This window comes from Rattus norvegicus, chromosome 11, assembly GCF_021556685.1.
Source record: "Rattus norvegicus strain SHRSP/BbbUtx chromosome 11, alternate assembly SHRSP_T2T, whole genome shotgun sequence".
Classification (NCBI taxonomy): Eukaryota; Metazoa; Chordata; class Mammalia; order Rodentia; family Muridae; genus Rattus; species Rattus norvegicus.
This window is the reverse complement of record NC_141544.1, coordinates 94,234,258-94,303,662: the sequence shown is the minus strand read 5'-3', so window position 1 is coordinate 94,303,662 and position 69,405 is coordinate 94,234,258. Positions and strand designations below refer to the sequence as shown.

General features: G+C 43.6%; 2 protein-coding genes and 1 non-coding gene across 16 annotated transcripts; 1 reads left to right on the top strand and 2 right to left on the bottom strand.

Annotated features, from left to right (window-relative positions):
- The first annotated feature begins 26,998 nt into the window (after window positions 1-26,998).
- Window positions 26,999-27,133, top strand: LOC120095734 (small nucleolar RNA SNORA13). Its single transcript, XR_015633822.1, has one exon. It is a non-coding gene; the product is annotated as a small nucleolar RNA SNORA13 (small nucleolar RNA).
- Window positions 27,134-31,535: 4,402 nt separating this feature from the next.
- Parl (presenilin associated, rhomboid-like) lies at window positions 31,536-57,835 on the bottom strand. 8 transcript variants are annotated; one of them, XM_087575697.1, is made up of 10 exons: window positions 57,675-57,806; window positions 53,175-53,370; window positions 52,643-52,783; window positions 47,369-47,473; window positions 42,143-42,238; window positions 41,217-41,366; window positions 40,262-40,332; window positions 36,923-37,024; window positions 36,721-36,818; window positions 31,536-31,798 (listed from the first exon to the last, which is right to left on the bottom strand). In XM_087575697.1, exons 5-10 carry the CDS (start codon window positions 42,174-42,176, stop codon window positions 31,687-31,689), a joined length of 567 nt encoding a protein of 188 aa, XP_087431823.1. In that variant the 5' UTR covers window positions 42,177-42,238; window positions 47,369-47,473; window positions 52,643-52,783; window positions 53,175-53,370; window positions 57,675-57,806; the 3' UTR covers window positions 31,536-31,686. The 8 variants fall into 8 exon arrangements, with proteins under 8 accessions (XP_087431823.1, XP_087431824.1, XP_087431818.1 ...); XM_087575698.1 differs by having other exon boundaries at window positions 53,214-53,370; XM_087575692.1 differs by having other exon boundaries at window positions 47,425-47,473; window positions 53,214-53,370.
- Window positions 57,836-61,028: 3,193 nt separating this feature from the next.
- On the bottom strand, window positions 61,029-69,015 carry Cyp2ab1 (cytochrome P450, family 2, subfamily ab, polypeptide 1). 7 transcript variants are annotated; one of them, XM_087576867.1, is made up of 9 exons: window positions 68,693-69,015; window positions 68,017-68,179; window positions 67,145-67,294; window positions 66,397-66,557; window positions 65,920-66,093; window positions 65,443-65,584; window positions 64,573-64,760; window positions 61,957-62,098; window positions 61,029-61,858 (listed from the first exon to the last, which is right to left on the bottom strand). In XM_087576867.1, the coding sequence occupies exons 1-9, from the start codon at window positions 68,861-68,863 to the stop codon at window positions 61,653-61,655; spliced, it is 1,497 nt and encodes a 498-aa protein (XP_087432993.1). In that variant the 5' UTR covers window positions 68,864-69,015; the 3' UTR covers window positions 61,029-61,652.
- Window positions 69,016-69,405: the final 390 nt, after the last annotated feature.

The following is a 69,405-nucleotide window of genomic DNA, read 5'->3' as shown; positions in this document are numbered from 1 at the left end:
GACACAGGCTGGGGCAGAAAGGAGGAAGAGGCAGCCACTTTGACAACTCTCCACTCTGAGATAGGCAGGATGTAATAGTGGATTGTCTGAATATTCCTTCCACATCAGGTCTTTATCTTCAGTAGTAAAGAACCTTTCCTCTGTGGGAAAACATACATAGTTACCATTATAGAGTCATACCACCAGTGTGAGTCTTTATGAAAACCAGAGTAATGGGTGTGTGGTGGTTTGAATGAGACTTCTGTCTTCGAATTCTTAGTCATCAGGGAGTAGCACTATTTGGAAGAAATATAAGGGTTAGGAAGTGTGGCACTGTTGGAGTAAATATGTCACTAGGGGTGGTATTTGAGGTTTCAAAGACCCGTGTCAGACCCAGTTTCTCTCTCTGCCTGCTGCCCACAGATAAGGTTGTATAACTCTCAGCTACTTATCCAACATCATGAATGGCTATATGCTACCATGTTCCCTGCCATGATTATAATGGCTCAAAGCTCTGGAACTGTAAGGAAGACGCTATTTAATGCTGTCTCTTATAAAAATAGTCATGATCATGGAGTCTCTTCACAGCAGTAGACTAAGAAGGGGTACCAGTGTGTACAGTAAGAACAGAAAGAAGGGAGTAGACGTTGACTGAATTTGATGACTCTCCTCGTGTTCTCCCCAGGCACTCTCATGTTTCATGCTGGAAACTGGGAACATGTTTGAATCAGTTTTTCTTTTGTAATGATTTGATAACCTAAACACAATGTCTGTCTCCAGTCTGGACAATGGCCAGCCTCTGGCATTACTGTTCTTCCTGAGTATGTCATTCTCACTTTCTATTGGATTCTTCTCATCTGATTGTGACCCTACTCCTTCTTCCCTTAATCCTGGGCTCTTCATCATGAGGCTTAAATAGATGTTCACAGGTGTTTTAGGGTTTACTGCTGTGAACAGACACCATGACCAAGGCAACTCTTATTAGGACATTTAATTGGGGCTGGCTTACAGGTTCAGAGGTTTAGCCTATTATCATCAAGGTGGGAGCACGGGAGCATCCAGGCTGCTGTGCAGGAGGAGCTGAAGGTCACTAGGAGAAGACTGCCTTCCAAGAAGATAGGCCAAGGGTCTTAAAGCTCATGCCCACAGTGACGCACTTCATCCAACAAGGCCACACCTACTCCAACAAGGCCACAGCTCCTAACAGTGCCACCCTGGGCGAAGCATATTCAAATCACCACAATGGATCCATTTCTAATTATATCTCCTTTGACTCAGCCTTTCATTTCTTCTGCTATGTCTTCATGTTTTCAACTGGGGGGATAGAATAATGCTGGCAGTGTTGGGAGTCAGGGAAAGCCCAGTCTATCCTGGCTGTGATTTACCATTTAAGCCAACAGGGATTTATAGTTATTGAATTGGCAGAGGTGGGGTAATGACAGTTATGGTTACTGCCAAGTTTTAAGAATTATGTAGGGTTTACTGTACTATCATTTTTGACCCTAAAATAATCAAGTGGTCCTTATGCAGTGCAAGTATTACTACAGAGAAGATGTTAGACATTTGGTGTGTCTGCATACAACTTGATGACGCATTTGCAATGGCATAAGCCAAAACCTGAGTCATTCTTTGATGAAATTATTTAGATTATAGGATTAATACTTAGAAAGGAAAGAATTTTATATTTAAGTTCCTGAAATGTAAATAACATGCCAAATATTTAGATTATAAGAGTGATCAGACTATAATGTAATGACCATGAAATTATATCTGATATCAGTGTGAAGTTGAAACTGAGCGTGAGGTGGTGTTTGACAAATTCCCACAGATGCAATCAATGCAGTCAGTCTGTCCCAGTGTTGTTCAGAGTACAGTAATTAATTCCCAGAATTGTTTGCTGTAGCTTATTGTGGTAGCTTTTGTTTGCTTGTTTTTCAAGATAGGTTTTTCACCATGTAGCCTTGGATGTCCTAGAGCACACACTGTAGACCAGGTTGGGTTAGAACTCACACAGATCCTTTTGCCCCTGCTTCCTAGGTGCTAGGGCTAAAGGTAGGGACCACTACTGTCTGGATCTCTAAAAGCTATTTTATAACATTTATGACCTATTTATTATTTACATTAAGAACATAGTATATACAAAATGCAACCAAATAAATGTAAGATTTTTCATTCAGAAAATATTTGAGTGTGAGTACTATGTCATTTCATTTTCGTGATGGGAAAGGACAAAGTCCTAGTATGATCAGATGTACAGCCAAGATCCATCATGGACTCAGAGCCAGGCTGGATCTTCAGATCTGAGAAGTATACGTAACAAAATAACATGAACACTCATTTTTAAAAAAGAATTTCTTTAAATATTACCTTAAATCTTTTTTTACAGTCCAGTTGTTATCCCCCAGCCTACCCTCTGACATCCTCATCCAATCCCTCCTCCCCCATCCCCAAGAGGATGCCCCTACTCCCACCCCGCCTCAAGCCTCTCAAGGTTTGATGCATCTTCTTGCCCTGAGGCCAGGCCCGGCAGTCCTCTGCTGTATATGTGTCTGAGGCCTCTTATCAGCTGTTGTATGCTGCCTGATTGGTGGCTCTGTGTCTGAGAGGTCTTGGGGATCCTTGGGGTTCCAGCAGTTGAGACTGCTGATCTTCCTTTGGGGTTGCCCTCCTCCTGAGCTTATTCCAGCCTTTCCCTAATTCAACAACAGGGGTCTCTGACTTCTGTCCATTGATTGGGTGGAAGTGTCAGCTTATGACTGGTTCTGTTGCTTGTTGGGCTACTCAGAGGACAGCCGTGCTAGGCTCCTGTCTGTAAGCACACTATAGCATCAGCAATAGTGTCAGTCCTTGGAGTCTCCCTTTGAGCTGGATCCCAATTTGGCCTGGGCACTGGACCTCCTTTTACTCAGGCTCTTCTATTTTTGTCCCTACAGTTCTTTTAGACAGGAACGATTCTAGGTCAGAGTTTCTGTGGGATGGTTGGCAACCCCATCCCTCACTTGGTGCCCTGTCTATAGAGATGGACTCTACAAGATCCCTCTCCCCACCACTGGGCATTTCATCTAAGGCTTCTCCCTTTGAGTGCTGAGAGTCTCTCACCTCCAAGGTCTCTGGTACATTCTAGATGCCCCACACCTACTACCTCCTGAGGTTGCCTGTTTCCCTTCTTTCTGCATGCCCTCAGTACTTCACTCCTCTTCCTGCCCATACTTGATTATGTTCCCTATTTCCCCTTCCTGTTCTCTATCCCACCCAGATCCCTCCCTTCCTCTGCCCTCTGTGATTGCTTTCTTCTCCCTCCCAAGTGGGGTTAAGGCATCCTCACTTGGGCTTTTTGACTTGTTAACCTTTTTGAGTTCTATGGATTGTATCCTGAGTATTCTGTACTTTTGGGAGGGGGTCAATATCCAATTAGTGAGTATATACCATGCATGTCCTTTTGGGTCTGAGTTACCTCACTCAGGATGACATTTTCTAGTTCCATCCATTTGCCTGCAAAACCCAGGAAGTCCTCATTCTTAATAGCTGAATAGTATTCCATTGTGTAAATGAACCACATTTTCTGTATCCATTCTTCCTTTGTGGGATATCTGGGTTGTTTGCAGATTCTGGCTATCACAAATAAGGCTGCCATGAACATAGTGGCATGGTGGCATCTTTTGGGTATATGTTCAAGAGTGGTATAGCCCAGTCTTCAGGTAGATCTATTTCCAATTTCCCAAGGAGTCTCCAGATTGATTTCCAGAGTGGTTGTACCAGCTTGCAATGCCACCAGCAGTGGGGGAGTGTTCCTCTTTCTCCACATTCTTGATAACTGTGCTATAACCTGAGTTTTTGATCTTAGCCACTCTGATTGCTGTAAGGTAGAATCTTGGGTTCATTTTGATTTTCATTTCCCTGATGTCTAAGGACTTTGAATATTTCTTTTAAGTGCTTCTTGGCCATTCGAGATTCTTCTGTTGAGAATTTTCTATTTAGTTCTATACCCCATTTTTTAATTGGGTTATTCGTTTTTTGGAGGTTGGCTTCTTGAGTTCTTAGCCCTCTGTTGAACGTGGAGGGGAGGGGTGAAGGTTTTTCCCAATCTGTAGGTTGCCAATTTGTCCTATTGACTATGTCCTTTGCCTTACAGAAGCTTTCAGTTTCATGAAGTCCCATTTATCAATTCTTGATCTTAGAACTTGAGCCATTTGAGTTCTGTTTAGGAAATTTCTCCTTTGCCAATGAGTTCAAGGCTCTTTCCCACTTTCTCTTCTATTAAATTGAGTGTATCTGGTTTTATGTTGAGGTACTTGATACACTTGAGCTTTCTGCAAGGTGACAAATATGGATATATTTTCATTTTTCTACATACTGACTGCTAGTTAGACCAGCACCATTTATGGAAGATGCTTTCTTTTATCCAATGTATGTCCCGCCCACCTCGGCCAGCAAGAAAGACACAACACGGTCGGATTCTTCTCAACAACCTTTATTGCAGGACCACCTCGTTGCTGATACTGGGGACCTCAAGCGGCAAAGGCACACGCCTTATAAACACAATAGGCTGTGGTCATCCTACTTGTCCTTCAGGGATTGGCGGAACATGAATCACATCATTAGCATGGTACTGCCCTGGCCAGATTGGCACCAGGGGCAAACCCACACATGCGTAGTACTGTTGTTTACCACTAGACGGGACCGGATGTCGGCGCCATCTTTTTTTTACCGTGCCGCTCCCTACAAATGTATATTTTTGGCTTGTCAAAGATCAAGTGTCCATAAGTGTGTGGTTTTATTTCTCAGTCTTCAATTCTATTACATTGATCTACTTGTCAGTCTCTATAGCAAGACCATGCAGTTTTTATCACTATTTCTCTGTAATACAGCTTGAGGTCTGGTGTTGCAGTTTCCTCTCCCACCCGAATCGGCCCGTACAAAGAAAACGCAACTCAATTAATATGAAAACAATCTAGCGTCTAGATTGGGCAGATCCACCCTACACTGTCCTATTCCTAGCTCCCAAATCCCTCATCCCTTGCACCTTTTATTTGCCAGGTCTCCAGCTTCTCCTTCTCCCACGACGACTCTCTCCTCGCTTCTTTCCTTTTTCCTCCCCTGACTCCTCCCCCTCCTGACTCCTCCCCTCTCGCTCCCGACTCCTCCCTCTGCCCAAATCTCGAGCTCTTGCCTTTATTTTACAAATTCAGAGAGAACTCCAAGGCAAACCACAACATTTCCCCCTTTTTGTCCAGTTAAAAAACCTTTTCCCTATACATATGTGAACTAAGTATTATTATTACCATTCTGCAATTTATAAAACCAATAAGTCATCACCTAGTCCATCAATTTTGTTCATTAACCATGTCATCTATACTAAAAACTATACCTGACTATATCCTGGTTCTAGATCCTATGCCACCTGAAAACCACCCTAACAAATTTATCTTTCTCAACACTAAACCGCTTGGGTTGTCTATGAGACTACCAGTCTCCAACCACATCAGAAATCCAAGAATGATTAATATTACCTGAAAATATGGGAAGCACAAAACATGGCTTCCAAGCTTAGCCAATTTATAGAGACTGCTGATCACCTGGACAGTCCCCCTATTCCTTAATATGTCGGAGCATCAGTCTTCAGCCTTCTGGCCCAGGATCATCTGACAGACCTTTGTAATGCAGATTTTGAAGGGCTGATCACCCTGCCTTGGCAGAGATTATCAGTTGACTATTCTGCATAATTTGTCCTTTTCTGGACAGCGTTTTGTCTGTAGATGAATTGAAGCAATTTGCTCAGTGGCTGTGTCACCACGATTTGAGCAACTCCATTGATGCTCAATTTCTTCGAGTCTAAGGGGTCCTGTCAGGGGCAGACAGGTCTCTAGTCAAATGATCTAGACGAAGAAATGTCCATAAATGGGTTATTCTGTGGACTTCTTTTTTTTTTTTTTTTTGGTTCTTTTTTTCGGAGCTGGGGACCGAACCCAGGGCCTTGTGCTTCCTAGGCAAGCGCTCTACCACTGAGCTAAATCCCCAACCCCATTCTGTGGACTTCTGACGCCCTTGAAGATTTCCTATCTACATAAGCGTTTCTGAACTGTTAAGCATAGACTACTGTTGGCCCTCTCTAATCGAAGTATTTCCAAAACCCATCTAAACTGACTCAGAACCATGACTTTGCTATCTGGCCTTTAGCTGATACTGGTTAATCAACTAAAAATAATGTATAATAGCAGTTATAGGACTGGGTCTAAGACTTGTATTCTTGGATGCATAGTGGAGGCACAATGCTTATGTTAAAGTAGCAATATTAATCTCAATTATAAATCAATAAGAAAGTATACCAATGAAAACCTCACATTTGCGTAAAATGCATTCTATACCAATGAAAAGATTGCAGCTTCAACTTTGTATCAATTACAAACATTTCTATCAATGTAAGATATAGCTGTAAAATTTTGTTTAAGAGTAAGTTTGCTAATCTATCCCTGTTTGTCTATTTCTCTAACTTCTATGTATTACTAGGTAGCAATCCCTGAGTTTAAATTCTCTAGTTCCCCCTGCCCAAAGCTACATTTGTATAGTATCCCTTGAAAGAAAACGTATCCACTGTTCTTAGAATAACCAGAACCATCCACCCCAACATAAGGAACTGGGACGACGATCTTCCTTGTCTGTTTCCAGCTGAATTGGGGTGAAGAATTCCCTTCTGGGGCCCAAGGGGAATTAGGAAAAGTTGGCTTTGTCGAAGTAGAGCTAGCTGGGATTTGCCTGCCAGTCACTCTGTGCTGAGAAAGTTCATCGCTTAGCTGACCTCTTGACTATGACAGTCTGAAGGGCTGGATAAGTAAGCTGGCCATTCTGGAAAGGTCTGAAAGCAAGCCTTTAAATGAAGCAGCTTCAGTGTCATTGAGGGGAATCAAACATGAAGTTGGACTGGAAGGTCCCGGAATCTCAGCATCCCAGAGTGTGGATCATTTCAGGGCTGTCTTTCTCTTCTTTCATCCTGCAGCACACAAAACTTACAAGCATCAGATAGTTCTGTAAGCGCATCCACATGGAGTAAGCAGGGTGCACAGCTTAGTTAATAAAGATCAGCAAAGAAAGGTGAGTGCCTTTCTCCAGGTTAGTTTGATCATATAATCAAACCGTAACATAATTTTGTAATACATGCCATTTTACTGGATGCATGTAATAACAAGTTATGAGAAATTTGTACTCAAAATGTTACTGGCTGTTTATAGACACTTTAGCCAGTTCATACACAGAGACCTAGACATCCTCATATATACATCACCTATTTGTTGATTGTCTTAGTCTCCCTTTTCTTCTGTGTTGCCAAGGACTTCAGGAGGTCTCCCCTTGTCATGTCTGATCTTTATCAGCTAGGAAGGAATCCACAGCTTTTCTTCTCCTGTAGAAACATAGGCATAACCCCTTCCCCAGAGTAACACATTTCCCATTTTCCATTCTGACGTCAGAATATCCTTAATATAAGCAGGCTGGTTTAGTTCAGTAGTCTTTTCCACAATCCATTGTCTTTCAGCAGCTGTGCTGTTTTGTTCATCAGCATTTAAAAAATTTAAGGTTAATAAAGCACTATGTAGCCTATCTCTGGGAGGTTTTTTTGCCCCTTTTTGCCTGTTAAGCATCTCCTTTAGACTTCGATTAGATCTCTCCACAATCGCTTGTCCTGTAGGATTGTGTGGTATACCTGTAACATGTTTTATATTATAATATTCAAAGAAGCGCTTAATCTTGTTAGAGATATATGCTGGGCCATTGTCCATTTTAATTTGTATGGGTATTCCCATTATAGCCATAACTTCTAACAAATGTGTAATTATAGAATCGGCCTTTTCTGACGCTAAGGCAGTTGCCCATTGAAATCCTGAATATGTATCTATAGTATGGTGTATGTATTTCAGCTTACCAAACTCTGTAAAATGGAGAACATCCATTTGCCAAATTTCATTTCTTTGGGTGCCCTTAGGGTTAGTTCCTGTAGGTAATGGAGTTTGATTATATAACGAGCAAGTAGGACATTGCCTCACAATCTCCTTGGCTTGTTGCCAAGTGATAGAGAATTCTTTCTTTAAGCCTTTGCTGTTAACATGGTGTTTTTTATGGAATTCTGAAGCCTCTAGTACACTTCCTATCAGTAGCTGGTCAATTTCATTATTACCTTGCGCCAGAGGGCCTGGCAGACCTGTATGGGATCTTATGTGTGTTATATATAGTGGGTAACTCCTATTTCTGATCTTTTGTTGTAGCTGAATAAATAGTGATGTCAATTCAGAATAATCCTGAATAAGTTCAGCAGTCTCTATGTGTAAAACAACCCTTTCTGCATATTGAGAGTCAGTTACTATATTAAGAGGCTCTTGAAAATCTGACAACACCATGAGTATTGCATACAATTCAGATTTTTGAACTGACTTATAGGGACTCTCAGTCACCTTGCTTACATTTTCTGATTTATATCCTGCCTTTCCTGACTTACTGGCATCAGTGTAAAATGTAGGGGCTCCAGATATTGGAGTTCCCTTTATTATACAAGGGAGGATCCAGTTAGTTCGTTTTATGAACTGCAGTCGCTTGCTTTTAGGGTATCTGTTGTTAATCTCTCCTAAGAAGTTACTGCATGCTCTTTGCCAATGTTCATTTTGTATCCACAAAGAGGCAATTTCTGCATTAGTAAAAGGTACCACAATTTCAGCTGGATCCATTCCAACTAATTGTCGAAGTCTCAATTTTCCTTTAAGTATCAATTCAGAGACCTTCTCAATGTAGGTTTTCAGTTTCTTACTCTGTTTATGTGCTAAAAATATCCATTCTAAGATATAATCTTCCCTCTGCATGAGGATTCCTGTAGGGGAATGAGTAGAGGGTAGGATGACTAAGACGCAGGCCATCTTTGGATCAATACGATCTAGATGTGTGTCCTGCAATTTCCTTTCTACCAAAGCTAGCTCTTTCTCAGCCTCAGCTGATAGTTTCCTTGGGCTGTTTAAATCTTTATCGCCTTGTAACGTTTGAAATAAATTGCTCAACTCTTGAGTGGTCAAGCCAATCACAGGCCTCAACCAGTTAATATCTCCCAGTAGTTTCTGAAAATCATTAAGTGTCCTTAATTGATTTCTTTGAATTGCACCTTTTGTGGCCTAATCCTTTGTAGACTTATTTTATACCCTAGATAATTAATAGAATCCCCTCTTTGTATTTTCTCAGGGGCGATTCATAATCCCCAGCAAGGTAAGGTTTTTTTCACTTCATCAAACATTCTTTCCAGGATATTTATATCTGAATCAGACAATAAAATGTCATCCATGTAATGATAAATAATAGATTGGGGAAACTGTTTGCGAATCATCTCCAATGGCTGCTATACAAAATATTGACACGAGGTAGGGCTATTTAACATTCCTTGTGGCAGGACTTTCCATTGATATCTTTTTATGGGGCGACTTCTATTGAGGGTAGGCACTGAAAAGGCAAACCTTTCCTTATCGCCTTCATGTAGAGGAATAGTGAAAAAACAATCTTTTAAGTCAATCACTATAATAAGCCACTCCTTAGGCAACAAAGAAGGCAGTGGGATCCCAGGCTGCAGGGAACCCATCGGATGAATAATCTTATTAATTGCTCTGAGATCTGTCAACACCCTCCATTTGCCAGACCTTTTTTTAATGACAAATACTGGAGAATTCCAAGGGCTGGTGGACTCTATATGCTGAGCCTCCAGCTGATCCTGGACTAGCTGTTCTAATGCCTGTAGTTTTTCTTTTGTCATAGACCACTGATCAATCCAGGTGGGTTGGTCAGTCAGCCATCTTAGTGGCAAGGCTGTTATTGTCTTAACAGCAGTGGCTCCTTGGGGTAGCACTAAATTGTCAGCCTCTGCTGTATCTTGCTTATGGACAGCTTGGACAGTCTCTAACTGTCCTTGATAACATTCCCTGACTGATTTAAAGTTTTTATTAGGAGCCTGATGAATTTCAGGGCCAGACCCTGAAACTGAGGGGATATTAATTTGAGTTTTCCACTGCTGTAGTAGATCTCTTCCCCATAAGTTAATGGCTATATCAGTCATGTATGGCCTTAATTTTCCTACCTGACCTTCTGGTCCTATACATTTAAGCCACCTGGTGCTTTGTTTTATTTGGGATAAAGTGCCAACACCTTGAAACTGCATATCCACTCCTTGAAGTGGCCAACTAGTGGGCCAAGATTTTGGAGAGATGATGGTAACATCTGCTCCAGTGTCAACCATTCCTTCAATTTCAATATTGTTTACCAGTATTTTTAGTTTTGGCCTTTGGTCCTCTATAGACGTTTGCCAAAATATTCGTTTTTCGCTCCCTTTGAGGCTTTTGGAATTGTCTATAGGACTTCCCTCAGCCTCCTCTGGTCCCAGAACATCTATTTTTGAAGTCGTGCCGTTTAATTGTTCTGAGGAAGAGAACTCTCCCTGCCTGGCATTGGGGCCTGCGAGAGGCCCCCCTGGGAGTTTTTTGGCAGGATGCAGCCCCATCTGTCTGTTATTGCTCTACATTCCTTAGTCAAATGTCCACCTCTGCCACATCTTTGACACATTCCAGGAGGCATAGTCCCCCTTTTGGTATTACTTTGGTTTTTCTTGCAGTAATATCCGAGATGACCCTGCTCACCACAATTAAAACATTTGAAATCTTAGGTCATCTCTAGCTGCCCAGTGGCAGCTTCTCCTATCACAGTGGTATCAGGAGAACAAGATCCAACAATAGCTGTATATCTAATCCATTCATCTATTGGTGTGGACCTTGCCTTCAGTGGTCTGATTACTTCCCTGCATTCGGTATTTGCATTTTCAAAGGCTAAAGACTCAATTATCGCCTTTCTTGCCGCTGAATCTGATACACTCCTTTCCACAGCTGAGGTAAGCCTTTGTAAAAAGTCAGGGAAGGTTTCTTTAGGACCTTGTATGACTTGAGTGAATGCTTCAAATCTTTTCCCTGATTCTGCGACTTTGTCCCAGGCCTTTAAGGCTGACAATCGACACCATGCCAGAGTTTCTTCATCATATACAGCCTGCACCTCTACTTCAGCAAAGCGGCCTTCACCAAGCAGTTGATCTGTGGAAATCTCTCTGCCCCTAGCTCTATTTTGTCGTGCTATCTCCCTCACTTCTTCTCTCCACCACGAAATCCATTGTAAATTTTCAGCAGGCTCTAGAATTGCTCTTACCATATCTTTCCAGTCTTGGGGGATTACTCTATTTTTAATAGCCCAAGAAATCAAGATTTGTTTTACAAATGGTGAATGCATTCCAAAATTAGTTACACTTTCCTTAAGTTTCCTCAATTCTAACACATCCATGGGTTGCCATTCAAATTCTTCATAACCCTGTGGATGATCATCGTCTGGAGGCCTTTGTTGTACACTAACTGGATAGACTAAAGTTTGTTTCCTAATAACCTTAGGTTGGCTTTCCCTAATTTTATCTTCTGTCTCTACCTGAGTTTTTTCTTTAGTTGTAATTTTAAATTCCTCTCTTAAAGTCTGTACCCATGCTTCATATCTCTCCTTCTGTCTTTCCCCCTGTTCCTTGAGTTCCTGAATTCTCTGTTCTAGGCTTTGCTTCCACACTTTGAATTTTTCTTTATATTGTACTTCTAATAATCTGCTATCCATTATCTTTTGATTGATTAATTTTAAAAAGTTATTCTCCAAGTCTTGCTTCCAAACCTCATTACTTTCTCTCTGCTGTGCAGTATGACCTGTGAGCTGTTGTATGTTCTGTACTAACATCCTTTCTAGTTCTGTCTACCACCTTCATTTTCATCTTTCTGTCTCTTATTCTGATCTATAATTTCCTGTGTCTTCAATTCTAGTGTTCCTTCTAGGCTACATTGCCGAGACTTAATTTTCTCTTTCTGTTGTTCATGTTGTTCCATAATTACCTGTATCTTCTGTTCTAAGCCCTGCTTCCATAATCTTAGCTTCTCTTTATGTTGTAATTCTGATATTGCAGCCTCTGCCTTATCTTGATTTGCTGGTTTTAGTAAGTTATCCTCTAGACTTTGCTTCCAGATTCTATCTCTATCTCCCTGCTGTTCAATTTGATCTATGAGTTGTCGAATTCTTTTTTCTAGTGTCTCTTCTAGCTCCTGTTGCCAAGACTTAAGCTATCTCTCTGTTGTTCAGAGTCATCTATGAATTTCAGAAATTTCTGTTTTAGCATTACTTGTAATTTCTTTTCTAAGGCTAGAAATTTGCTATTTAGGGCCCTGTCTTTTGAGAAGATATAGTAAATCAGAAGAATGAATATTGCAATACGGGTAAATGATAAAGTGTCTATTTCCTCAAAATTCACAACCGTCAGACCATTCAAAATATCATTCCATAAGGCCCAAAAGATATTCATTGTGTTTCTCATCTTTAAGTATCAAAAGGTTATATATCTCTCTTACATCAAAGTAGTACCTGATCCGAAGCCCTTTATACCTTTTTCTCCCTCCGCCTCAGAACACGTGCAGTCCTCTCCATTCTTTGTTCCCAGGGAGGGGCCTCTTTGGGTTGTCTCCGGCTTTGCTTGGTCATGTGGTGATCTCAGGAATCCTGTTCAATGTGCGGGCCAGAAAACTCCCTCACAGGCAGTTGTGCTCTAGGTTCTCCTATCCCTTTCCTCGATTCTAGATAAACCAAGATATTCCATGACAAATCCATACTTACACAATATCTTTCTACAAATCCAGCCCTACAAAGGTTAATAAATGGTAAAGCCCAACACAAAGAGGCAAGCTACACACTAGAAAAAGCAAGAAACTAATCGTTTTGCAACAAAACAAGAAGACAAGCACACAGACACATTCAAATACGAAGAGAACAGGAAGGAATAATCACTATAACTTAATAGCTCTCAACGTCAACGGACTCAACTCCCCAATAAAAAGACACAGATTAACGAACTGGATCTGTAATGAGGACCCAGCATTCTGCTGCCTACAGGAAACACACCTCAGAGACAAAAACAAACACTATCATATCATCTGCAAATAGTGATATTTTGACTCCTTCCTTTCCAATTTATATCCCTTTGACGTCTTTTTGTTGTCTAACTACTCTGCCTAAGACTTCAAGTACTGTATTGAATAGGTAGGGAGAGAGTGGGCAGCCTTGATTTTAGTGGGATTGCTTCAATTTCTCTCCATTTAGCTTCATGTTTGATAGTGGTCTCCTGTATATTGCTTTTACTATGTTTAGGTATTGGCCTTGAATTCCTGTTCTTTCCAAGACATTTAACATGAAGGAGTATTGAATTTTGTCAAATGCTTTCTCAGCATCTAATGAGATGATCATGTGGGGTTGTTTTTTTTTTTTTTGAGTTTGTTTATATAGTGGATTACGTTCATGAATTTCTATATATTGAACCATCATTGCATCCCTGGGATGAAGCCTTCTTGATCTTGATGGGATGATCATTTTGGTGTGTTCTTGTTTTCAGTTTGTAAGAATTTTATTGAGTATTTTTGCACCGATATTCATGAGGAAAATTAGTCTGAAGTTCTCTTTCTTTGCAGGGACTTTGTGTGGTTTAGGTATAAGCATAATTGTGGCTTCATAGAATGAATTGGAATTGTTCCTTCTGTTTCTATTTTGTGGAATAGCTGGAAAAGTATTGGTATTAGGTGTTCTTTGAAGGTCTGAAAGAATTCTGCATTAAATCCATCTGGTCCTGGGCTGTTTTCAGTTGGGAAACTTTTTAGCTGCTTCTATTTCTTTAGGGGTTATGAGACTGTTTAGATGGCTTATCTGATCCTAATTTAACTTTGGTACCTGGTATCTATCTAGAAAATTGAAAATTTCATCCAGATTTTCCAGTATTGTCGAGTATAGGCTTTTGCAGTAGGATCTGATGATTTTTTTAATTTCCTCGGTTTCTGTTATGTCTCCCTTTCATTTCTGATTTTGTTAATTTGGATACTGTCTCTCTGCCCTCTGGCTAGTCTGGCTAAGGGTTTATCTATCTTGTTGATTTTCTCAAAGAACCAGCTCCTGGTTTTGTTTCTTTGTATAGTCCTTTTTGTTTCTATTTGGTTGATTTCAGCTCTGTGTTTATTTCCTGCTGTCTACTCCTCTTGGGTGAATTTGCTTCTTTTTGTTCTAGAGCTTTCAGGTGTGCTGCCAAGCTTTAGTATATGCTCTCTTCAGTTTCTTTTTGGAGGCACTCAGTGCTATGAGTTTTCCTCTTAGTACCACTTTCATTGTGTCTCATAAGTTTGAGTATGTTGTGCCTTCATTTTCATTAAATTCTAAAAAGTCTTTAATTTCTTTCTTTACTTCTTCCTTGACCAAGTTGTCATTGAGTAGAGCATTTTTCAACTTCCATGTATATGTGGGCTTTCTGTTGTCTTTGTTGTTATTGAAGACTAGCCTTGGTCCATGGTGATCTGTTAGAATGCATGAGATTATTTCAATCTCCTTGTATCTATTGAGGCCTGTTTTGTGACCAATTATATGGTCAATTTTTGAGAAGGTACCATGAAGTGCTGAGAAGAAATATATTCTTTTGTTTTAGGATGAAATGTTCTATAGATATCTGTTATATTCATTTGGTTCACGACTTCTGTTAGTTTCACTGTGTCTTTGTTTAGTTTCTGTTTTCATGATCTGTCCATTGATGAGAGTGGGGTGTTGAAGTCTTCCACTATTATTGTGAGAGGTACTATGTGCTTTCGAGCTTTAGTAAGGTTTCTTTTATGAATGTGGCTGCCTTTGCATTTGGAGCCTAGATATTCAGAACAGAGAGTTCATCTTGGTAGATTTGTCCTTTGATGAGTATGAAGTGTCCTTTTTTTTAATAACTTTTGGTTGAAAGTTGATTTTATTTGCTATTAGAATGACTACTCTAGCTTGTTTCTTGGGACCATTTGCTTGGAAAATTGTTTTCCAGTCTTTTACTCTTAGGTAGTGTCTGTCTTTGTCACTGAGTTGTGTTTCCTGTATGCAGCAAAATGCTGGGTCTGTTTACATACCCAGTTTGTTAGTCTGTCTTTTTATTGGGGAATTGAGTCGATTGATGTTAAGAGATATTAAGGAATAGTGATTGTTGTTTCCTGTTATTTTTATTGTTGGAGGTGGAATTATGCTTGTGTGGCTATTTTATTTTCAGTTTTTTGCAAGATTACTTTCTTCCTTTTCCTAGCGCGTAGTTTCCCTCCTTGTGTTGGAGTTTTCCATCTGTTATCCTTTGTAGGGATGCATTTGTGGAAGGATAATGTGTAAATTTGGTTTTGTCATGGAATATCTTGGTTTCTCCATCTACATTAATTGAGAGTTTTGCCGGATATAGTAGCCTCGGCTGGCATTTGTGTGCTATTAGGGTCTGTAGGACATCTGTCCATGATTTTCTAGCTTTCATAGTCCCTATTGAGAGTCTGGTATAATATTGGTAGATCTGTCTCCATTTGTTACCTGACCTTTTTCCCTTACTGTTTTTAATATTCTTTGTTTTATGTATTTGCTGTTTTGACTATAATGTGATGGGAGGAATTTCTTTTCTGGTCCAATCTGTTTGGAGTTCTGTAGGCTTTTTGTATGTTCATGGGCATCTCTTTCTTTAGGTTAGGGAAGTTTTCTTCTATAATTTTGCTGACGATATTTATTGGCCCTTTAAGTTGGGAGTCTTCATTCTCTTCTCTGTCTTTTCCTGTAATTTTTTAAGGGATTCTTTAAGGGATTTTTGTGTTTCCTCTTTAAGTGCTTCTACTTGTTTACCCGTGTTTTCCTGTAATTCTTTAAGGGAGCTATTTATGTCCTTCTTAATGTCCTCTATCATCATGAGATGTGGCTTTAAATCTAAATCTTGCTTTTCCAGTATGTTGGGATATCCAGTATTTGCTGTGGTGGGAGAACTGGGTTCTGACAATACTAAATAGTCTTTGTTTCTGTTGCTTAGGTTCTTGAGTTTGCCTCTTCCCATCTGGTTATCTCTGATGTTAGTTGGTCTTACTGTCTCTGACTGGAGCTTGTCCCTCTTGTGGACCCTTGAGCCTGTGAGCCTGTGATCTTAAGAGAGAGAGCTCTCCTGAGAGACCAGCTCTCTCAGGGCAGGTTTTGAGTCTGAGAGCTGTGGGACAGTCCCAGCTCTGGGTGGAGATGGAAACTGGAAGAGTCCCATCCAGGCTGCCCTGCAGCTCCCCTCATATACACCTTTTGAATGTTTTGTTTTTTGTTCTTTGGTTTTTTTTTTTCTCTAGAACTTTCAGGGGATGTTAAATTACTAGTATCAGATGTTTCCAATTTTCTTTTTTAAATGTAGATACTCAGTGCTATTTGCCTCTTGGAACCACCTTATTGTGTCCCACAAGTTTCAGTATGTTGTGTTTTCATTTTTATTCAGTTCTAGAAAGTTTTCAATTTTTTTCATAACTTTTGCTTTGCCCCACTGAGTTTTTTAGTTTCCAGGAGTTTGTAGGCTTTCTATTGTTTCTATTGTTGTTGACATGAAAATTTTATTTGGTTGCTCTGATATGCTGCTGGACTTTATTTCAGTTTACTTATATCTGTTAAAACTTACTTTGTGTCCAAGTATGTGGTCAGTATTGGAGAAAGTTCTATGAAGTGCTGAGAAAAAGGTATAGTCTTTTGTAATTGAGTGAGATGTTCTATAAATATCTGTTAAATCTATTTTGTTTATGATATCAGTTGACTCCAGCATTTCTCTGTTTTGTCTTTGTCTGAATGACCTATCTATTAGTGAGAGTGGAGTATATTGCTGTGTGAGGTTGATATGGAATTTATGCTGTAGTAGTGTTTATTTTATGAACTTAGGTGCCTTGTGCTTGGTGCATAGATATTAAGAGTTCTGATAGCCTCCTGGTGGATCTTTCCTTTGAGTATGAAGTGTCCTTCCCATGTCTTCTGATTAGCTTTGGTGTAAAGTCTATTTTGCTAGATATTGATATGCTACCCCAGTTTACTTCTTAGGTCTGTTTTCATGGACTATCTTTTTCTGTTCCTTTACTCTGAGGTAATATCTATTCATGATTTCAAGGTTAGCTAAAGAAAGGATCCTGTTTTATAATCCATTCTGTTGGTCTGTGTTTTTTTTTAATTGGGGAATTGAGACCATTGGTGTTGAGACTTTATCAATGAGCAATGTTTGTTGATTACTGTTATTTTGTTATGAGGTGAGTTATTTACCCTTTTTGGATTTGCTGAGCTAGAATTATCTTAGAAATGGGGACAGAAAGGAGGCATAGCTTGTGGCCTGCTACAGAAGTTTGGGAAACTGGATTGGGGGACAGGGGAAAGAGTGAAGGTCTCAATAACAAAGTAAAACAGAGAATCATTTCTCAGGTAATAAAAACAACCAATGGGCTTAGTAGCATCTGCTGCTCTCGGTATCAACTAATTCATTTTAAATAAAACTATGAATAAAGATTATTTCTGGTCATACAATTTTATATCTTCCTTAATCTCAGTGCAGAACCTTCCCAATGAATTCCTTCTTACAACTTTCAAAAGTAACAGGTAAGGTGGGAAATAAATAAAATAAATCCACTTAACATATTTTTATGTAAAAGAAAATGCTTGTCAGCATCAGTCCTGATAGAATTCCCACAAAACCTAATTCAGAACATCAGGAATATATATTGATATAAGTAAAACTGGACCAAAACCTAAGTGTCTTCAAAGAAAAATTTATCTTTACAGTTGTAGAGTCAAGAAATCTAAAATCCAGTGTAAACACAGAAAAGTTCTATTGGTGACACCTGTAAACATTTTCTTGTCTCTTCCAGCTTCTGGAGAACAACTTCTCTCTGATGATTTTAGTGCATCCACTCAGACCTTGTCCTTCCAGTCACATGTTGACTTCTGTGTGTCACTGTAAATGTTCCTCTTCTATAAAGGTATCATTCACACAAGATCAGAGCCCATTCTATAGTTTTGTAAATGTGGAGATTTATTTCCAAATAAGTTCAAAGTAATGAATTTTCAGAGTGAGGACTTTAATGCACTTTTGAGGTAAAAAATCAACCCAAAATGACTATCTTACAGTGTTAGTGTTAGACAATGACAGCCATTCAAAGACACATACTGTGTAATAATTTAATGAGAGAAAGTAATAAGCATGTTAAATTTTTTTTATTTAGAGAATACTTTATTAGTTTTTGTAATCAAACCCACGTATATAAGACCTTACATATTTAATACAGTGTGTTACCCCTGTACAAATGGAAAAAACTTAAGTTCAACATTTCTAGACCAATATGGCTGTTAATTTCTGTACAGTGCCAACTCAACACAGTAAACGGGGATACTTTTTTCGAAAGTTGACAGCACAGGTAAAGTTTCAAAAAATTCAAATTATATATCTGTATATATATATTTATATTTATATAAAAAGACCAATAATAGCAGTGTGTTATGCATCAACAGCAGCAACAGCTTTTCCAGGTTCTGCAGTCATCTGAACAAAACTGTAGAGACATCCAGCACACTCCATTAAAAAAAAAAAAAGTAAAAAAACAAAACCCGAGAAAACAGCACAGTTCTGTTACTCTTGTGGTACCTGGCACCATTTTTTTTTAAATTAGCTTCTCAATCATCATCTGGAAAGAAAACATTCTGAGCAACATCATTAAAAACAGCTCTGATAAAGCACGGTCACTACTACGTATCATAAAGCAGGTACAAGCTATTTTACATCCACAGAGGTATGATACAGTACTGTCCTACATCTATAATACTAGAGGATACAATTTAAAAGGCATTATTTGAGACTTGATTCTACTTTTCCAGCAGAGGGCCCAAAGGATGGTGTGACACAGCTTTGTAAAGAAACATACTCTAGACAGGATTTCCTTTCACTAGTGGCACACTTCTAAGGATTCATTCTCTCCATGAATGTCAGCTAAAACCGTTATTAAAAAAATGAAATATCCCTAGAACAAAACCGTATAACCACCGGATTCACATGAAGATGACCTAGTGGAGACAAGCTGGACCTCACCTTACCAACAAGCTATCAAATCTGTTATGTTTAAACAGTGAGACCTCCAAGGAAGGAGATGCCAAGTAGTGCTTCAAAGCTTCGGACCACAATCAAACACAGCATCCTTTTCAACAGAAGCAGAAGCTCATCTGAATATGCTCATGGATGCTGACATCAACATTTAATCATCTCCTCACTCATCCAGGAAGAGGGGGAGATCAGTTACTACTGTACTTTAATGTGTTCAACCAAATCACCATATTACAAAAATAGCAAGCTGCCATAATAAAAAATAAGGCTCCTCTATCCAGCACGAGATAGCATCATTTTACTTTCAAGCCTAGAAATTGCACACTTGTATATAAACCAACCGAAGATGAGGATTGAGAGTTCATCTTGGTGGATTTTTCCTTTGATGAATATGAAGTGTCCTTCCCCATCTTTTTTGATGACTTTTAATTGAAAATTGATTTTATTTGATATTAGAATGGCTACTCCAGCTTGCTTCCTCCGACCATTTGCTTGGAAAGTTGTTTTCCAGCCTTTCACTCTGAGGCAGTGTCCGTCTTTGTCTCTGGGGTGTGTTTCCTGTAGGCAGCAGAATGCAGGGTCCTCATTGCGTATCCAGTTTGTTAATCTATGTCTTTTTATTGGGGAGTTGAGGCCATTGATGTTGAGAGATATTAAGGAATAGTGATTATTGCTTCCTGTTATATTCATATTTGGATGTGAGGTTATGTTTGTGTGCTTTCATTCTCCTTGTTTTGTTGCCAAGACTATTAGTTTCTTGCTTCTTCTAGGGTATAGCTTGCCTCCTTATGTTGGGCTTTACCCTTTATTATCCTTTGTAGTGCTGGATTTGTAGAAAGATATTGTGTAAATTTGGTTTTGTCATGGAATATCTTGGTTTCTCCATCTATGTTAATTGAGAGTTTTGCAGGATACAGTAACCTGGGCTGGCATTTGTGTTCTCTTAGGGTCTGCATGACATCTGTCCAGGATCTTCTGGCCTTCATAGTTTCTGGCGAAAAGTCTGGTGTGATTCCGATAGGTCTGCCCTTATATGTTACTTGACCTTTCTCCCTTACTGCTTTCAATATTCTTTCTTTATTTTGTGCGTTTGGTGTTTTGACAATTATGTGACGGGAGGTGTTTCTTTTCTGGTCCAATCTATTTGGAGTTCTGTAGGCTTCCTGTATGTCTATGGGTATCTCTTTTTTTAGGTTAGGGAAGTTTTCTTCTATGATCTTGTTGAAGACATTTACTGGTCCTTTGAGCTGGGAGTCTTCACTCTCTTCTATACCTATTATCCTTAGGTTTGATCTTCTCATTGAGTCCTGGATTTCCTGTATGTTTTGGACCAGTAGCTTTTTCCGCTTTACATTATCTTTGACAGTTGAGTCAATGATTTCTATGGAATCTTCTGCTCCCGAGATTCTCTCTTCCATCTCTTGTATTCTGTTGGTGAAGCTTGTATCTACAGCTCCTTGTCTTTTCTTTTGATTTTCTATGTCCAGGGTTGCCTCCATGTGTTCCTTCTTGATTGCTTCTATTTCCATTTTTAACTCCCTCAACTGTTTGATTGTGTTTTCCTGGAATTCTTTCAGGGATTTTTGCGATTCCTCTCTGTAGGCTTCTACCTGCTCTCTAAGGGAGTTCTTTATGTCTTTCTTGAAGTCCTCCAGCATCATGATCAAATATGATTTTGAAACTAGATCTTGCTTTTCTGGTGTGTTTGGACATTCAGTGTTTGCCTTGGTGGGAGAATTGGGCTCCGATGATGCCATGTAGTCCTGGCCTCTGTTGCCTGGGTTCCTGCGCTTGCCTCTCGCCATCAGACCATCTCTAGCGTTACCCTGTTCTGCTACTTCTGACCGTGGCTAGACTGTCCTACAAGCCTGTGTGTCAGGAGTGCTGTAGACCTGTTCTCCTGTTTTCTTTCAGCCAGTTATGGGGACAGAGTGTTCTGCTTTCGGGCATGTAGTTTTTCCTCTCTACAGGTCTTCAGCTGTTCCTGTGGGCCTGTGTCTTGAGTTCACCAGGCAGGTTTCTTGCAGGGGAAAAGTTGGTCCTACCTGTGGTTCCAAGGCTCAAGTTTGCTCGTGGGGTACTGCCTAAGTCCTCTCCGCGGCGGCAGCAACCGGGAAGATCTGCGCCACTCTTTCCGGGAGCCTCCGTGCACCAGGGTTCCAGATGGCGTTTGGTGTTTTCCTCTGGCGTCTGGATGTGCACAGAGTGCAGTCTCTTCTGGTTTCCCAGGCGTGTCCGCCTCTCTGAAGGTTTAGCTCTCCCTCCCACGGGATTTGGGTGCAGAGAACTGTTTATCCGGTCTGTTTCCTTCAGGTTCTGGCGGTGTCTCAGGCGCAGGGATCCTGCCGCTCCTGGGCCCTCCCCTACGGGAACCCAGAGGCCTTATACAGTTGCCTCTTGGGCCAGGGATGTGGGCAGGGGTGGGCAGTGTTGGTGGTCTCCTCCGCTCTGCAGCCTCAGGAGTGCCCACCTGATCAGGCGGTGAGGTCTCTCTCCCACGGGGTTTGGGAGCAGAGAGCTGCTGCGGGCCGGGATCCGCGGGTGTGGGACTTCCGGTAAACACAGGAAGTGCCCGGTCCTAGAGGAATTTTGCCTCTGTGTGTCCTGAGTTCACCAGGCAGGTTTCTTGCAGGGGAAAAGTTGGTCCTACCTGTGGTTCCAAGGCTCAAGTTTGCTCGTGGGGTACTGCCTAAGTCCTCTCCGCGGCGGCAGCAACCGGGAAGATCTGCGCCGCTCTTTCCGGGAGCCTCCGTGCACCAGGGTTCCAGATGGCGTTTGGTGTTTTCCTCTGGCGTCTGGATGTGCACAGAGTGCAGTCTCTTCTGGTTTCCCAGGCGTGTCCGCCTCTCTGAAGGTTTAGCTCTCCCTCCCACGGGATTTGGGTGCAGAGAACTGTTTATCCGGTCTGTTTCCTTCAGGTTCTGGCGGTGTCTCAGGCGCAGGGATCCTGCCGCTCCTGGGCCCTCCCCTACGGGAACCCAGAGGCCTTATACAGTTGCCTCTTGGGCCAGGGATGTGGGCAGGGGTGGGCAGTGTTGGTGGTCTCCTCCGCTCTGCAGCCTCAGGAGTGCCCACCTGATCAGGCGGTGAGGTCTCTCTCCCACGGGGTTTGGGAGCAGAGAGCTGCTGCGGGCCGGGATCCGCGGGTGTGGGACTTCCGGTAAACACAGGAAGTGCCCGGTCCTAGAGGAATTTTGCCTCTGTGTGTCCTGAGTTCACCAGGCAGGTTTCTTGCAGGGGAAAAGTTGGTCCTACCTGTGGTTCCAAGGCTCAAGTTTGCTCGTGGGGTACTGCCTAAGTCCTCTCCGCGGCGGCAGCAACCGGGAAGATCTGCGCCGCTCTTTCCGGGAGCCTCCGTGCACCAGGGTTCCAGATGGCGTTTGGTGTTTTCCTCTGGCGTCTGGATGTGCACAGAGTGCAGTCTCTTCTGGTTTCCCAGGCGTGTCCGCCTCTCTGAAGGTTTAGCTCTCCCTCCCACGGGATTTGGGTGCAGAGAACGGTTTATCCGGTCTGTTTCCTTCAGGTTCTGGCGGTGTCTCAGGCGCAGGGATCCTGCCGCTCCTGGGCCCTCCCCTACGGGAACCCAGAGGCCTTATACAGTTGCCTCTTGGGCCAGGGATGTGGGCAGGGGTGGGCAGTGTTGGTGGTCTCCTCCGCTCTGCAGCCTCAGGAGTGCCCACCTGATCAGGCGGTGAGGTCTCTCTCCCACGGGGTTTGGGAGCAGAGAGCTGCTGCGGGCCGGGATCCGCGGGTGTGGGATGTTAAATTATTTTTAATGAGCCAAGGATCATAAAATATATTTTAAATCATATAAAGGAAAATGCTACAAAATTAGAAATGGCTGTATTAATATCAATCCAGGGCGAGGCATGGCAGCTGAGCCTGTAATCCTTGCATTTTGGCAGCATAGGCAGAAGGATAACTGTGAAACTGAGATATGCATGGTGAGTTTCAGGATGACCTAGCACACAATGTGAGATCATTTCTCCGTGTGTGTGTATCCTAAGCGTTTCTATGTTAGTCTTTCCATATTTTTTATGCTTTTTATCATCAATTCAGTGCTTTGCATATGGTTATAAGAACAGTGTGTCTCTAGAAGTTTACTCTTGACCACTTAAGTGTATTTGATGAGTGGATATAATCTATGAATCAGAGTTAAAATTATTTTATGTCCATGCCTGGCATAGTGATGTAGGTCTTTAATCCCTGTACATAGGAGGGAGAGATAGGCAGATATCTGTGAATTTTAGGCCAGTCTGGTCTACATAGTGAATTCCAGGAGAGCTAAATCTATACAGTGAAACCTGTCTCAAAAACAAAGCAACGGGGTTGGGGATTTAGCTCAGTGGTAGAGCGCTTGCCTAAGAAGCACAAGGCCCTGGGTTCCGTCCCCAGCTCCGAAAAAAAAACCAAAAAAAAAAAAAAAAAAAAAAAAAAACAAAGCAACATCAAAACAAATTTCTGTGCAAGGATAAGTTGATCACATATATCTGGTATTTTCAAATTAAGGCACATTGTTTCTATTAACTTACTGTAACTACAATCTATATACAACACGCACACACACACACACACACACACACACACACACACACAGAGGGATCTACCATGCATACAATGTTTCCATAGAGCCTTTGCTCAAGTTGAGCATAGCCAAGAAGCAATTGTCAGAAACAATACATTTTAAGTTAACTGAAATCATACTTAGTTTTGTGTAATTAGGACAAATTAGAAAATAAAAACTAGAAAAAATCTTCAAAATGTTATGGTGCCGAGAGCATATGACTTCTTACCATAGCTTTAACTCTAGATTGAGAATCCCTTGATCTATCATGCATCTGCAATATTGGTCTACTGTCCTTTTCTACAGCACTAATACCACTCCCCAGATGTTTCTGTTAAAACTTATTGAAAAAAATTCAGGTTCTGGATATTACATGATCACTCTGCATATAGTAAGCTAGCTCTATGTGTGTATACATATACATATACATATACATATACATATACATATGAATGATAAACTGAAGAGCTGCATTCTAAATAAGGATCCAACATTCTAGAAATTGGTTTGAAACAGCAGTCATCATGCTGTGTGTTCCTGAGTAGAATTTCTCCATTATGAACACTAAAAGGCATCAGAATGACCTCAGGACATTAGATGGCATTGCTGAATGCTAGAGGAGCACTGGGGAGAACAGGAACCACTTCTTACAAAACACCATGTTTCAAGCATTACTTACAAAATAGAACATATCACCTTGCCATTTGAGTGCTAGCATTTGGCATATCACCCATGTTTTGTGTGTTTCCCGTTGGAATAATTAAAATTAGCTTGGTAAGCACTATGTCCATGTTGTCTATAAAAACAAAAGGACTTGCCATTCTAATTGGCAGTGCTCTGGGACTCTCAGAGCTGCAGTTTTCCCACATCCCTCAGACATCCCCATTACGCTGTTCTTTGTGTCTCTGTGGAACATAGTCTCTTGTGTCCTTAGGTTCCTAACGGCATAATTACATTACACAGTGTGGAATCAAACATTAATGATAAACAAGTTTTGCAATCACATTACATTAGTTGCTTTTGTTTACGCTGTTAATACTATAGTTACCTATTTCTGAGTATAATAGTTACAATTAAAGGGAGTTATTCTAACTAAAATATAATTGTAGCATAATCCCCTTTCCATTTTCTCCCTGTACCTCTTCCTGTCTATGGCTCCCCTCTCTTTCCCATGACTTCTGGCCTCTTTTAATTGTTGTTACACATATATGTATATGTTATATATCCAAATCTATTCCTATATAGTTATATATTTAAGAATTATATATAAAGATAACAGCTCATTCAGGATAGGGTTATTTGTAGGTAATCATTTCAGAGATGACCACTGGGTATTGTGTAGCCATTTGGGGAGCTCTTACCAGAGGAAGACTATTTTTCCCATAGTTGCTTTTATTTTTTGTCTAGAGTCCCTTACAAGTTAACATGGCTTTTAATGCCAGCATTGTCCTGTACTTTTTGAACAATGACATCATGGATCTTGGAGGAGAAATCTACAAGTACTACTCTATAATGAACATTTAAAGAATATTTTCTTGCTGTGAGATGAAAACACATGAATTAATAGTCATAAAATTTCTTCTTAAACCAATATTAGGAATAATCACTAATCAAAAATATCCCAGTAGAACTGTGAGTTCAAAGCCAGCCTGGTCTACAGAGTGAATTTCAGTACAGCCAGGGCTACACAGAGAAACCTGTCTGGGAAAGCAAACAAGCAAACACACACACAAAAAAAGAATGATCATTAAATTGAATCTGATATTTCAATAGTATTTTGTCAGCTTTAAACTATTTTAGCCATGTTTACTCATTAGACCCCGTGCCATCTTGGTGTTTACATGGGGAAGGAAGTTAAAGCTCATCAAGATGAATAATTTCCTGCACGGAGCCATATTGGATTTGGGCCTAGCCGCTTTTTGACTGCATGGTTCAAAGTGACTCTGGGCTGTTTGGCCACAGAGACTCACCCCGAAGATGACTGCCATAAATCTTAAGATTGTTGGATAAAGCCTCTCCCATGAATTTACGGCACAGGAGTATAACATTCAAGGGATGCCTCAGCTCGAGCAGATACCAGTTATCTCCTCAGTCAACACCCAGTGTCTCCACCACCTGACCTCATCGCCTGACTTCTTTGCCTCCAGCTATCACTGCCTATACCCTCATCTCCCCCTCCTTCATATTTCACAAAGGTCACTCCCCCTACCTGAAAGCCTTAAAAGCTGCAATGTTCATCCCAATAAACGAGACCTTGACAACAGAACTTTTGCTTGGTCTCCTTCTTCTCTTCACCCCCATTTTGGCCCACAGGTAGAAAGCCTCTTCGGGACCCTGAATAACTGGGTCCCCGCTGGTGGGGACAATTTCCCACAGTTGACTCAGGTAAACATTGGATTTAAACTCCTCACTTAGAATCTTGGCCTCTAGAAGCATCCTGCAGCCCAGTTTATTGTGTCCTGTGCGTTTTTAGATGTTTTAGGGAGGCTGAGGAGATGGGGATGACATTCAGGACACTTGCGGTCCTCACAGAGGACACGGGTTCAGTTTCCAGCACACAGCAACTCACATCCATCTGTAACTCGGACTCCAAGGATCCAACACCATCTTCTGGCCTCTGTGGGCACCCAGCACTCACATGCTCCACATTCATCCATGCAGGTGAATAAAAATAAATATATCTTAATGTTCACAAGCTAAGAGCAGGCAGGATAGAGAGATGGCTCGGTGGTTAAGAGCACAGCAGCTCCTCCTGGAGGATCATGTTTGAGTCTCAGCACCCACACACAGGTATCTCACCCCACTGCCTGTAACTTTGGCTCCTGAGATCTTATGCACTCTTCTGCTGTCCAAGGGCACCTCTTTCTCTCCCCCTCGTGTGTGTGTGTGTTTCACAAAAATAAAAAATTCACATATTGAAGCGTGTGTATAGAACTAGTTAAGATTCTCAGTATTGAGTTTGGAAACTGTGGGCACAATTCTCTGATAACAGAAGAAATTCCCTCATTTCCTTCTATATAGTGTAATTTTGCTACATTCTTACCATATATCCCAACTTAATTTCTGTTAAAATTGATTTCAAACTAAAGTTAATGGAAAAGGGTAAAGAAAAACACTTCAGTCAGTTCAAGGGAACAATTAAGAACACATGAGAGTCCTACTGATAAGCACCAAACACAGATGCTCCCAGTTTCATAAAAATTGTAATACGGGGCTTCAAGAAACAGATGAACTCAAATTAGTATGTGATTTCAGTACCCCTTTTTTCCAATAAACAAGTGATCTGGACAAAAAATAACAAGCAGAGAAAACATAAGAATTAAATGAGATCATACATCAAAGACTAATAGACAATTCCACACAAACACCGAAAAGCACACCTTCTATTCAGCAGTTCAAGTTTCTCTAAAACACAGCACATACTGGAATACAAATGTCAATAAGTAAAGAAATGAAATTGTAGCCTTTGTGTTGCCTGTTCACTTTTGGTCACTAGAGAATATGGTGTCAAAGAAAAGGCATAAATTAATGCTTTGTAGCCTTTCCTTTCCCTGGAGTTTGGTATCTTGGGTGTAGGAGCTGCATAAGTAACAAAGTAAAAAAAAGAAAAAAGAAAGAAATGAAATAACCATTCTGTCTCCCTCAGTAAAACAGAGCTTACAATTAGCAGCACAGTGATACAAGTAACTGTGGGAAGTCAAAAAGTCTGAACAATACTCAGTGGTCAAAGAAGACATTTAGAAAGACATGTAAAATGATCCAGAATTGAATTATATGAAAATACAACACCTATGAGGGAAACATATACCTTTAAGTGGACAGACAGACACACACACACACACACACACACACACACACACACACTCAGACACACAAAGCACAGACAGAGCACAGATAAATGACTTAATTATATGAAAGACAAGAACACACCAAATCATAGCCAGCAGATGAGAAGACACAAAGAAGTAAGGTAGAAAGAGAAGAGAGAGAGAGAGAGAGAGAGAGAGAGAGAGAGAGAGAGAGAGAGAGAGATATCAAAGCAGAAACTAATGAACTGAAAACAATGCAATGGCAGTGGGAACCTTGTAGTTAATCTGCTTAGCTACTATTCTCAATGTCAGTATGGAAACCATGAAAGAATGAGAAGGTTTGGGCTGGAGAGATGGCTCAGTGGTTAAGAGCACTGTCTGCTCTTCCAGAGGTTCTGAGTTCAATTCCCAGCAACCACATGGTGGCTCACAACCATCTGTAATGGGATCCGATGTCCCTTTCAGGTGTGTCTGAAGACAGCAACAGTGTACTTACATACATGGAATAAATCTTTAAAAAAACGAGGTTTACAAAGTATGAAGAGCAATTACTAGACCAGGCCGAGTCCAGTCAGGACTGAGAAGACGATTAGGTCACAGCTCCATATTGATCTGCGCACAGTGGAGCACCAAGACCTCTATGGTTGGTCAGATAATGGCCAAAGCCACTAGGTCTATCTTTACATCTGTCACTGGGTTGAGTTTTTCAGTCTCCAGGAGTCTGTGCACTTACTGCAGATTAGTTTGCCATCAATGTTAAGTTGTACTGTGGTGCAGTCAGACAGGATGCAAAGAGTGATTTCCATCCTTTTGAATTTGTACAGATTTGTTTTGTGCCACAAGGTATGATCTGTTTTTAAAAAGCTTCTTTGGTCTGATGAGTAGAATGTGTCTTCTTTGGTGTTTGGGTAGACTATTCTGTAGATATGTTAAGCCTCTTGGATGCAATAAATCAATTACTTCACATTTCCCTGTTGGTTTTTTGTCCAGATGACCAACTTATTAGAGAAAGTGAGCTATTCACATTAAAGGGTTGATGTTGTCTTTACGTCCACTTTCTTATGAGACTACTTGTGCCAAAGTTTGGTGCATATGTATGTAGGATAGTGATGTCTTCTTGGTTAACCAAGCCCTGATTAGAATGAACTGTCCCTATTTATCTCTTCTGATTAGTTTCAGTTTGAAGTCTATTTGTTGGGTATTAGAATGGCAACGCTCGTTGCTTCATGGTCTAATTGGAGTGCTTGCATTCATCCTTTCAGTGGAAGGTGGTGCCTTTCTTTACCTAAATTGTATGTCTTGTAGACAACAGGTGGCTTTTATTCCTTGGTCCATTCAGTCAGCATGTGTCTTGGAATATTGAAGCCATTGATGTTTAAGGTGATTATAGAAATGCATGTGTAAGTCACAATCATCTTGATGTTGATCTCATGTTGTTGTTTATGTTCTCAGTCATATTTTGCTGGGTTTTTTTTTTTTTTTAGTAGTTATTGGTTTATATGTCTTGCCACACTTTCTCTGCTATGCTTACTCTCTTCAGAACAAACTTTTACTTCCTGTATTTTCTTTTCGATTGTTGGCTGTAATTTCATTTAGGCAGTTTATATTGTGGGAAGTTTCTCTTTCTCCTTCAATTATGGTGCATCATTTTGTTGGATAAATTAATCTAGGCTGGCCACCGTCGTATTGTAGGAGTGGAGACACTTTCCTCCGGGATCTCTGGCTTTATTATGTATGCATAGTGTTTTGACTCTGACATACCTTGAGATTCTTTTTTAGTCTATTTGATTCTGTGTGCTTCTTTTGTATCTGTATGGGTGCATCTTTGCTTGGCTTGGGGAAATTTTCTATTGTCTTGAAGATGTGGTGTATGCCATTGATTTGGGATTATTGTTATCTATGTCAATAATTTGAAAGTATGTTTTTTTTCCCTTAGGATCTCCCAATTATCTTTTGTTCCTTTTTTGTGTTCTAAATTTTTCATAATCTTTATTTGGCCTAGATCTAGTCCTTTATCTTCAAATCCTGAGAGTCTTTCTTCTTGATTCATTCTTCTTATAAAGTGTTGAGTTTTCTAGTTATTTCGTTTGTCAATTCCATTTTCATTTCAGCATCCATCTTCCTTAATGTTTCAATCTCCTTACTAAACTCTGAAACTTGAGATAAGCATCATTTGAGTTCAACACTGAGAACCATGAACTGTCCCCTGACACACCTTTTTTCTGAGCATACAGTTGGGGTGGTGGGATGTGTGAATGGAAATTCTTAGAAGCTGTGTCTGCAAAAGATGATGCTTTAATTAGAGCACATACCTTTAGGCATAAGGCTGAAACAGAATTTTGTATCTATATTTATCCAAGTCATTTCCTTTGGGTTTTCTAGGGGTAAAAATACATTTTTTTCCTTTTTTCTTATGGGGTTGCAAACTTCAGTCCTTTCTCTAACGCTTCCATTGGGGACCCATTCTCAGTTCAATGGTTGGCTTCAAGCATCTGCCTCTCTATTTGTCAAGTTCTGGCAGAGCCTCTCAGGAGACAGCTTACTTCAGGCTCCTGTCAGCATGTACTTCTTGGCATTCCCAATATTGTCTGGGTTTGGTGTCTGTGTATAGGATGGATCCCCAGGTGGGGCAGGCTCTAATGGCCTTTTCTTCAGTCTCTGCTCAACACTTTGTCTCCATATTTCCTCCTGTATTTTTGTTCCCCCTTCTAAGAACTGAAGCATCCACATTTTGGTCTTCCTTCTTGAGCTTCATGTGGTCTGTGAATTATATCTTGGACATTCCGAGCTTTTGGGCTAATATCTACTTATCAGTGAGTGCATACCATTTATGTTCTTAAATAAAACTTCTATTCGCCTGACATAATTGTTGACTCTGAGGTTTATTGTCTCTGTTAACCTAGGCCTACTCCTACAAGCATCTAGCTTCTGTAAAATATTATCCAGGCCTAGAATGTTTTCAGCCTCTGAGACTTACTACCAAATAAGCTCACCCTTTCTTGTTCTTTCTGAACTCTGGCTGGCTGGTTCAACTCAGCTGTTCTGGCTCCAACTCCTCTCCAGGATGATGGATTCAATCTGGCCTCATGCTACTTTAGCATTATGTTCCAATCTTCTGGTACATTCTCTGGCTAGTTCTCTCAACTGGCCTGGTAAAACTGCCTCCTTCCTCTCTGCCCTGCCCATCAAGGGGCTTCCATTTACTCTCTCTTCTCATTAGAGTTGGGCATATCTTATTCTGTCAAATCTTTCTCTGGTTTGTCACTTTTTCTGCCTTCTACAAACTAACTTTACCTTCATTGTTTGGGATCAAAGGTGTGTAGTAAAGGCGTCTGTATTACAGCCAAAGGAATTAAAAATGTGTGTTAAGGGCTGAACCACACAACCAAAAACAGGTTTTCTCAGTAAATGACTGACAGAGTTTTTGAGATTCAGTGTTGTGATCAAATATCCTGCAACAGGCACATGTATGTGCATATATGTGGAGACCAGAGGTAGAAGTCAGGTGTTTTCAATTGTTCCCCATCTTATTTTGTGTGGTGGTGTGTTCACACCCAAGAACGCTCCTATACATGTGCAGAAGCCAGAGAAGGATACTTAAATGTCTGCTCTATCATTTTATGCTTATTCCTTTGAGACAGGGTCTCAAACTGAAACTGCAGCTCATCAACTGGCCAATCCTTACAGCCAATGAGCCCCAGGGATTCCTCTCCACCACCAGCCACTTCTGATCCACACACTGGGGTTACAGGTGTCTGCCACTAGCATGGGTGTTTACATGGGGGCGAGACTCCAACCTCAGAATCTCGTGCCTTCATGGCAGGCACTCTTCTGACTGAGCCATCTTCCAAGCCACCTCTTCTCCTCTTACCTTAGCTGCAACTTTGACCTAGAAAGTAAATCCTAAGAATAGTTTCTGGATGTGTTGCTCACTGCCAGAAAAGCCAGTTAGGGAAATGTTTGGGAGTGTGGCAGCTGTTAATTCTGACTACTTCAGAGAGAAGGTGCCCTCAACGTTTTCCTGTGGGCCAGTTGAAGAGGAGTGTCAGGAACAATGCTAAGCAGATGGCAGGTCAGGAATAAAACCAAGGCTCCTCCAAAGTCCCTTATCAGGTTCCTGACTTGAAGAATGACATATTTAACAAAATAAGCACCAGAGAACAGCACAACTCTGAAGGAGCAAACACTGTTTACAAACTAGAGATATAAACATTTATTTCACAACTCTGCCATAATTTTTGAAGGAGACGTACTGAGGACATTTAAATCACCGGGGTGACCGATGCTGAGACTTCCGAGCAACAAGGATCAGATGCACCACCAGACAGGCCAGCTTTGCCTCACTTAGAGCCACCTCCTTTCTTGGGGCCATTAGTCCTTATTTCGTGCCAGATTTTCACTAGAGGCTCCCTGTTCTTCCAAATGAGTTCATGTCCATACGTGATATACCATCTGGAGAAAGACAGATATGTTCAATCTTCAAACAATGAGAGCTCACTTGTGAGGTCATGCAAACCTCATACCATTAGAGTACCAAGCTGACCCTTCGGCTGCTTTCATTAAGAAGAATGCTTGCTTTAAGTGAATGGGTGTCTTGCCTTTATGAATGTCTGTATGTCCTGTGTGTGCAGTGACAGTGGGATGCAAAAGAGGGCATTGGATCCCCAGGGACTGGCATTAGAGACAGTTGTGAGCTGCTCTGCTGGTGCTGGCTGGAAACTTGGGTCCTGGAAGAGCTGCCAGTGCTCTTAACTGCTGAGTCATCTCTCCAGTCCCAAACTGACACTTCAAATAAAATGCCACAGTCACTCCATGCAACTAAATAAAACAGGTAATTTGATATGAAGCTTTGGTATTTGTGATATATGAAGGATACAAGCAAGTGGATCCCAAGTGGGCATTTGGAACTACATGGCAACTTTACAGAGTTACTTAAACATTTTTCTTTACATTTTATTTGTGTCTTGGAGAGGAGGCACAGTATGTCGAGGTCTGAGGACATCAAGTAGGTTCCAGGAATGGAACTAAGTTTGTGAGACTTTGTGGAAAATGCCTTTACCCAAAGACCCACGCCAGCAACCCTACACTGTAAGATTTTCATTCACTGCAAGTTAATCATCACCTTGCCTTGTTTACTTGTTTATTTGTGAGACAAGTTCTCACAGTGTAGCCCAAGTATGCTGGACACTCAGGACAGTTCTGCCTCCAAAGAGCTAGGAGCAAAGGGACTAAGCCACTACCCAAAGACTATACATGGACTGACCCTGGGCTCCCAACTGCATAGATAGCAATGAATAGCCTAGTAAGGGCACCAGTGGAAGGGGAAGTCCTTGGTCCTGCCAAGACTGAACCCCCAGTGAACAGGATTGTTGGGGGGAGGGCAGTAATGGGGGGAGGATGGGGAAGGGAACACCCATAATAGAAGGGGAGGGGTAGGGGTTAGGGGGGATGTTGGCCCGGAAACCGGGAAAGGGAACAACAATTTAAATGTAAATAACAAATACCCAATTTAATAAAGATGGAGGAAAAAAATCCTTTGAAAAAGAAAAACAAAAACAAAAACAAAAACAAAACCACATCTACCTGATTTGAGAAAAACAAGTATGAAGCACATAATTTGCTCAACATGCTAATAGTCAGCCAAGGTCTGCTCCAAGGTCTGAACAGACGGGTGTGGAACTTGCTAACAAGGACTACACTGGTATATACTTCCTGCCATGTCCACCTGCCTACAGGCACTGAATGGGGGCAGTGAGGGTGAGAAGTTTAACACATACATTTGCTCAGACCTTTCATTAGGAATCACCAAATCAAGACTGGAACCCAAACTTGAGATCCCCGTACTCTAACTGCGGCACACAAAGCAGCTTGCAGGAGTAGCCCTGGTGTTGAGCGGCTCTGCCCTGCTGACTGGAAGCCTGACTTCACCACCACAGCAAGGCTGCGCAGTTAACTTAGGGCCTCTCCAGCTCTTCGAGGGAAAGAGCACCGGCTCCTGGAAGTCTATGGCTGATGGAGAATGGTAGCCTAGGAAAGCACCTACTCTTGAAACCTTGATTTGTATACTCATTTCCCCAAACAGCCTTCACATTCCCAGAAGTACATACCAGGCCTGATTGACCTCATCTTTTCCCAGCACCTAATTTTAATATTAATAGTGTAGGTATGATGACCATGATTTAAGTCCCAACAGAGGCGTAAAGCAGGGGCAGGAACAGGTGAATGTGAGTTTGAGGCCAGCTTGATATCTACATATTGAGATCCAGGCCAGCCAGGGTCACATAGTGAAACTCTCAAAAACAAACAAACAAACAAAAGGTATGAAAAATTCAAGGGGCTGGAGGTGGCTCAGAGACTAAGCACACTCGATGCTCTTTAAGGACACCAGGGCTCCATTCTTAGCATCAATGTGGCAGCCCACAACAATATGAAACTCCAGTTCCAGGGGATCTGCTGCCCTCCTGTGGCCTCTGTGGGCACCGGTAATGAATGTGGTACACAGACACACATGAAGGTAAAAGAGTAATAATCATAAAAACAAATATACCTAGAAAAGTACAGTATCTTACATTGGTACCAAAAGAGCAATATAATGCTTTAACACTTCAAAAATATACAAATGTGCATTTTTAAAGGGTTAGGCTTATACAAGAATTCTAATGCCTGAATACAGATAAACTCTGCTCTGTATCCAAACTCGGCTGGATACAATGATGCACCTCTATAATCCTAACACTCAGGAAGCTGAGGCATGAGAATGGCCATAAGTAAAAGGACAGCCTGGGCTGAATAAGAGGTCAGGAAGGAGCTACATAGAAAGACCTAATCTTGGGGCTGGAGAGATGGCTCAGTGGTAAGAGCACTGACTGTTCTTCCAGAGGACCTGAGTTCAATTCCCAGCAACCACACGGTGGCTCACAACCATCTGTAACGGGATCTGATGCCCTCTTCTGGTGTGTCTGAAGACAGTGTACTCACATAAAACAAATACATAAACCTAAAAAAAAAAAAAAAGACCTAATCTTAAAAACAAACAAAAGACACCAATTAATGAGCAAGTAATGCAATTCTTTGGCCCCCAATAATCAAATAAAAATCCTCAGACGCGTATCACTTGTCAAAAACTCTCCATGAATGGAGAGCTTTACAAATCTGCGCCTTCCAACTTGAAGTGGAACCCAGCATTCAGTGTGACACTCACAAATATGGATGCACTGCTGATATGGCTAAGCCCAAGTGAGGAAGGCACTACTTTGCTTCAAGGACTGAATCCAGGCCCCCATGTGCTGGGCTGAGTGTTGCCACTGAGCTACACCAGCATTTAAGGTGCTCTTTCCTCTACCACAGCGTAACCAGTGCTGTGCAGTGCGTGCCCTTCGACAAACCCACTCCTCCCTCCCCTTCTCCCTCCCTCCCTCCCCGTCTCCCTCCCTCCCCCTCCCCCTCCCTCCCTCCCCTCTCTCTCTTCTTTGGTGGGGAAGGAATGGGGGTTGAAACAGAGTTTCTCTCTATAGCCCTAGCTGGCCTCAAACTCACAGAGATCCACCTGCCTCTGCCTCTGCCTCCTGAGATTTAACATGTGCAATACCACACCCACTCCAAACTATCCATTGTTTATGCACATTCCTTATCTGTAGAACAGAGTATCTCAGACAGTTTTAAGAAGTAAAATTAGGGGGTTGGGGATTTAGCTCAGTGGTAGAGTGCTTGCCTAGCAAGCACAAGGCCCTGGGTTCAGTCCCCAGCTCCAAAAAAAAAAAAAAAAAAAAGTTAAATTAGCCCTTGGCTCACAGAGGTCTATGAGAACCAGCAGAATTAGCACCCCACACAGCAGAGTTCAATAGCTCTACTGTATTCCACAGTATAGTGTGAGGGTGTACACGAGTGTGGGGGAATGCGTGAGAGGTGTGCATGTGTGGTGGTCAGATGACAATCTATAGGACCCAGTACTCAACCTCTACCATTGGCTACTAGGCTTAGCAGCAAGCATCCTTACGCATTGAGCCCTCTCGACAGCCCAAGATTCTGAATCTTTAATAAAGACAAAAAAGGTAAGTCCTGGACATGACTGAGATCCAGCACATGGAAAAGTGTTGAAATTAGAACAGCAAAGAAAAAGAATTACTCCGCTTTTCATATCACGGCCTTTAAAGTGTTTTGATCCCACTTTTGTCAGAATTAAAACAGGCGATGTTTAGAATATCACAGAAAAGAGGCTATGAAAATACACAATGAGTACAGATAAATTTAGAATTCACAAAGCACAACTGCTTTTCTAGGTCGTAGTGTCTCAGACTGCTTATAATGTGCTGCGTAACTAGAGCTAGAGCACACACATGCTAGTCTTTACTCATGGGAGTATAAACACGGCAGTACTTGGTCAGCTCCACCTATGTGGGGCGGAGGGCTGTGAAAGGTATCCTGGTTCCTGATTGAGATAAGTTCGAAACCCCAGTGACCCTAAGGGGATGGTAGGCTTTTCCCTAAATTCCCAGGAGGCCAGGCCTCTCTCACGTAGCTACGGACCTCCCACAACTCCCCGTGGCCAACAGTCACGTAGAAGGACCAATCCCTCCCACATGTAAATAAGGTTCTCCCAAGCTCTCGGCCAAGCCAATAGGAAGTACCTGCTGTCAGACCCTGACCCACCCAGCAACTGTAGTTAAGAACCCTATCCAGAAGGACTGAAGGTGTGCGAGAACTACTCCATAGTCTGAGCGCTTCTGTCATAAGAGCTGTAACACTGCTGCTTGGGGAAGAGATCTGCTGTCCCAAAATGGCTACCAGAGCTCCCCTGCACCCCTCACTGGCTGGTCAGTCCTCGCTGGCTCAGCCCAGAGAGGTCCTGGAGCAGCTGAAGCAGCAGCAGTGGAGGCTGAGGAGATCCCCTCCCTGCCTGAGTTCTCTCCCCTTCGCCTGAACACTCACACCTGGCCAGGCCAGAGGTGTCTGTGGAGAGCCCCCACCCAGTATGAAGGCCGACATACCAGGGCGGCATTGACTCCCGCAGAACGACTTTCTATTGTTTAAATTACTTTTCCTGAAGCACACGGGTGCCTCGAGTGTGCTGCACAAAGGGCTGTGGGTTTGTATTTAAATTTCTGTTCTACTGCGTCAGAGTCTTCAGTCATTCCCAAGACTCCGTTTCCATCACCAAACACAAGTACCTAAGGTACCTATCCTGGTACTTGCAGGCAACAGATACCCAGTAAGCATGGGTCTGGAACATGGGCCTACACCATTCTCTACCCAGGCCTACTGTGTTCTCCCACAGTCCAGGGATGGCTGCACCAGCTCAGTACAACAGCAGTCAGCTGGGAGCAGCGGGCAGGAGCGAGGGCAAACGCTTGGCTTTTGATCACACTCACACTTACATTCCAAAGAGGGCTCCCCCAAGATGTGCTGCATGATCAAAAAACTTCCATCCCAGGATCATCCCAGCTGTATCCATGGCAATGATGGCTTTTAAGGCCTAGAAGCCAGGAAGGAAAAAGAGAAATGGTACGACTTCAATCCTCTACGTCCAATTTAAGGGCAATATTTCAGTCACTGTGTGAACTTGAGCCAGGTACTCACATTGCCTGCAGTGAAGGTGAAAACAGGGAGGAAGATGATGGCGAGTCTCCCCTCCGGGATCTTGGTGCAGACAGCTGCAAGCACAGTCATGATTGCGCCTGACTGCAGGGGTATAAACACAGGGATAAGGACAGCAGGTGACCAAGGGCTGCCTAGGCTCCAAGCACGCTGATGCACTCCACATCTGGAGGGGAGCACCAATCTTAAAAACTTTCCAGTGAGAATGTACACAGTATCAGGGAAGGGGACCCAGGTGGTCGCACAATGCTGCAAATACTCCCTGGAAACAGACTGTGCTCTTGCTACAAAGAAGTAAAATACATCACAATGAGCACACGAACACTTAAACATGATGAACACTGGCTGCTCTTACAGAGGACCCAGGGTCATTCCCAGCACCCACATGGCAACTTTGGATGTCTGAAACTCCAGTTCCAGGAAATCTGACACCTTCACACACATATACAAGCAGGCAAAACACCAATGCACATAAAATAAAAATGATTAATAGTAAAAAAAAAAAAAAAGAGAGAGAGAGAGAAATAAACAAGCATTGTCTCTAGCAGCTCCCTAACCAGTAGCAATAAACTATGGGCAGTTTTTCTTCCTATTTAAATTTATAATAGCTATGAGATAATTTTTTCTGGAATACACCAATTTAACAAACCTCTCAATGCTAATCACATTTCTAATTCATCTGAATAATGAAAATATATCAAAAACTCAATCATATTGAGTCCTATTTGACATTAACTCTAATGATACACATTCATCGAAATATCTGAATTCTAACATAGCAGGCATGGTATTATATACTAGGGGTGCAGGAACAGTTCCCACCTTCCTGGAGCAAGGCAGGAAAGAATCTAAGCAATTCTCAGATCAGAAGCAGAGATGCTGTGTGTCAAGAAAGCACAAGAAAACCCAGGCTCGGTCGGGGCAATCAGCTGCAGTGAGCTCAGGTCAGACTCCAGCCAAGGAGAACAGGAGACAGAAGAGCAGCGTGGAGAGCACTGCACAGCCAGGGCTGGAGAGAGCAGCACAGCTGGCAGAGGATGACAGTGACTGCAGCACAGTGCAGAGAGCAGGGTGAGAACAGCACACAGGCACCTGCACTGTGGTTTTCTAAGGACGGTCACAGCAGAGACAAAGCTGTCTACTGAAGGAATGAAGTACAAGGGACACTCCGCAAAGTGCTTTCCTGCCACTCATCTCAAGTATCAGGTCAGGAAAGATGGAGAATGGAAGAGCCTGCAGGGTAATGTCTCAGCACAAAACAAAGACAGCATGGTAGAAATCCACTTGTGGTCTAGAGCCAACAGTACGCCAATGCTGATCTGTGATAAGTTACTGAAGATACAGGCTATGGTCTACACTACCCTGCCACCAGCATCACAGTACAAACCAACAAGCTAGAATAATCAAGAGCACATGGCAGAGGGAGGTTAACGAACATGGTATTTTCACAATCTAAAAAAATCTTCTCACAATTATATTCTAATAGGAAAACATAGTATAAAAGACAAGAGTTGAGACATTTCACCACAAAAAAGAACAGACACCATGTACCCATCCTAGCACTAAGAACACCATCTAACACTTCCACTCAAGACAGACAAACTGACTGAATCTTGAGGAAAATAATAAACCCATAGTAGCTTTCCTGTTTTGTTCAAAAACCACTGGTGGCATGAAAAACGAAGATGACCTATGGGAATGTGGCAGTTTTTAAAAGCCAAGGAAAACTGAACAATTAAATGTAATACTTGAGCTCAAGGGAAATATACCAGACAACTTCCATAATTGAAATAAAGATTATAAACTAAGCTGAATGGTGCTATGGGATATGTGAAGATATTTGTGTTTCTACAAAGAAATATATCGAAGTATTTAGAAACAGACACAATGGAAAGAAAGGTATTCTCAAGGGTGCCCAAGTACACACACACACTTTGCAGGTCAGAATCTAGATAAAAGCCAGGCAAGGTAGCACATGCCTGCAATCCAGCACTGGGGGGGGGGGGGGGGGGGGGGGATAGGATGAAGAGTTCAAGGTAGATACACATCTCTCAGTCAACACCCTGACAAAGCACTTGGACCCAGAATGTATCAAATACATCAGCAAAGTCAAGTAAAAATGTAATGAGCACAATATACTCCAAAGATGCATGAGGAGCCAGCACAAAATCAACATCAGCTATTGAAAACACAAAAATGCCGACCACGGCAGAACTGTGAATGGGTAAAGACATGAGGCTGGGGCTCTCAAGCTCTGCTGGCAGAAAGTACAGAACACTATTATCGCGTGCTACCTCCCAGTCTGTAGGTTCTTAAACACTGACATAGGCACCACATGGTCTGGCATTCAACTCTGATAAACCAAAGTATATGTCCATACGAGGGTCTGTACACGAAATGTCCACAGCATTTGTTGGCTTCTTTGGTCGGTTAAGACAGAGTCTCACTGAGCAGATGTGGCCCTCACTGACCTGGAACTCACTATGTAGACCAGGCTGGCCTAGAATCCACAGAGATCTACTTCTTCTGCCTCCCAGTACTGGTGTTAACAGCAGGTGCCACCATGTCTAGCACAATTTATGTTGTCTTTTTTAAATAATGGCCAACCCAAGTGTCCATCATTTACTGAGTGGATCACCACCCACAGAACGGACTTAGCACCCACAGGAGAAAGTTACTTTGGGATGACGTCTCACTAAGTAGCTCAGCCTGACCTCAAATTCAGTCTTCTCACTTTATTCTCTGAGTGTTAGGATTATAGGATCCACAACACCCATATTGGGATAAATGATTGGTACACACAGCAACAGATAAATCTCAACATTTCAAGGCATGCATCTTGCCAGGTGGTGGTGACACAGACCTTTAATCCCAGAAGTTGGAAGGCAGAGGCAGGCAGATCTCTGTGAGTTCCCGACCTGCCAGGAATATACAGTCAGACCCTATTTCAAAAGGACAAACAACAAAACAAAGTAAAAAATAAGAAAAATTAAAAAAAAGAAGGAAAGACCTGGTTCCATCAGGTTAGACGCCATTCTACACACACATACACACACACACACACACACACACACACACACACACAATGGTGCACCTACACATGCACGCACACCAACAAACGTAAAATAAACCGCTAACGTCTAAAATTTTCAGTGTCATAAATGTATAAGTTTATTGTTGCACTGACCTTGTAAGACACAAGGTAACAACAGGGTGAGAGTATTATGCGATCTGTATTCATTTGAAACTGTCTTATAAGCATAATCAATTACAATGAAATTTAAAATTAAATCAGAAAATAATTTCATTAGAGATACTTACCGCACCAAGTGAAGGTCCGTATCTTCCTGTGGCAACTTTGCACACATAACTGACAAAATTCGAAATAACACCTATGAAATAAGCCACATTTCAATAATTTAAGTATAGAAGGTTGTTTTTCCTTCACATGAACTAGGGACTGAGCCCAGGACTCCAAGCACACCAGGCAAGCCCTCTTCCACTGTGCTATACCCCAGCCTGAGTTTCTGTATTTCACTCTCCACTCCACAGAGCTTAACAGTAGCTGGTTTACTTCTCTTTTTTAGATGGGGTCTTACTTATACCTCAGGCTGGCCTCAAGTTTGCTAACCTCCTGCCTCAGCCTCCTGAGTGTTTGTTCAGCTTAAAGGCTATGCTCAGCAATAGTGTAAGGTTTTACTGGGATCAATCTAAGGGCACCAGCATGAACCCAGCATGAACCAAACCCTATTAGCCCTTCAGCTAGTTTACAGGGCAATGTCCTGGATGGCATGCCCTCTCCAAGACCCCACCCGCATTACTGAGTGACACTGGGTATTCACTTTACCTTTAGTTATCATTCTCCTAATCACAACATCAGAGGACTATTAGGTCCTTTGGCTTTCATCTGTCATCAGAACTAATCTTTTGGTGCTAGTGATCCACCCCAAAATCTTGTGCATGATAGGTAAGGCCTTCACACCATTCAGCTGTGTCTTCAGCCCAATGCAAATTAGCCTTAGCACTCACTCTAACAGCTACTCTAGAGCATTCTATCAAGTGAACACACTGAGGAAATGAGCCAGATGGCTAAGCCAGCTGGGAAGCTGGAAGCCATCACTCTGTAAGATGGTTTATATCAACTAAAAAAACCAAGGTCCAGTGAGACTAAAATGTGGTTTAAGCAGTACTCTATTCCTGAGTATGATCCATCCTCTGTCCCTTCTGCAGAGAAGTGAGCCTTACACTTCCTCTATTTCCCAGGTAAAGCTATTACCTGCAGACAGGTACACTGCCACAAACTGCTCCTGACCCAGAATGTTCACGATGCTAGTTGAGAAGCTCCACAAAACATACATGTTAGCTGCCATGTGGAATAAGGAGAAATGACTGAACGTGGAAAGCAGCATTGGGGAACAAAGAACCTCTGCAAGAGAAGAAAACACTGGTAAACACGCAACTCACGGCCACTCCACTCGATTGGCGTTTAAACTTGTCTGAGTATTGTTATTAAATGGAACATTAAGAATCAAAAACTGTTGGTTAAAGCTTAAATAACATGGCTTAGCGGAGCACACTCAACTTTGTTAAGGATAAAAACTACCTTAACAAATGCTTCTACTTAGTAAGCAGCCAATTATTTCAACTACAGACACAAAATTACATGTAATACTCTCCTCAACGAATAGGTTTGCAATGATTATAGATCTTAACTAAAAATATTTTGTTTTAATTTAATGGGTGCTTTGCTTGCCTGCTTGTATGTCTGAGTTTGCCTGGTACCCAAGGAGGTCAAAGAGGACAACGGATATGCTGGAACTGAGATTAGAGACAGTTATCAGCCACCATGTGCTGCTGGGAATAAACCTGGGTCCTTCGGAAAAGCTGCCAATAATCTTATAATTGCTGAACCATCTGTCCTGGAATGCTCTACGTAGACCAGGCTGGCCTCCCACTGTTTCACCACCACGCCCTGCCCAGATCTTAATTTATTAAAAAAGAAAAATACTATGTGCAAAGTACCTTTCATGCATCTGGGGCTAGCAACAGAGGAGAGACAAGGATCTTGACTTGTAGGCTTCACCTCTGTACTCTGTTCATAATTACTGACCAACAACTTACTTTTATAGCATTTTAACTAATGGAAAGCTTATTTTTCACATTATCTGTATATCAAAATAAGTTAACATAACTCAGACTTACTTGATGCTGGGTTGGATGTAAAGTATCTGATCATGGTTCGATGCAGGGACGGCACTCTCCATAAGCAGAATACGAGGGCATTCGCAGCTATGATACCTACAAAACAGAATTGAAGGGCACTAAAATAAGAGCCAAGAAAGTCAAGTCTACTTGACCTTCCCCTGCCACAGTTACATGAATGCACTACCTATCTGTAAGGGATAGGAGGCTGACGAAGGCAAATGCTAGCAGCTCTGAGTGTTAAAACTGCCCCCTGGCAGGAAGTTGGAGGATCTGTGGACAGTTGCAAATACTCTAAAAGAGCTCGCTCTCTTTTTAAAGGTTATTTATGGTGCCTGTGACGGTTTGTATATGCTCGGCAAACGGAGTGGCACTATTAGAAAGTGTGGTCTTCACCCAGAGCTCCCAGGGACTAAACCACCAACTAAAGAGTACACGTGGAGGGAGGCAGGACTCTAGATACATCTGTAGCAGAGGACGGCCTTATCTGACATCAATGAGAGGGGAGGGAGGTTTGATGCCCCAGCCTAGGGAGATGCTAGAGGGGTGAGGTAGGAGTGGGTGAATGAGTAGAGGTGCACCCTCACAGAGGCAAAATGGAGTGGAGGGTTTGGTGGAGGGGTAACCAGGAATGGGGATATCATTTGAAATGTAAATTAATACAATGATAAATTTAAAAAAAAAGTGTGGCCTTGTTGGAGTAGGTGTGTCAGTGTAGGTGTGGGCTTTAAAACCCTCATCCTAGCTGCCTGGAAGCCAGTCTTCTGCTAGCAACCTTCAGATGAAGACATGGAACTCTCAGCTCCTCCTGCACCAGGCCTGCCTGGATGCTGCCATGTTCCCACCTTGATGATAATGGACTGAACCTCTGAACCTGTAAGCCAGTGCCAATTAAACATTGTCCTTTATGAGAGCTGCCTTGGTCACAGTGTCTGTTCACAGCAGTAAAACCCTAAGACAGTGCCACATACACAACTTTATGAGTCATTCTTGCCTTCCTTGCTATTGCTGTTGGGTTGTGTGTTCCAGGCACATTAACTTTTGGGGGACAGGGCCACTATATCCAACCTGATCTATGCTTTTATGTATAGTAAAAACCACTAAAATTTATACTTTTAAATGGTGAACTAAAGATACATGGACTAAACCTTATTTAATCTCAGAACTTGTAAGGCAGAGACAGGTGGATCTCTTGAGTTCCAGGCCAGACTGGTCTACAAAGAGAACCCCGGTCTTGAAAAACAAAACAAAAAAGGCATAAATTGGGGCTGGAGAGATGGCTCAGTGGTTACGAGCACTGGCTGAGTTAATTCCCAGCACCCACATGGTGGCCATCTGTAACGGGAGCTGATGCTTTCTTCTGGTGTCTCTGAGGACAGCTACAGTTAGCAACATGAAATAGATAAATAAATCTTTTTTAAAAAAAGGCATAAATTGATTCAGACATCTTGCTTTTCTCCTTTCTTTAAGACTGTGGTCCTACTTCAACAGCTAAGCACAGACCCCATTTTGGGGGTGGCCTTATCTACCCAGTCCATCTTCTCTGTCTGAAGGCACTGTCAACGAACTCCATACAGCAATCCGGTTAGTGGCAAACACGAACGTCTACAGCGCCCAAAGAACTGAACTCAGGTTTGGCAAGAAGGCAGGTTTAGGAATCACCTGCTGAAGTCACATAGTGGCTAAGTGATAGGGGACTCAAGAGGAAACCCAGAGAAATCCATCTTCCACCCCACAACGGAGATGAAGAAAAAGTGTTAAATTAAGATGAGAAAATAGAAAAACACAAGGGAACAAACCCACAGTAGGGAGGCAAAGCCCAGCCCAAGTGACAACTTCCTCTAGCAGGGCTCCTCCTTGGAGGTTCCGTACTCTCCCTAACAGCAGCACCACCTGTGCGGGGCCAAACCAGAAGCCCATGAGTGAAACTCCACACTCAGCCTCCACCCGGAAAAGCCTATCAGGCTCCTGGAAAGCCAAAGAACAGGAGAAATAGTCTACTTGGCGCTAATTTAGGGTCCCTCCCCCAACACAGGCTGAAAAGTCCAAGCAGAATGAGAAAGTAGCCAAAATGAAACAGCAGCAGGGTCAAGTCTAATGAAGAACAACAGAAGAGTACACAATGAACACCCTTTTCCCTGGCTCAGAAACAGCTCAGTCAGTAAAGTCCAAGCACGAGGACCTGAGTCCAAGCCTTAGCACTGTTTAAAAGCAAACAGCACACGAAAGCAGTGGTGCCCACCTATGATCCCATGTGGATAGACAGAGACAGAAGCCAGGACAGTGAGCTTCAGGTGAGGTGGAGAACAGCTGAGCAAGAGGCTCGATGTCAACCTCTGTCGTGTGTGTGTGTGTGTGTGTGTGTGTGTGTGTGTGTGTATACATACATATATGTGTGCATATACATATATGTGTGTATGTATTTGTATATATGTATATATGTATTTGTGTGTATATACATACATATAATGTGTATATGTATATGTGTATGTATACATATACGTGTGTGTGTATGCACACAAGTACACACACTTTTTCTCCCTAAGCAACTTGAAGTTTAGGGAGATATTTGAGTAAAAACAAGAAAACTTCTGAAGCCAGGCATGGTATTTCACACACATAATCCCAGCTCTTGGGAGTCAGAGGCAGGACAATAGCTGCAAGTTCAAGGCCAGCCTGCACTATACCATAAGATCATATTTAAAATAATAACACTGACAACAACAACAAGTTCCAAAACAAACAAAGAAAAATGCAAAAGGAGCTTTCTTTCTCTACCCTACCCTTAAAAAGTGACAGAACAGCCACGTGGGAACGCAAATGGATCAGCTACAAGGAACTTGTCCTCCCCCAGCAGACTCTCTTTCTACCTTTACAGAGGGGACACAGGGCAGGTTCCTCGCCATCTGCTCCTATCTACACCTAGAGCTAAAGAAACACAAATCAACTTCACTGAATTCAGAAGGCAAACAATTGCAAACACCCCACTGCAGACTTGCTTTATCTGCCGTCCTGCCGTCTGAAGAGCCTGCGTTCAGTCAGAAACCTTTAGCCTACTGCTGCTTGTAGGCTTATGCTCCATACGTGTGAATAACACAAACCAAAGGTCTCAGGCGGCTTAAAAATCTCTAGGTCAGAATTTGTCAAGTTCTTTAAGAACACAAAAATGAAAATAAATATCACACATACATTCATCAGAACATTAATAATCCCAGGAAGGAAAGTAAATCTACAAGCTCTGGGCTTGGCTCCTGGCACTTACATGGCGGCTTATAACTGCTGCAACTGCCCTCTCCTGGCTGACATTTAAGAGCTCGTGCACATACATGGTGCTCACACATACACTCAAGATACACATAAGTATGTATTTTTTAATTCTGGGTACAAAGTTAACTGATTAACAGTCCGGATAGTGTAAAGCTAGAAACACTATTAAGTAAGTATCGGGTGATATCAAACAGCTCAAAGACCGTTTCCTCCATTCTTCCAAAATCTTGTAGCTAACCCAGTGATCTGATGACCATCCCCTTTATGTTATTCAAAGTGCTTTATGTTCAAGCTGTGCTGAGTATGACATAACCACTTCTCTACTGCTATATTCTTCATGATGAATCACCCATTGAGGGACAGAGGGGAACACTTAACTAGTAAACTGTCTGTGCATCAAAGAACTGAGTTCAGATCACCAACACCCGTAAGAAAACAGATGTGATAGTACACACCTGTAATCCTCACGCTGAGAGAGGTATAAGGATGAAATAAAACACATAAAAAAGTACAAGGGCCCTTAGTGTAGACTCCCGTTAGTTAATTAGTGTGTGCATTTGTCCTCAAGGCACTAGGTGTTATGAGGAATTGGCAATGAATTCAGAAGAACAAAAGCACTTTCTATAAAGAACAAGGTTAACCACAAGCTTGAAGGCAGTGTCTAGTTTCAATAAGTGAGGAAGACTCAAGCCTTCATACAGAAGAAACAAATTAAAAATACACATAAACACCCTTTATCTACCAAGGACGTCTAAGGAAACTGCACCAATAAGTCTGCCCTGTTTGAGAGCATCTGGCAATCTCTAGGAATCGTGTTTACTATTTATGTAACCATACAGAACCTACAAATCCATTCCCTTGAGTTTTTAAGTCTACCAAATACTATGACACTGTTACTTTGAGAACTCTTATTAACAAGAGGCAAGCATGTGGTGCACACCTTTAGTCCAGACCTCAGGAGGCAGGGGAAGCAGATCTCTACTCCAGGCCAGCCTGGGCTACAGAGTCTGTCTCTTTTCCCCTCAAATTGGGGGAGAAAAAAAGAAGTAAAATCACCTTGGTGGCATGGATTATGTGACTCACATTCACAGGAACCTCCTGAACATGGTTTAGCAGGCAGGACTGTGGACTTGGATTAAAACTCCCTCCAGTCTACCAGCGTCTGACTTCAGACGGTTCCTTTTCACCCATTATATACGTGAACACAATTCTCAAACAAGAAAAGGAAAAGAAAAGTTCTTTCTCTGGAAGCCATCTACAAAATAGGGGCAAATTTCCTGCACCCAGCCTGGAAGTATAGAGGCCCTAGTGCACAGAAAGCACTTCCTAGTGCACAGAAAGCACTTCCTAGTGCACAGAAAGCACTTCCTAGTGCACAGAAAGCACTTCCTAGTGCACAGAAAGCACTTCCTAGTGCACAGAAAGCACTTCCTAGTGCACAGAAAGCACTTCCTAGAGCAATGTTTCCTTTGGCTTGTTTAGTTTCTGTATTCCAGGCTGTTACACACCACTAACTCCGGATCCAGCTGCCTCTACCCCTGTGCTAGGATTACAGGTATGTGCACTTCGCTGGGTTTGTGCGTGCTGCAGTTGAACCCAGGGCATTCTGCGGCAGTACTCTATCAAACTAAACTGTACCCAGCATTCCTTCATCTTCTTAAATGGGATAAATGTCAATGACCCATCAACTATTTATTTGGCAATAATGTGTTCTATGCAAACTAGAAATCTGATCCAGGACATTGTGAAACCATTTATACCACACTCCTTTTGTGCTTGGCCTTGCTGTAACACAGACTGGCCTTAAACTCTTCATGTTCCCACCACAGAAGTGGGCCATCTTGGCCATCTCCACACTATATATTATGCTATCATGAAGGCATGTAGGTACAAAGATTCCCTGTCTTCTAAGCCACCAGTAAGCACGGTATGAAAGCCATTGCCTGTGACATACTGTACCTTTTGGTTTGATTTCTCTTCCCTTGAATGGCTAAAACGTGTAAGCTAACACAAACCTGTCACAGTCCGCTGGCCATCACTTAGGCTATTCCACCACTTGTTAATCTAAAACAGAAGGAAAATTGCATATGACTCTACGGCAATAGTTCAGACTCGGGGGGAAGCTTGTCCTTTATTTTTTTTTTTTAAGGACTGAAACTATTTAATAAAAAGAATTATCAAACAAAATATTTTTCTTGTATTACATAATCTTCATAATTCTTTAAAGTAATTGTGACTGTGAACAAGAAACCTATCAACCCAAATTTAACAACCACTATCATGACTTTTGTCACAGCATTTCTCAGTTTTAATCTGAGGGACTGGGAACTTCTTTAACAATGTTAATTTCATGTTCCCTGAGCACCATGATCCTTTATGATTTTGAGAAAAAGTTTACTGTCCTTGATCAGTAACAACCGCATCCAATTGTCATCTCCCTTTTTGTTCACACGTAATTTTCAGTTTAACATTACTTCTACTGAAAAAGGCTTGGAACAATTCCCTAGTTCTAAGTGTGCATATAAATGAGTAACTCAGGGAAAAGGAGCTAAATACTGAAAAAGGCCCAAACAACATACATAGCAGAGAGAACAGCCTGTCAACACATAAAACTGAGAACTGAATGACAGAATGTGCTAAAAGGCATAAAACTACAAAACTTTAATGAATGGAATCAAGAGTTTACTCCTGCTGCCTGCCGTCTTCAAGCAGCTGGGGCTTCTGTGCTGTGTTCATGTGGAAATGCTTAGGTCAGCATTGCGGTCTCTACTTCTACAAAGCATGCTTTATACTCAGACGCGCTCCACACAACCACTGCTCGGACATTTATTTCTAAACTCCAGGTTCTGCTAGAACGAGATACTAAAGGATAGCTAGCAGTACTGTCATGAGACCGACCCGACAGTGAAGCCAAGCGGTCATGCTACGTGGAGCAGGTACCAAGGGGCAGTCACGCTGGGTTTAAAATTCCAAGGACAGGGTGTGGTGGCACGGGCTTTAATTCCAGCACTGGAGAAGCAGACACAAGCGGGTCTCCAAGAGTTTCAGGTCAGTGTGGTTTATATAGCACATTGCAGGACAACCTGAACTACACAGACACCCTATCTAAAACAAAACAAAATTTAATTTAAAAAATAAAAAACTCTGACAAGGAAGCTGGAGACACAGTTCTGAGGGCTAAGAGCAGTTGCTTCCCAGTTACGAAGACTGGAGCTCTGATCCCAGTATCTTCATAGGAAGATTCAGCGATCCAACACCTACTTTTGGCCTGTCACACATACACGTGAACATACCCTCACAGTCTCTTTTGCGTGCTCATGCGCACACCCAACAAGATAGGTATCTTTATCTTAAGATAAGACAAAGAACAGGAAAATTTACAACTGGAGTGCTAGGCATGTGGCAGGCTGAGGTCCCAGTTATTCAAGAGGCCAAGGCAAGACAGGCTTGGGCCCGAGAGTTGGTCATAGAACTGAGCAACATGTCAAAGCCCATCTCAGAACAGAGAAGGGGCTAAACACTGCTTGTTGGTGAGCAGCACTGGCTGCTCTTCAGAGGACCTGGGTTCAATTCCCAGCAATCACATGGTGGCTCACAAGCACCTGTAACTCAGGTTCAAGAGGCTCCAGTGACCTGACTTCTGTGGGTGTCAGGCATGCGTATGACACATACACATCAATCTTGAAAAGTGAAATTCTAATTATACTTTCACTAAACCTGCACCTTTTCCTTTTTCTTCTTTCTTTCTTTTTAGAGGGGTGGGGTGGGGTTGGGGATTTAGCTCAGTGGTAGAGCGCTTGCCTAGCAAGCGCAAGTCCCTGGGTTCGGTCCCCAGCTCCGGAAAAAAAAAAAAAAAAAAGATAGAGGGGTGGGGTGGGGGTGAGGGATGGGAGGAGTATCATGTAAAGCCCTGAAACGCACAGGTCACCTGCCTCTACCACTGTGCCTGGAGCCATGTTTTCAATGCAGTAATAGTACTCAGTCCAGAATATCTTTCATCCTCAGAATGCACTTTGAAATATTTAGGGATCAGATATGTCTGTGGCTTACTTTGCAAAAATATAGTAAGGGATACAAAAAATAAAATTGGCCATGTACTGGGAACTGCTCAGTGTGCACAACAGCAGGCTTCACAACACTGCCCTCTCTACTGCTCATTCCCCAGCTCTCCACATTTAAGATGTTTAGGTAAAACTAATCTAGGGCTCCTGACACACAGAATCCAGAGTTCCACCCAACACAAGGAATCCAGTGTGCTGTAAGCCCAGCTCTTGGGAAGTAGAGGCAGAAGGATTAGAAGTTAAAGGTTACCCTTGTCTATACTACAAAGTATCAAAAACAATTCCAATTATGAACTTGAACATGGCCTTCATATGGAAAGGCATTCAAGACTAACAAGCAAGGACACGTTAGTATGAGATGCACCTGTCCCTGTGAGTTCTCTGCACTGCATGTACAGTGGCATGAACTGGTTTCTAAGAACCTGCTTTCTAACTCACATTAACTACAAGACTGCTGTTGTTGAGGCTTTCCTAGAATTCCTGCACTCAGAAATCTCCAGGTAGTAGAGACAAAGGCCCATGCCCCCATGCCAGGCTAGGACACCATCTTCCACACTGTACTCATAATTTCTTCAATTTTCTTTAATGGACACGGACTTTAAATACCATAACCTATCATTTACTTAACTATTACTTAAAAGAAATCTGCTTTTGGATTAAGGTTTTATATAAATATTACAACACATTCAGCATTTTAAAGTCTGAGGCATGGCTCAGCGGTTAAGTATCTTGCTGGATTCCCAGCACTCATGTCAAGGGTGGCTCACAATCCCCTGTAACTCCAGCTCCAGAGAGGGCAGTGCCCTCCTGAAGACTCCTCGGGCACCTGCACATGTGTCACACACACAGAAATAAAAATAAGTCTTGAGAGCTGGACAGATGGCTCAGCATTTAGAAGCACTGCTTTTCCAGATGGCCAGGTCTCAATTCCCAGCATCTACGTGGTAGGTCAGAACCATCTGCAACTCCAGTTCCAGGGAAATCCAATACCTTTTTCTGACCTCTGAGGGCCCGACATATACATGGTGCACAGATACACATGCAGGCAAAACAACCACATTAAAAAAAGAAAAATTTAAGAGCTTAAGAAACAAAAAACAGAAGCTCTGCTGAACCTGTACAGAGCCCTGAGTTCAAGCCCTAGCACCAAGGAAGGGCCTGTTAAAACAAATGGATGTGAAATAAATGTTAAAAAAAAAAAAAAAAAAGGGCTGGAGAGATGGCTCAGTGGTTAAGAGCACTGACTGCTCTTCTGAAGGTTCTGAGTTCAATTCCCAGCAACCGCATGGTGGCTCGCAACCATCTGTAATGGGATCTGATGCCCTCTTCTGGTGTGTCTGAAGACAGTGACAATGTACTCATATAAATAAAGTAAATAAATGTTAAAAAAAAAAAAATGGATGTGGAACTAAGTATGCTAACCCGTGGCCTCAGTACTCAGTATGTATTGATAGGTAAAAACATTGTGAGTCTAGGAACTCAAGAGAAAAGAAAGTCATCAGTTTGTATACAAAGTAAGTGTAACTGTATGAGCTCTGATGGTCTCTTTCTCTTTGAACCCTATTCCTGAACAGTTAGAGCAGACTGCAATGGGGCTTTACCAGTCCGAAACCGAAACCTGTGCCACTGGGCAGTCTCACACACACACACACACACACGCACACACGCACACACACACACGCACACACTCACACACATGCACACATGCACACACTCACACACATGCACACACTCACACACATGCACACACTCACACACATGCACACACTCACATGCACACACACTCTCACACACACTCACTCACACTCATACACACTCACACACACACATGCACACACTTACACTCTCACACACACTCACTCACACTCATACACACTCACACACACATGCACACACTTACACTCACACACACTCACACTCATACACACACATGCACACACACTCTCACACACTCATTCACACTCATACACACTCACACACATGCACACACTTACACTCTCACACACACTCACACTCATACACACACACGCACACACTCTCACACACTCATTCACACTCATACACACTCACACACATGCACACACTTACACTCTCACACACACTCACACTCATACACACACATGCACACTCACACACATGCACACACATGCACACACACTCACTCACACTCATACACACACATGCACACACACTCACACACTCACTCACACTCATACACACTCACACACATGCACACACTTACACTCTCACACACACTCATACACACTCACACACACATGCACACACTTACACTCTCACACACACTCACTCACACTCATACACACACATGCACACACTCACACACACTCACTCACACTCATACACACTCACACACATGCACACACTTACACTCTCACACACACTCATACACACTCACACACACATGCACACACTTATACTCTCACACACACACTCACTCACACTCATACACACTCACACACACACACACACACACACACACACACACACACACACAGGGGAGTCCGGGGAGAAGGGGACAGAGAGAGAGAGATCTTTTAATCTCTGTGATCCTGTTCTAAACTAACTCAGTAAGGTGAAGAAAGTGAACGCTGGCTCCTATAGTAGGACTGACTATAAAGGGCCCCCAAACCTTTTTTAACAACTCTCTATGGTAGCTCTGGGCACTTGTGAGTAGAAGGACATAATTCTCTCATTGTGTCGGTTCAGCACTGCCAAACGTGCATTGTAAATACCCATTGTGCTTACAGGACACAAATGAGAATGCCGTCAACTTCACATCTATGGATGGGATGCTGCCATTAAGTAAGGACACTTTCTAAGGCCAGACCGCAGTAAGACATTTGCTGTGTATGCCAGTCGACCCACAAAACCCACTATAAAATTTGTTCTTCAGCTGGGCATGGTAGCACATGCCTTTATTCACAGCACTTGGATCTCTGAGTTCCAAGCCAGTCAGGACTTCAGAATGAGGCCCCGTATTTAAAAGAAAAAAGTCCTCTGAGCTGCACTTGAATGTGATGGTACTCAACCCACCCCCCCTTCTCTAACATACATAATAATAAAAGTTTAAAACAAATAAAAAGAATACTTTCTAATTAATCAGACAGAAACTGTGGTTAGCTGGGACACAGGAAACAGTGTTCACTCTTACCTCCTTTCTGAGGTTTCCTTCCTTTTGTGGCCGTATGCTATCCAACCAGTCAGCTTTTATGCCATCAAAATAACTCTGAACCCTGGACTTGAGTGATTCATACTGCCAAATAGCAGCTGAACCAAATGCACAGCCTGTGAACTGGAGAAGACATATAAACAATGTGAAAGGGAAATACGTTTCCCGGGTAATATTTCACCTAGCACAGTAAAACCTACTGTGTTGCTTTATTACTGTTAAATATTCAGAGGCCTATTTCCGGCAACAAATCTCGAGAGAAAACGAAAATACCAATTTCGTACCACTTGAAATGCTCTATGAAAAAGGAAGCCCATAAATGCCATCCTCAGGACTTAAGCAATGGGGCCAAATTCAGAAAGCAATTATCCAATTTACTCTTTAATCTGAACTCATGCAGCCAGCTCCCCAAGTCCCACTGAACCCCGCCTTGTTCTTCCACAACCAGAACCTGCCCAGGGCACTACTTGACGGCAGTGCTAGCAGAAAGCTGGGAAATAGCCTGAGCTCTTACCCCAACGGTGAAGAAAAAGGGCTTCAGGAGTGTTCTTACAGGGTAGGGGGAAGGGTAAAAGACTGTTTCCTCCAGGGGTGGGATCAAGGCACTTCTCTTGTATGCTTCTCCACTTGACCCTGTGTCTGACCTTCGAGGCTCCACCTTCCTCGGTGCTTTTCTAAATCCACATTTTTGCTGAAGAAGTAGGTTAAACCTGTGAAGGGTGAGTAGCATCTGATTAGAAACAGTACATCCTATACACAGAAGCCCAGCACTTGGCCAGAGTCATCATGTCACTTGATTTCCTAACAATCCAACAAAAGTCACGACTTCTAATCTCAAGTAGGCATCCCTAACCCTCCCGGGAAAAACAAGGCACAAACTACAATAGTCCAGAGAGTGCAACACTGCGCTTTTACTTTGTATCAATCAGTAAAAGAATTCCTCCATCCTCCACAGGAGTTCTGCTCTCAGAAAAAAAAAAAGCTACATAAATAGTAAACTATTTCTTTTTGTTTCAATTTATTTATTGTGTGTGATTCAAACTAACACTCCAGACTGTGGCGGTCCCTCCTACCTAATGGATCCCTGCACTATCAGCTTCAGTAATAAAATAACCTTGTTTTCTCTGAATTTTGGCCACTTTCCAAAAGAAATATTTAAATGTGTTGTCCTTGCAACCCTATTTCCTTTGGTAAGTACTGTTATTAAGTGATGGACTCCTCCTTGGCCTCCTTGGTGTGTGCATCCCAGCCCCCCTCCCAGCTCTATGAGTACGCTCCTCAATCGGACCTTTCATTCTGATGCTTCTGTTCCTGAACTCCTTAGTAGTAGAAACTCACTCAAAGGCTTTAATTCCTTTATCTACTAACCTCAATCCATGCAAATTCTTGAAGTACACTTTCCCTTTGTGATATTCTCATTATACCCTAAATAGGAGCCCAAAATAGTGAGCCTGGACTACACGGGAAGGTCCTCTTTAAAAAAGAAATAAAAAGAAAAAGTAAGGTGAGAGAACTGAGATTTAAGTCAATGGAACACTGGACTAAATGCAAGCAGCCCTGTGCTCAATCCCAGCTCAGTGCAAACCAGGTACGGTAGCACACACCTGTAATCTCCAGCACTCAAGAGAAGGAGGGGGCAGGACACTATCAAGTTTGAAGTTAGACTGACCTTGGTAAGCCCGTCTCAAAAAATGCCTCCTTTCTAGTCCAGTCCCTTCCTTCATCCCTGGATTACATTTAAGAGCCTGGTTTCAGAAGATCATCACTTATTCAATCAATGCAAGGGCTGCCGTAAATAGCACTGAACTCCCTTCAATGACATCAGTCTGATATGCAAACACCATTGAACAGCCAATCACAAATGCTATTAATCTTTTCCCCTTGCCTTTTTCTTAGTGACTAGGAAATACCCTTGTTTTCTAGATTTCTGTATGGTGATGTCTCATTTCACTGGCCTGCCTCTCTACCACACCCCATCTCACTCAGACAGACACACACTTACCTACCTGGTTGGCTTGAATAGGATGTAATATCTAAAGCTAAAACAGTTATTCTTAAAGCCAAGAGAAAGGTCAAGGAATTTATACTTAAACCGTAACATTTTAGGACTGCAGAACAAAGATAGCAGTCACTTCCTTCCCTCAAAATATCTTAGAAAAATAACTCCCATTTATCTGAACAATCATGAGTTTTATTAGTCGAATGTATTCCTAAGCAATTTTCTTTTTTTAAAGTTTTATTCTTGTTTAAATTCAATTAAATTCAATTACTTATGTGTATGGATGTTTTGTCTGCACGCATGTCTGTGCAACTCATGTGCCTGATGTCTTGGAGACCCAAAGAGGGTAACAGATTTCTAGAACTGGAATTACAAGCAATTGTGAACCATCACGTGCATGCTATGTATTGAACCCCGGTCCTCTAGAAGAGCAGAGTGCTCTTAACCACTGAGCCATCTCTCCAGCCCCAAAAGCTTTTAATTTTATGTTTATGGATGCTTTGCCTATAAGTATGTTTGTGCACTACATGTGTACCTGGTGCCAGCAGAGGCCTGAAAAATGTTTTATCCCCTGGAACTGGAATTCCAGACAGTTGTAAGCAACCATGTGGGAACTGGGCATCAAACCCAGGTCCTCTGTAAGGGCAGTCAGTGACTGCTCTTGAGTGCTAAGCTAAGAGCTCATGAAGCCCAGGAAGAGTTTAAAGTAGCAAAAGTACTAATAAAAGGATAAGCAATCAAAACAAGTAATGTCACCTGGAACCAAACCACAGACAGGATCATTATCAGAACACATTCATTATACAGAATTAAGTCTGTAACTCAGTACTATTGACTTCTCTTACTAGTACAAGAATCATGAAGGCTATGAGTACAGCAGCCTAACCTAACCATTCCTCTGTCACAGGGTAGCATAAAATCTTATAACTGCTATAAAAGTAGAAACACGCTTTGGCTGGCAGGTCCCTTGGGACTGTGTGTTTCTATAAGCCTTTGCATCACCACTAGTGTTTATAAAATGCAAAATGTTGGGCCCTCTCTAGAGCCACATGGCCTGACTCATTCTGCATGCTAATTTTAGAACCACAGCAACTCAAAACTAGTGATCCCAAAGAAAGCAACTTCCATTCCCTATTAAGTTCATACGTGAGGAGACAAGAGCAAAGCCAGTACTTCAAGTTCACCCACATTCTCACCTAATGCATTCTCCCATAACCACAAGACAAGAATGTCCGCTTCAAAGTTTCCATAAAAATCTTTAATACCACATGTATATGGGAGGGATGGTTAGAGAGGGTCTCAAGTTATCCATGATGGCCTTACAGTCTGGCTCCTACTCCACCTCCCAAGGGCTGGGATTACTGGCCTGAGCCACGACGATAGACTAAACTGTTTTGACAAGTTCTGTGTGTGTGGCGTTACTAGAGACTGTGTATGAGAGACAAGCACTCTACCAATGGACTGTTCCCAGCTTTTACTAGAGGCTCCTCATAAATGAAGTGTCCGGTTCTTTTGCTGCCTTTTTCCAAAACTAGTAGAGCAAATCAACAGGCTCACTGAAATCTTTAGTTACCTCCAAGTAACTTCCTCAGTTCTACCTGTTTAATAAGACTTTTTTCTTTCTTTTTTTCAAACAGTCTTCTGCTGCCCTGGCAGACCTTGAACTCCTAATCATGCTTACAAACAAGTCTGACCGAGCCAAGCTGTTTTAAGAAGAACCACAGTTGGGTTCGGTCCCCAGCTCCGAAAAAAAGAACCAAAAAAAAAAAAAAAAAGAAGAAGAAGAAGAAGAAGAAGAAGAAGAAGAAGAAGAAGAAGAAGAAGAAGAAGAGGAAGAGGAAGAAGAGGAAGAGGAAGAAGAGGAAGAGGAAGAAGAGGAAGAAGAAGAAGAGGAAGAAGAAGAAGAAGAAGAAGAAGAAGAAGAAGAAGAAGAAGAAGGAGGAGGAGGAGGAGGAGGAGGAGGAGAAGAAGAAGAAGAAGAAGAAGAAGAAGAAGAAGAAGAAGAAGAAGAAGAAGAAGAAGAAGAAGAAGAAGAAGAAGAAGAAGAAGAAGAAGAAGAAGAAGAAGAAGAACCACAGTGCCCAGTAAGCCACACAGTATGCAACTTTTTCACCGATGCAGGTTCTTCCACTTTTACGGTCTTCCAGATCCTGATTTGGGGGTGGAACCTGGGAAATGACTCTACAAACAGTCCAGGTGCTATTTATTTATAATTCAGGGTCTTCCGCGTGTTACCTCCAACTCACCATCCTCCTGCTTCAGACTAATCAAAGTTGAGATTACACACCTGTGCCCACCTCAGGTCAATTTTAGGATCAGGGGTGCCTGCACCATGTTCAACCTTAATTATTTATCTCTGGCTAGCTTGCTCGTTGATAAACACTCAGGCTCCTTGATGTATCGCACCATCAATTAGGTAGAAACTGCAAAGTTGACATCTTCAGATGAAGTTTCAAAATCAGAATTAATTCTTCAACAGTTGTGGAATGTCTCTTCTATTACAGTAAATGTAAAACCCGGCCGACCTGAAAGGCCACGTGCTTCCTACGGCAGTATAACGATGACATCCTTTCCAAAGCTAAGAAGGCAACGCTGTGGTGGCATAAGGGCTTTACAATGACCAGCCACAGAGAATGAAACCATACTCTACCAGCTCTGCAAACTGCTTCACTAACTAAAAGCCGGGGTCAGACCTTTCAAGAACAGGAATCGGGGAAGCAATTAACGCCCAGAAGTTAGTTCTCCTTTCCATCACGTCCCTCGCAATTACTAGGAGAGACACCCCGGGTTTGGAGAACAGGGCAGGGCTCGGCCAGACACCGCTCGGGCAGGAGCGACACCTCCAGAAGCCAAGAGGAACGAAGGACTAAGGAAAAGCGCGGCGGGAATGAGGCAGCTTTAGGAAAGACCTCGTAAACAATGGAGAGCGGCAGCCCAAGGCGGCTGCCTCCTCTGGAGGATGCGCGCGACTCCAGCTCAAGGGAAAACCGGGAAGCCGGAAGCGGCAGCCATTACCTGCGTCCAAGCAGCTGCCGGGCCTGGGTCGCAGAGAGCTCCCGGTAGCCGCCACCCAAGAGAGGCGCCCACGTCTGACCGCAGCGCCAGCCTCGCTGTACCCAACTATACAACGCCATCTTAACAACCTCTGCCCCACCATGGCCCGACCTCACTAACCCCGGTCTACAAATCACTTCCGGGGCGAAGGAAGAGCATAGAGCGTGGAGGAGCGGCCTAGAGCACCACCTGGAGGCCGAACCGTTCCGGACTTCCTCTCTCTGACCAGCATCAGCGTGGAAGCCTCTGGTGAGAGTGGCTGGGAAAACTTGAGACTTTGAGTAACACTGTGTTAGCAGACACAAGAAGACACAGTGCTTCATAGCCTCGGAGAGGTGAAATGGCCACTGGCAACCTTTACACGCCAGGGTTGGCCACCTGTCTTCAAACTGAGACTGAAAAGCAGAAAAAGATTTATCAGTGGGGCCACACTGGAGGAAGAGACCCAGGGACTCCTCATCTTTTAAATCTAACATGAGGGAAGGCAAGAGGTATGCAGTTTAAGGAAACTGTGACCCGTCACCTCAGATCCAACTTGCTTCTCCAGGTCCGCCTCCCTTGACAAGTTGCAAATCTTTCTGTAGTTTCTGGCTGCCCCCAGAACTCGGGCACATTTTTTTTCTTCCAGCAAGAGATTTCTGGAGTGATTCCACTTTCTTAGGGTGCATTACTTCAGTGTGGTAGCCAAAGACGGCCACAAATGTCTCTACTCTCACTCTTACTGGTTATGTGGAATCAGGATAGAAAGACCACACACGAGAAAGTTAAAGAAGCAAGGGAAGGGTTGCCTACACCGGAGTCTGGTTGATCTCTAGCCAACTGAGAGTCAAGTATCCAATTAACACAATTAAGATTTGCTTTGAGGGGACTGGAGAGATGCCTCAGCGGTTAAGAGCCCCGACTGCTCTTCCAGAAGTCCTAAGTTCAATTCCCAGCAACCACATGGTGGCTCACAACCATCTGTAATGGGATCCGATGCCCTCTTCTGGTGTGTCTGAAGACAGCTGCAGTGTACTTATATATAATAAATGAATAAATCTTAAAAAAAAAAAAGATTTGCTTTGAGAACAATGTTCCCTTTCTATAGGGATGTTTCAAGTAAGAATGTTACAGTGGTAGCAAATCGTGTTTAATGCCTAAGCATGGCATGTTTGCTCTCCTAGCTATAAATCTGCAGTTTTATAGAACTCACAGGAAACCTGATTTATAGTAAAAGAGACTTTTTAACTCCCTCAGCTACTTTATGGCCCTTGGTTTATATTATTAGATTGGAGTCTATCAGAAGTTCCTTCGGGACTATTCTGTCAGCTCATTTCAAGAGGGGAAAAGATGATGGAGTGGGGTTGGGGTCCCTCAGAAAGTCTTCTGGTACTGGTGCTAAAGTCTGGGCTGGGTGTTTCCAGACTTCAAGAATGAATAATGGTCTATACAGAATGTGAAGCTTGGGGAAAGACCCTGATTCAAAACAAGTCAGAACACACTGCAGAACTGTGGTTGGCAGCACCCGTGAAGATGCTTAAGGGACCCCAGTCATTGTTTGTGGTTTCCAGATATGGGATGCAGAGGAGTTCAGTTGCTAAGAGATACCAGCTTTGTGTGGCTCTACTTTTCATTCACAGATTCAAATATACAATTGTGTCTTATTGTACACGTTCCCAAAGTCAGCCTAGACCAAATGAGCCAACATAAAGATGGATGGCTGAGCTAACTGAGACCAGAACCAGTGTGGGGCAGCCTGTGTGCATCCTGTATATCTCCACCCCTTCTCATGTTCTACTCCTTTATTACTACCCTAGGTCATTTTAGCAAGCCAACTCTGACCGGCTCCATCTTGTAGCTCCTCTCCCTCATTCCCTAACCCCTTCTTTCTGTTTTGATTTTCCTCATGGGTTTGCCAGACATCACAGGCTGGCCCGATTCATAGTCTGTGCAGTCTGCAGAGCTTGTCTTGTTTTAGGCTATTTGGTTGCATTCCTTTATCTCCCTTCATTCTACCTTTTGCCATGACTTTGCCACCCACCTTGTCCCTACTGTGACCCTCCTATTTACTTTCCCTCTGTTTTTTCAGTATCAACCTAGTCCAGCCACTTGCTTTCTATTCTCTTCCCATTCATGAAGTGCTATCTGTATTTCATTTTTTCTTTTAGGTTGGGGGGGTTGTTTGTTTGTTTTTGAGACAGGGCTTTACTGTGTAGCCCAGGCTATCCTGGAACTCACTCTGTAGAGAAGACTGGCCTTGACCTCACAGAGATCCACCTGCATCTTTGTCCCAAGTGCTGGGAGTAAAGGCTTTTTTTTTTTTTTTTAAGTAAGGGTTTTTTGTTGTTTTTGTCTTTTTGGTTTTTGTTTTGTTTTGTTATGTTTTGTTTTTAATGAAAGCTGGAGAAATAGCTCATGGGTTAAGAATACTAACTTCATTTCCAGGGGACCCCAGTTCAATTCCCAGCACTCATGTTGGGTAACTCACAACTGCCTGAAATTCCATCTCCAAATGATCCATACCCTCTTCAGGTCCCTGAACACACACACACACACCAAACCAGGCATGATAATCCCAATGCTTGGGAGAGAGGCAAACAGATCTCTGAGACATTGAAGCTAGCCTAGGTCTACATAATAAGACTGAAACAAACAAAAACTACCACAAAATAGCAGGGGCAAAAACCTTATAGAAACCCACTATTTTGGAAGCTAATTTAAAAATATAATTTAAAAAGGAGCTTGAACACAGGTACCCCCCCCCCTCAAAAGACATAAGGCATTAAATGAACATCTCAGCCCTATGTGTGTTTACATCTTTTGAGTTATTGGCTGGGAGCCCTGCCCCACCCCCCCAAACTGCAATATAGCCTATTGCATTGTTCTGGGCTTCCTGTCCTAACCTTATGATAAGATTCTGTGTTGAGGACAGATTTTGGTTGCAGGACAGAGAAATCAAGCTGGAAGTAACCTGAGGGCTTCCTTCCTTCCTGCAGGCCAGCTTTCATCATACCAGAAAATGCAATGCAGGCCACTGGAGGGGAAGGGGGTTACCCAGGATGAGTGCCGATAAGGAATGTTGACCTACCCTCTGGGCCCATCATGACAGGAAGTGTATGAAGAAAGCCATTGACTTTCAGATTTTCGGCCTACTCCCCTGGAGGAACTTCATGCCTTGTACCACAAACATGGTGTAATGCCACGGCTGCAAGGGCCTAATAGGAACCTACTTCTGCCATTTTCCTAAACAGACACGCTATCAAAACGCCTTCTAAATGTCTCGTCGATAGCCACAGACTGGCACAGTCCTCCTCCTCAGCCAGAGAAACTTCTCACTTCGGTGGACGGGTACGTGGCGGCCTCTCGTTTTTATTTTAATTTCCACTTAATACAAGTAATTCTCTTTTTAGTAAGATCTGTTTGAAGACACTATTTCAAAGCATCGCAGCTGTTATAGGGAAAGTAGAGCCAGGGTCCTTGATGGAAATGTGTGTGGGGACAACAGATTTAGGGACTTCTTCCCTCTGGTCTGAGGAGGGCGGGGAGGAGACAGAAAATGGTGTGCACGTACTCCCGCCCTCACCCCCACCGCTGCCCACCAGTTATCAGTCCCCAGCATTTGCATGCACTACTGTTTATAGTATTATGGGAAAGCATTTCCCTTTAAACTTACTTGGCTACTACATTGTGACATTTGATTTCCCCCCCAAATGAACCATGTGAACCGAGTCAGACTTTACCAAATGTTTCAAAATCCTCCTCTGCCAAAGCATAATTATCCTGCTCTAAGAAAGAAACTGCCAGAACCCAGTCAGGTACGGTTGCATTTTCTGGGATTACCATCAGAGCTAGTGTGAGAACTGTGGGCAGCTGGGCTAGGAAGATCTACTTCTTCCTGGCTGCTGATACTGAGGGGCTGACACGTGGAAACCTCGTGTGTTGGGGGACTGCAGGGCAGGCCTAGGGCTCCCTAGGGCTGAGGCTGCTCAGACGAGGCACGGCACAAATCTTCTGGGGCTGAGGCTGCAGTGTACCACCAAAGACATATTCCAGCCTGAGGCCCTGGCTCCCTTCTGGTAGTTGAAACCGAAAGGTCCTGAGGAGGGTGGCAAACATCAGGAAGAGCTCCATTCGGGCAAGCTGTTCCCCAGGACACACACGATGCCCTGGAAGCAGAGAGAAAGGTCAAAGGAAAACAGGACTCTGTCTGTCCCAATAATCTTCCCACGTATACCATTCCAGGACCCAGCACTGTTCCTGATACCTGCAGAGAAGGGCAGGAAGGCTTCATTGGTCCCAAAGTCTCCATCTTTGTCTAGGAAGTGGCCAGGGTTGAACTGATGAGGGGTCTCCCAGCACTCGGGGTCACACAGCACCGAGGCCAGATTGGGCAAGATGATGGTTCCCTGCAAAGAAGAGCTAATGTAGCTTGTGGAGGCTCAGACTGCTCAGTACCCAGCCTTGGCCTGGGGCTAAAGCAACTCCAGTATATGGGTGGGGGTGGCGGAGTGCCCAGAACCCAGGGAGATCCTCAACGGCCTTCCCTCCACGCTCACACTCATTAAGGAGCTGAGTTCTACCTCTGGATTCAAGGCAGCCCACAATGGGGGAAGGGAAGAATAGAGAGAATAAGAAGGGGGAAAGAAAGATCAAGCATTGGGAAGACAGAAAACGTAGAGCCAGAGATGGACACTTGACTAGTTAGTGGTGGGAGGAGGAGACCGTGACCTATGTCCTCACCTTCCCACTAACTGTTCCCCTACTCTTAACCCTTACCTACCTTGCAGCTCTAACCCCAGCGTCCACTTTGTTTCACAAGTGAATGAGTGACTAAAAAGAAAGTCACACTGAGCAAGTAGGACCAGGAAGGGACAAAGGCTTCAGCCCAAATAAACTATGCTCCTTTCCATGCGGACCCAGGGCTGAAGAGAAACAGTGTTAGCAGCTAGGAATAGAGCTCAGTGGTCTAGCACTTGCCTATCATGCAAGGCCTGAGTCTAACCCAGCAGTCCTGGCATAGGAAGGAGGGAGAACAGGTGGATGGGAGAGAAGGGGGGTAATAAAAAGGACCAAGCAAAGAGGAATAAGGATTAGTTACAGTCCTAGTCTTAGGACACTCATCCTCAGGATTCTGATGTCCAGAATTCAGAATTCCTACTGGATGGGAAGGAATAGAATTGAGGCAAACATCCCACCCCATGGCACATCCAGGAGACCGAGTGCAAGGTTCTCAGTTTCGACAAAGAAAGAGAGCTTTAAGTTTAAAACTGAACCGAAACAAAGACTTCTGAAGAGTTTGAAGTCTGCATCCCAAGCAAAAACTGAAGATCGGGGTTTGGGGATTTGGGTCAGTGGTAGAGCGCTTGCCTAGCAAGCGCAAGGCCCTGGGTTCGATCCCCAGCTCCGAAAAAAAAGAATAGAAAAAAAAAAAAAAAAAAACAAAACTGAAGATCAGGAACAGAAGCTGACCCAAAGGCTTCTGTGCCACTGTTGTGGGTGCTACACCACCTGGGCTGAAGGCACAGACCAAGCTGCAGCCAGCTGGCACGGTAAGACACCAAGATCTGCGGTTTTACACAGAGGTGTTGGGAAGGCACGAATTTCTGCTCGTGACTGAGTAAGCTGCATGCTTTCCCATTACAGTGCAGGTCTTAGCCTGAGATTAACAGCCGCGTGCATTGTGACAGCCCTTTTTGTGGTGCTGGGGATAAGCCCAGGGCTTCGCTTACATGTGCTCTACCACTAAGCCACACCTCAACCAAATCGTCAGCTCTCGTTCTTTTGAGTGTGAGCCTTCGCCACAGCTGAATTCTTTCTCTGAGCCAGCTCAACAATTCTTACTAATCCCCTTCAGATAAAGAGACATTTGCAAAGAGGCTATAGTTGCTCATGTATCCCATTCCAGACGGCATCTGGTATCTTGGGAAGCACAGGCTGATCTTTGTTCGTGGAGCAGATTCAGAACACCCCATATTCACTCATAAAAGCTAAGCATGCCTTTCCCCCCAGGTTACAGAACCATCTGGCTCCTGGGGACTCTATTCTAGCTTGTCCTCAGGAAACAGCAGTTTGAATTTTACCAGCATGTAGAATACCTGAGCCGAGACAGCTTGAAGAGGACCCATTCTGGTAGGTCCATTGCCATTACTGTCTCTCAGTGGCTAAAATGGTGCGATCAATGTCGACTCACCAGAGAGATGGGCCTCGAGCTTGGCTGTGGGGTATTATTTTGATCACGTTAATTGAGGCGGTAAGGCCTACCCATAATAGATAAGGCCTTGTGTAAGAACACAGAAAGCAAAGTGGGCGCTAACATACATTAATGCCACTCTCTGCTCCTGGCCGTGATAAAATGTATCAACTCTCCCACGCCTGCTGCCTTGACTTTCCTTCCGCGAAGACCAGGGCAAGAGCAAGTGCTCTTAGCCACTGAGCCATCTCTCCAGCCCTAGTTTTGGTTTTTGAGACAAGTTCTCTTGTAGTCTAGCCTGACCTTGACTATGTGGCTGAAAATGACCTTGACCTGATGTTTCTGCCTCTACTTCCCACGTTGTGGGATGCACTAGTAGCCTGACTTGTATTTGCGGGTTTACTTTTGTATTTTGGGGATTAAACCTAGGGCCTTGCGCATGGTAGAACTTCATAAAATATGTGTCAACAATAAATACTGGAAAGAAGTTTCTTAAAACACCTCTCAAACACAGGAAACCTTAAGGTTATCAATCAAGGGCCGTATTCTGTCATAACCATGCCCACCAATAACCACAGGTGACTGACTGACAGCTGCCAGGTGGGCAGAATCTGGAGCAAGTGCCTGTGCTGGGCAGGAATGCTTTCTGCAGGTGCTGGGTCTGGCATGGGCCTATTCCAGGCTACTTACCTTAGGCACATAGTAACCATGCATCCAGGTGGGAGTCACACACTGACGTACAGCGCCCACGGCCACAACGCTGCTAAGGCGCTGTACCTCGTGGAGGACAGCACGGGTGTAGGGCAGTCGCTCTCGATCCTCATAGCAGACGGCCTGTGCAGTACCCAGCACCTCATCCAGTTCCTGCTGCACTCTCTCTGCGGACAGCTCAGTGAGGGTCTTGGGATGGTGCCTATGGCCCAGCCTCCCCAACACCACCCGGCCCCACCGCACCAGCTATTCCGTTTCCTACCTAGAGACCGCTGCTAAAGTTCCCAGACCTAGGTCATGCCCCCGCCCCACCACCAGCTGTTTCACAGGAGAGAGAATTTGCCTCTCTGTAAGGTTCACTCCTATATGGAGAGGTTATGAGAAGGGAAAAGACCTCGTCGTGAGTCTCACAGCCTGGGGACTACCGTCTTCGTTTGATGTATGAGAAAACGAAGGCTCTACAGAAAATGTACTTAGGGCCTCACAGAACTGGAGCTGGTTGTAGCCATTTTGTCCCTTAGAGAACTCCAGATACTTTTGTTCCTCACAACTGTGTTCTTATCGTTATCCCAGGGCCTGGCACTTAGTAGGTGCTGAGTCATTACTGAATGAGTGGAACCACACCTCCCAGCTGCCAGTTCTGAGAGGAAGAATGATTTCCTACGGTCATGTAGCGAGTCACAGGCTGGGAGCTTAAAATCCCTCCTTTCTAACTCAAATCTGCCAGGTTCCTGAGCCGCGGAGATAAGAACAGGTTTTCCTCCATGCTCAAAGTACAGAGTGATGGGTGCACGGTACCTGGAGCCCCCTGGGGACTAACAGACTAGGGACTAACTGAGGGTCCCATACCTTGGATGGCTCTGTGATGGACCAGGTATATGATTGCCCAGTGCAGAGTGGTGGCCGTGGTGTCTGTGCCTCCCAGAAATAGGTCAATCACCACTTGGATAAGGTTCTCCTCACTGAATGTGGAGACAGGGTCATCCATGGCCTGGTGAGGGTGAGGGTGAGGGAAGGAACAGCTCTGGCTCTAAAGGTTTCTTGTGGCACACACCTGGTGTCTTCCTACGGTCTGATTTGTCCCAAGACTTGTAGGATCAGAGCTTTCTTAGGTGTGAGGCCCCCAGGGGAGGGCCTCAGTCCAGGGACTGGATTGGTTTCAACAGCCCCCGGCACCTATACCCTCTTCTTTCCAGCCTACCAGAGAAACCAGCTCTGGCCTAGAAAGACCCTTTCTTAGCCCAAGTTTCAAGGTGCCCAGAAGTTTGCAGAATCAGGCAAACATGGGAAACGGCTCATGGTTAGAAATGAGTGCCCCAGACTAACCTTGGTGATTTGTGACAGGTAGCAGCTGATGAAATCCTTGGGGGCCTCAGGTGTCCTGAGCTTATGCCTGATGATTTCATGGTGGATGAAGCCCCTCACAGCCTCGTGGTACTGAAATATCTTCTGGTGGGGTCCTGAGAGGTAGCGGAGGGCCCAGGGAAACATGTCATACAGCTGTAGAGAGAATGGCCCACTCAGGGCTTACTCCTGCACCAGTCCTGAGTCAAGACAGCTGAGCACTGTACCAGGGGACTCCAAAATAGGCTGGGCCTCTGATTTCAGAAGCTCAGGGCTGCTTTTGTGTGGAGAGCCCAAAACTGTAGACAAAAATGCGAGCCTAAGAAATTTAGAATCAGACCCAGCCACACCTCCTGCCTACTTTTTACCATTCCAGCCAGACCCCGGTGGAGGCTCCTGTCTGAATCAAGTCCAAACAGTCCCACAGCCTGCATGCCAGCCTCCCCAAGAGCCGATTACCCGGCGCCAAGTAGTGCTGGCAAAGGCGAGGCCAAGGTTGATGGCTCGAATTAGTTCCAGGAAGATGGGCTCCTCGGAGAGGAAGTGATGACCAAACACCAGGGCCCCAATAACTCTCGTTGTGGATCGAATGATAGGAACCTGAGGATCAAAGGCTCTCCCTGTGAGGAGAGGGGAGAGCCGAGTATGAGGAGGCACAGAAAGCCTCAGACACCACCGCCCACCTACGCAATTCATTCCCATTCCTCATCCAAGCCCCTGTCAGGTGATGCTGCTGAGAAGAACTAGATACACCTAGGATTGGGAGAACTTAAGACTGCTTAGGTCTAAAAGGATGAGTGTTGGTTCCCCACAGGGAAGGAAGGCTTGGGGGAGCCTATGAAAGTCCAGAGGGAAAGAAACCTGTGCACAAGGCAAGAAATATAAAAGACCCTAGGTATTGACTGAGAACACATCCAGAACTATAAAGTAGGCTTTCTACTTACTTAGGCGTTTTTAGGTCTGCATTCACTCACCCTGGGGAAACTCCTAGTCAAAACCACTGGTACTGTTAACTAGGTTTCAGTGACACCTCTCTCTCTCTCTCTCTCTCTCTCTCTCTCTCTCTCTCTGTGTGTGTGTGTGTGAGAGAGAGAGAGAGAGAGAGAGAGAGAGAGAGAGACAGAGGTTTATACTCCTCTGCAGAGACGTGCACGAGTGTAGAGGACACAGGGATAGGTCATGCTTGCCCTGGCCCACTTCCTCTCACCCTGTTCCTGGTGAAACACCTCAGCCAGCTCTGCTGCCTCGTGCTGCAGCTGCAACTCTAACGCTTGCTTGCCAAGGCCCAGCTCTCGAAGAGTCGTCAGACAGAAGCGTCTCTGTTGTCGCCATGTAAGCCCATTGCTGCAGATAACACCTGAGACCAAGGACAGAATGAGCACCTGCCCCATCCCCACCCCTTGGATACCTCCACCAGGCCCAGAGAGCAGACTCCTCGTGACCGTCCCCACCCGCTCTGAACTGCAGCTCTGACCAGGAGAAGAGGGCCATTGTGGGGTGGAGATCTAGGGTCCTTAGGGTGGGTTCAGATATGCCTGCCCTTAAGCTCCAGTTTGATTCTGCAATTCCCCACAGAGATAGAGGAGGAAAGAGACAAAGGGGTCTAAAAGGAGGGCAGGAAGGACAAGGCCCTTTCTGAGCTGGCGCAGACATGGTCCTCTCAGGTGTTCTCCAACACCCAGGGAAGGGAGAGCAGTTTCCCATCTAAAGATGAGTACACTGGAAGTTGGAATATGAAGCTGGCTCATTCAAGGCCAGGAAGCCAGGAAAGGGCTGATCCCGGCTTTTATTCTGGTCTTTTTTTTTTTTTTTTAACATCTCCCTGCCTCACATGGAGGGGTTTGAGAATATCTTCTTGGTCCAGCCCTGTCTGTTCCCAGTTCTTTTTTCTTTTTTTTTTTTTTTTTTTTTTTTTTTGAGCTGGGGACCGAACCCAGGGCTTTGCGCTTCCTAGGTAAGCGCTCTACCACTGAGCTAAATCCCCAGCCCCTGTTCCCAGTTCTTAACAATCCTTGTCCTCTTGAGTATACTGATGTACAACCGGCCACCTTCCCTCCCTCATAGCAAGGGCAGACTCACCTTTTTCTCCAAATAGGTCTCGGAAGAATGGGGTGAGGGGCCTCCCCGAGAACTGTTCTGAGTTGGAGACCAGGGCTTCCTTCACCGCCCGGAAGCCGTTCAGCACCACAATGGGTGTAGAGCCCAGCCACACAGTAAACACATTGCCATGAGTCTGAGCCAGCTGTGGAGACACCAGGCAGCCCATAGCCCCTTTTGCTATGATCGCCCTCTGGGTGTGACTGCCTACCTTCCTGCATCCGGTACTCAACTTTTGGCGCACATCTTCAGAGTGCCTCCCAACTCCTTGAATCCAGCCCAGGGTCACAGAGTCCATGGGCATTTAGAGGAAATCAGGGAGGAGCATTCACACCCCATCCGTCCTGGGCATGGGTATGTTCTAGTGTCGTGTGTGATATAAACAGCCACACTTTCTTGAATGGGCTTCTCGTGCATTGCCTGAACACCCCACAGCCCCATCCTTCCACCCCACTTCCTGCCCGGTCTTTATCTCCCTTTCACAAGCCCTGTATGCCCTGCATTTGGCAGGTGTGCTAACTGAGGCACAAAGCTTCCAAGCTGGCAAGCGACAAGACCAGGACCTCCCCGTTGCTTCGACTTCCAGGTTCCTAGGCTGGGAGGATAGAGTTCTTCTGTCTATCCCTTTAGGGAATCACGGTTGAGGCCCCCTCCATACCTGGAACAGCATATTTGGGTGTAGCCGAAAGTTTAGTTGCCATAAATTCCCAAGGAGGGGGAAAGGGAATGGGCCGGGAGGGAGGTGACTCCTTCTCCAGCACAAGGCGGCAAGCTTCAGGAGCAGGAAGGAGCCGGCCAGGAAAGCCATCCCACCGAATAGAGAGAACATCCCTGCTGTCCTCCCTTTGCTCCCAGTCACAATCTGGCACCTTACTGCTGGCCACTCTGCCTTTTATGCTCTCTGGCTGCTTTCTGAGGGGAGGCGAACCAGCAGAGTAAATCCACTCGGTCACACTGCTCACACAGGGGCCACGTCACTCAGCAGGGCCTCGGGGCTCGAGTAGGGGACAAGTTGCAACAGCCTCCTAAACGAACGGCAGCCTCGCTGCTGGCCCATGCAGCTCCATCTTGAGGAGGCCCCTCTCAGCCTGTGCCCAAGTTGACTGAATATGTTAGCCAGAAGGACAGAAGCAACACCGGTTAATGGCAGCGTCTCCTCTGGGACAAACTGTCCCACTGGGATCTGGAGTGAAGCTGAGCTCCTGGGCCTCCTCTCCACCCAGACCCACAGCAGCTTCTGAATCTCTCCAGCCTGCTGGTCTCCATGTTGTACTCAGCATGGCCTCTTCACCTGTCCTGGACCCTCGCTTCTGTCTGAAGTCATGTCTGGAGCCTTTTGTTTACGTTTTAACTGCCTTGGGAGTAGAGTTG

What these genes read in the sequence shown, in the direction of transcription:
- Parl (NM_001035249.1), bottom strand. Translation starts at nt 57,793, where the DNA reads ATGGCGTTGTATAGTTGGGTACAGCGAGGCTGGCGCTGCGGTCAGACG. An exon ending in CGGCAGCTGCTTGGACGCAG is followed by an intron (nt 53,371 to 57,674) that starts GTAATGGCTGCC and finishes CACCCTTCACAG; the next exon opens with GTTTAACCTACTTCTTCAGC. An exon ending in ACGGACCTTCACTTGGTGCG is followed by an intron (nt 37,025 to 40,261) that starts GTAAGTATCTCT and finishes ATACCCCTGCAG; the next exon opens with TCAGGCGCAATCATGACTGT.
- Cyp2ab1 (XM_087576867.1), bottom strand. Translation starts at nt 68,863, where the DNA reads ATGTTCTCTCTATTCGGTGGGATGGCTTTCCTGGCCGGCTCCTTCCTG. An exon ending in GGTGTTTCACCAGGAACAGG is followed by an intron (nt 66,558 to 67,144) that starts GTGAGAGGAAGT and finishes CTCTCCTCACAG; the next exon opens with GGAGAGCCTTTGATCCTCAG. An exon ending in ATGGTTACTATGTGCCTAAG is followed by an intron (nt 62,099 to 64,572) that starts GTAAGTAGCCTG and finishes TCTTCTTTGCAG; the next exon opens with GGAACCATCATCTTGCCCAA.